Source organism: Acanthopagrus latus, chromosome 15 (genome assembly GCF_904848185.1).
Source record: "Acanthopagrus latus isolate v.2019 chromosome 15, fAcaLat1.1, whole genome shotgun sequence".
Taxonomy (NCBI): Eukaryota; Metazoa; Chordata; class Actinopteri; order Spariformes; family Sparidae; genus Acanthopagrus; species Acanthopagrus latus.
Genome location: NC_051053.1, coordinates 113,002 through 185,090, shown reverse-complemented (window position 1 = coordinate 185,090; position 72,089 = coordinate 113,002). Strand labels below are relative to the sequence as shown.

The 72,089-nt window shown below is 42.1% G+C and overlaps 1 protein-coding gene across 1 annotated transcript; it reads right to left on the bottom strand.

The window, feature by feature from the left end:
• Positions 1-27,214: 27,214 nt before the first annotated feature.
• On the bottom strand, positions 27,215-36,199 carry vax1 (ventral anterior homeobox 1). Its single transcript, XM_037124228.1, has 3 exons — positions 35,216-36,199; positions 33,654-33,841; positions 27,215-30,400 (listed from the first exon to the last, which is right to left on the bottom strand). Exons 1-3 carry the CDS (start codon positions 35,427-35,429, stop codon positions 29,858-29,860), a joined length of 945 nt encoding a protein of 314 aa, XP_036980123.1. The 5' UTR covers positions 35,430-36,199; the 3' UTR covers positions 27,215-29,857.
• Between the last annotated feature and the right edge of the window lie 35,890 nt (positions 36,200-72,089).

The window sequence follows — 72,089 nt, the reverse complement described above, 5'->3', positions numbered from 1 at the left end:
CCGCCATTCAAACCCTGACTCTGACTGTCATTCACACCCTGACTCTGACCGTCATTCAGCCTCTGACTCTGACCGCCATTCACACCTTGACTCTGACCACCATTCAGATCCTGACCATCATTCAAACCCTGACCCAAACCCTGACCGCCATTCAAACTCTGACTGCCATTCACACCCGAACTCTGACCACCATTCACACCCTGACTCTGACTGCCATTCAAACCCTGACTCTGACCGCCACTCTGATGTTAACTCCATCCATCACTACATTGATCCTCATGATGACATGGTTTTGGAGGCACCAAATGTGGACCTCAACACCGTCCATCACATTGACCCTGATATTGTTCTTGCTGTTCCTGCTGAAACTCTCTCTCCTAACTTGCCTGTGCTGATATTATCATCAATCATCCAGTATAGCCTGATGATGGATATGACAATGATGGGCACATTTAACAGAGTTTCCAGCTTATTCAGAGAGTTAACCCTGCCCTTTCTTCCCAGCATTTATATCCGTGATTCTTTGGTTGAATCTTTAAACATTGAGAAGGATAATGACTACCGTATCAGTATTAGCAAGCTATATAAAGCAGCTGGACGCAACAGCGGCCTTGCGGTCAAGATTAGGGAGCTCTTCAGCCAAAATGCCAAGTGGTTTACAGCATGGATTGTGATTCAGCACATGTCGTCTGGGTGGTACCGTATCACTGATATATTTTGGACAAAATAATGTTGGAATACCATTCATCTGTTGAATCCCTTATTTTTGTGATCACAAGCACAATGCCTGAAAACTAGAGTGGACTGGACTGGATTTTTGTTGGTTATATATTTGAATTATAACTATAATTTCTGAATGTGCATTATTTGTATATATTGTTTAGTTAAATTATTTATTTTTTACTTGGGAATCATAACAGGCTGTTTATATTTGTTCCTTATAACTGTATATTTTCAAAGCGCATTCATGTTTTGTGTGATCACCATGTTTCAGGTTAAGTGTACAGTTTTACAAGTTCCAAAATAAAGCAGATTTAATGTTTTTCTGCTTGTATCATGTATTTAATGTAAGTAGTAAGGACATGTTTAAAAGGCATTAACTTAATGAATGCATTATTAGTCATTAACTAACATTAATTGATTAAATAATGTTGGTTAGTTGATTCTTAGTTGTTGATTCATAATCATTATGAATTATTAAACATTAATTAACAGTTATTAATAATATTATTTAGTTATTATGAATTATAACAATTATATCAATATATAATAACAATATATTATAACATTTATAACAATTATTCTTAGGTACCCAAGGGGGGTTATGTTTTTGCCAGGGTTTGTCAATACTTTTATATGATATCAGTGGTTACAACACCACCAACAAAAAACAGACAAACAAACAAAATAAACAGAAACTTCATTACCCACAAGGGGTGACTGAACTGACCAGATGGATATCTAAGCTCAAAGTGCATTTTGAGTTATTATAATGTATTGCTTAACATTAATTAACATATTAGTTATTCCATTACTCAGAAGTCAAATATTTTCTTCTGATTAGAGTAAATTGAAATGTCAAAAAATAGAAACTTGCTGTCTATGGCCAAATTTGAAAAATGGAGAAAATCGCGGTTTTCATTTATGAACAGTTTAATTTTCCCAGTCACAATGAGTACTTAGAATTTGATGGTTGTGGTAAGTATTCATGTAAAAGGTCACATTTGTTAATGGGCAGCATGAATTCTGGACATAAACTACTAAAAATATTACACAGTGCACCTTTAATAAACAATAGGATTGCTTCAAAAGCGCTAGTTAACCGTTAACGTTTCACCTTGCAGCAATGGCAAAGGTAAAAAAAATGATAATGCAAATTTAAGGCTACTAAGATAAAAGGCTACTCAGTTTCTCTAATTTACATATAATGTACTGAAAACCATTCAGTGTTAATGCAGCTTTTCTCACAGTATAAGACATTATTACGTTATGAGGTTTTATTACATTATGAGTTACTATATAGTGGAGCTCATAACGTAATAGGTTATTACATTATTACGTTATGCGCTCATGATTTTATTACATTAAGAGTCGATTATTACGTTATGAACATTTATTACATTGCAGTTATTACGTTAAGAGCCGTTATTACGTTAAGAGCCGTTATTATGTTATGAGTTGCTACAACCCTGTGTTTCACCCTGTGTTTATACACATACATACATACATACATATGCATACACATATAGATAAATAAATAAAACAAAGGCAGACATTCATGGCACACCAGTTTGTAAGAGAACATTTGATTTGTATGCTGTGGGTTTAAAGTTTTTTTTACAATATGAGTAATAATAAGCAGGAATATATGGTCAGGGGTACTTCGTTTTGTGCTCTATTGGCTCAGAGCATAGTCGGTTGGAATGTTGTGATGGAACTAGATCAGCTGGGCACAGCCGTCTCACAATCTCCATTCCTGGGTGAGCACAAGGCTTTTTTCATCCATTTTATTTGCCAAGACTGGACAGTGGCCAAGAGGTCCAATGTAGTGGAATAGCCCAGGTCCAGGTTGGGTGAACTTAGCTTTTTTCCAGGCTTTCCTCCGAGGTTGATCACACATCTTTATAACTAGCAGTTCAAAAGAGGCTGTGACAGTGATCATCCCAATGTCATTTGCATTTAATCCAATCCCTGCACTTCCTTTTCTAACATTGATGAGTGCATTTTTGTCATGAGTAATACAAGTTTCAATTGATGGAAACAAAAAAAAAAGCTGTGAATTTTGAGGGAGCACTGTTGCACAAAACAGATCTGTTGAATGGAATCTTACTACAATCTGGAACTGCCTTTTTGTGTGTAAAACGTTCACAGGCTTTTTCAAGGAAGTAGAAAGAGGTTTTCCAATGTGCCACAATTCAGTGGTTCATACACAGCTATTGTACATTGTAACAAGATGGTGCAGTATGGTTGTCAGAGAAACTTGAAGGTTATGACACCACATATAATAGGAAAGACAGCACCATTCACCTTGTGCTAAATTACACTTACAAATCTCAGAGTATATGGGTCACTTGCTCGGTATAAAAAAAAACAAAGGCATTCCCCCTTTCTGGAGAATTACACTGAATGATGACTTATAGCCTGTTCAAAAGACAAGAGGAAAGCAACAAGTGAGAGATGTAACAAGGCACAACTATTAACAGTACATGCAGACATTCTGTCTCCCTCTCAACCCTACCGGTTGAGGCAGACAGCCTCCCACTGCTGAGTCTGGTGCTGCTTGTGGTTTCTGCCTATTAAGAGGCCACCAAGTTACTGTTGTTTTGTCCTGTAACATTGCTTTTTGGATTGAAATGTTGGGACATTTCTCTTTTATTTGATGAGTGAAGGATCTGTTTAGTCTGTTTGGATCTGGATTTTCCATTCACACAGATGCCATCTCGTCTCCGTTGAGGCTCTGTTAGTACTACCGGTGGCGGATCAGAGGTGGAACTCACTGTCCCCCTATTCTGCCTCTAACTTTCACACAGACAGTAAGGCAGAGTATTGGTGCATGATTCCCGCCTTGAAAGGGCAATGTGAATGGGCTATTGATTCACTATGAAATTACATCTGCAAACCTTGAGCAGACAAACCAAAGTGAAGTGTTTGAAACATTGAGCTGCAGTGAGGGAATAGGAACAAAAGAAAAAATCTTATACTAGGTAGAAATGATCTAGCTTTTTAGCTGCTAAATGTTCCACTCTGTTCACTAGCTAGTCTCTAAATCTGCCTGCCTGCTGTTTGGTGGGGGTCATGCAGTGCAGCTACTGGAAATAAAGCTGATGAGCACAGTAAGGAGGCCAGAAAAAACAGACCTCAATTGAGTAGAAACTGCAGTCGGGTCACTTTAGGTTCATCAATGCAACAACTCCCTTTACACACATAGTAATCCTTTGGATTTGGGGGGGGGGGGGGGTCGACCAGGGGGCTGTGGGCGTATTCAACCTAAGGCAGGTGAGTGAACCAAGAGGCTGGTAGATGAGAAGCCACACATCGTAGGGATGCCCCTAGGTCCTGGTTTGCCCACTCTGTTTGGCCATTGGTCTGTGGGTGGTAACTGGAAGAGAGGCTGGCTGACGCCACCAGAGCTTGACAGAATGCTTTCCAGATTTGGGAGGCAAACTGGGGGCCCCAGTCAGAAACAATGTCCTGGGGGATACCATGGAGACAGAACAAATGGAGCATGAGGTTAGCAGTTTCTAAGGAAGTTACATATGTCACATAAAATCCTTCTTTATTGAAGTCAACTGGGTGAGTGGGGCTGCCAACCTGCTATAGTTCTTAAATCGTTTGTAGAAATTGGCAAACCCCAAGAAATTCTGAAGGTGTATGTGAGTGGTGGGAACTGGCCACTCTACGACAGCCTTGACCTTGGGTGGGTCAGGCTTTAATAGGCCTCACTCAATGATAAAACCCAGGAAAGAAAAAGTTGAAACACTGAACTCACATTTTTCTGCTTTAACATAAAACTTGTTCTCCATTAACCTCTGCAACACAGTTCTGACATGCAACACATGTTCCTTTACACTCTTGGAGAAAATCAATATCAGTAATAAAAGCAGTCTTCCACTTGTCCCTCTCCCTAATTCTCCCCAAATGGTTAGCATTCCTCAAGTCCAGTTTGGCAAAAAACACAGAGTCATGGAGGGGAGTGAATGCTGAGTCAATAAGTGGTAGGGGATACTTCTACCACTTCTACCGTTCTTAATAGTGACTTCCTTCAGACCTGTATAGTCTATGCATGGGCGCAGGGACCTGTCCTTCTTCTCAACGAAGAAAGACCCAGCCCCCAAGGAGGATGATGAGGGGCGAATGAGGCCAGTTGACAGGGAGTCCTGGATGTATGCATCCATGGCTTCTTTCTCTGGCTTGGAGAGGTTATAGAGTTTTTTAGAAGGGAGAGGAGAACCAGGAAGTAGATCAATTGCACAGTCATAAGGTCTATGGGGAGGTAGTGAGAGTGCCTTGTCGTTACTGAAAACCTGCTTGAGGTCATGATACTCACTGGAGGCAGCTGATGAATCAGTCTCCTCTGGGGGCTCTGAGAGATGGACACACTGACGGGTATGACTAAACGAAGGCATGGCAAAAAAAAGACACTCCAGTTAACTATGGAAGCAGTGGACCAGTTGATAAGTGGATTGTGAATCTTAAGCCAAGTTAGCCCTACTACAACAAAGGACATGGGTGAGGAAATGACAAACAGTTCAATCAGCTTGTAGTGGTTACCAGAGAGAGTCAGGGAAATAGGTTCAGTTCGGTCAGTAACTCTGGCTAATTGCTTTCCATCAAGTGCCAAGACCTCCTGGGGTTCAGAACGAGCTATGGTAGGAATATTAGACTGGCTAACAAGTTCATAGTCAATGAAACTCTCATCAGCACCTGAGTCTATCAGAACTTAAAAGAGCAAGGTGTCATGTGACCAGCACAGCATACCTTGAACCAGGATCCTTTTGCTTCTTGGGGGGTTGAGGTCAGAGAAGTATGGCTCACCAGCGCCCCCCTGCTGGCTGATGAGCCTCCCCTTTTGGCAGAGCTGGACACTTGGCCAGGGGATGTCCTTCCTGGCCACAGTAGAAGTATAAGCCTTAACGGGAATGTTGTTGTCTCTCTCCCAGAGTCAGTCTGGCTCGTCCCAGCTGCATGGGCTCCTCAGCACTGACTGGTGGTGGTGTAGCTTCCTCTGGAGGCTCTCAAGGAGGCTGAAAGCTGCTGGTGAGGACTGCAGGCAGGGGAGGACAACCTGGATCTCCACCCATCAGCCTTCTTCCTCTGTCTTTCCCTGAGTCTGTTATCTAGTCGGGTGGCTAAATTAATGAGTTCTTCTAGGGATGTAGTTTCATCTCTACCGGCTAGCTCATCCTTTATTTTCTCAGACAACCCCTTTAAAAATACGTCCTGTAAGGCTACCTGATCTGACCCACACTCAGCAGCTAAAACATGGAAGTCAAGTGCATACTGGGAAACTGAGTTTCTACCCTGGTTTAATGACAATAACTGGCTGACCACTTCTTTACCCTTAATGGAATGATCAAAAACTCTTCGTATCTCTGGTGTGAATGCTTTGAAATCTGAACACAAAGAGGGGTTGTTTTGTGAAACAGCTAACAACCAGATGGAGGCTTTATCAGAAAAAAGGTTATTTTAGATTGGTCTGTAGCATAGGTAGCTGGTTGCTGACTGAACACTAGGGAGCAATGGTGTAGGAACTGGAAGCATGTCCCTAGGTCACTGGTACACCTGGCAGGGGTTGGGATGAAAGGCTTGCTGGGCAAGAGAGGCTGAGGACCAGGTGGAGAACTAGGTGGAGCAGCAGGGGGTGGAGGTGGGGAACTGCCAGTGGTCATGATGCTGGTGAGCTGGGTTGCCACATGGTCCAGCCAGCCATCGAGCTGTGTCACACTGGTAGTGAGCTGTTGAGTAGCGTGGCATCGTGTTGGCCAATGAGCGCACCTTGAGACGACAAAGCTTGTTTAATTTGCTCAGTCTCTGCAGGGTCCATCTTGGCCAGATGATTCTGTTAGGGCTGGGGTTTGGACCAAAAAAATGCAGGAGACCGTAGACAAGAGCAAGTTCAAAATTTTAATTCTTTAAGTGAAAAACAAACAAACAAACAAACAAACAAACAAACACACACACGCACACACACACACACACACACACACACACACACACACAAAACCCTACTCAAAAAACCAATAGGTAGGGGCAGGAGGCAGGCTGGTCTCAGCGTTGAGTGAGCAGGTGAAAGCAGGCAAGGCGTGCACACACTGGACAGGAATGAAATCATCTGGCAGCATGGTGCAGTCATGACCTGGTTTAAGTGGAGGTAGGGTGATTGCTTGTGATGCTAAACAGGTGTGTCTCATCTGAGTCTAGGAGATCACCCATGCCTCCTGCCACAACCTGAAACAGAGAAAACAAAGGGGAGTGGGAAAGTGAGGAGCAACAAAAACCTAGACCATCACATGACTTATAGCATGGTGTGGTTAGAGCCACACCCACAGAATCAGGAGCTTCTAAAGTAAGCACCCAGAGTCACATCAGATACTGCTCTGATCAGGAGCCATTTACTGACAGACCAAAGCTCAGAGACCTGGGCCTAACAGTCTCTTATCTCCAGTTGCTGAGTGACCCTGAGTCTTATTTCATTAATCTAATTTTCCTATGACGCAAAATGCCTTAGCTTATTTCCAGTTCCAGCTGTTTTTGCTCTCCTTGGAGTGATTGGAATGGTGACATTTGGTCGTGCTGGTCTGGGAGGCTGGTATAGAGATGAGGTTGGCGGAGATCTTCTCAAGGTCTGCAGCAGTGGTGGCTGGTAAAGTCCTTTGGGGAGGGGGCGTAATATGTAAAAGTAATTTGTCAGATAACCATATATCACTTGTAGGGCTTGCCAAAGCACCCTGCTGGTACATCACACCAGTCTATTCAGTTCAAACAAAGATACTCTGCTTGGAACAGTAATATTTGTCTGATATGGTTACCAAGTTAAAATGACCCCCATAAAAACTCTATCCAGAGACCTGCTTGTCAAATCATCAGTCAGAAACCTTAAGATTCTTCATTTACTATCAGAACTGACAAGAAGAACAGCAGCAAACAATTACATTCAAGAAGTTGGAAAGACAAAATGTTTAGCATAAAAAAATGACTATAATGACAAAGTCAGCACTCCTGATTTCTTCAAATATGTGCTGCCTCATGACTGAGAGTTAACTCTGTTCTATTTTAGATGTTACTTTAAACACAGACTCACTCTCACACACTCTGCAGATGTTCTTGTACTGCTGTATCTAGTGATGCTAAAAAAAAAACCAGTCTTCTGAAAACACTTGAGCATTCACTTTCATCATGGCCACATAGGGCTAGCTCAAACGTACCACAGAACTTTATAGTTTATTATTTCAGACAAGATGTGCCCGTGTTTGCCAACCATCTGGTTGTCTTCAGATTTCTATTCTGTAGCTTTCATCAAGCTGAGCAGAAAAGTTTACTTTGCCAAACATGACAAGATGCATAGTATTTTCCATGAGGCTCTTAGTTTGTTCATGCCTTTTCAATTTTTGCGAAGTGCTTCAAACAGTCTATACCTGACTGGATCTATGCTGGTTCTGTTTCTGCTGTTTGAAAAAGGAAACAGGGAAAACACAATAAAGTGCCAACCTCACTGCATGCAGTTAGCCACAACTTCTAACAAACCAGCCTCCTGAAAAAAAAACGGGGGGACTGTCTTCCTCAGTCTTGTGATTGTTGTTTTATCATAATGTCCAGCTGGTCTGAGCTCTTTTACCCAGAGCATGCTTGGTACCACAGCCGTGGGGCGGTGAGGGTCAGTGCCCAGCAACAGCACCCTATATCTTTTATTACAGCAATCAAGAGCGCATGTACAACATATAACATGGAGCTATGGTGAAACATTTTTGCATCCGGGCCCGGAAATACATTACCTCTCAGTGACTTTACACAATGTGAGCCATTTTTAATGTTCGATTTTATTTTAGATTATACATGTTTAGATTATACTAACTGTATAATATTCAGGCAGCTCATTTAAAAAGTCTTATTCAATGAAAGTCTGTATGATTCTTCTTCATGTGGGATGGTTGGGGCGGTGCCCTAGCACCCCCTATTGACGAGCCACCACTGGTGTACACCATTAAATCCAATCCCTACACTTCTTTTTGTGACTGCGATAAGTGTGTTCCTGTCACAAGTAATGCCAGTTTCAACAGTAAATGCGAAAAAAAATAGCAAATTGAAATGAAAATGTCACACAGTTTTGACAAGCTAATGTTGTCACCACATATGCCTGCACCACAGTCAGGGATAAATACACAGGTGGAACCCTTGTTTGGGAGGGGTTTCCACTCTGCTCACATCTCAGTTACAGAATGTAATTAATTGTTCATTGAGGGAACAGTTTTTCACAGGCCTGGGATGACTAGAGGATGAATCCTGAGGTTTCATAGCACTATGGGGCTGTTGCTGGATCAGTGTGCAAGAAGAGGGTTGATTCTTTATTGAGACTTGTTACCACACACAATCACCAGATCTACAATATGGGACAAAAATAACAAGGCCAAAATACACATCAAAACAAGACAGGATATAGCCTTTCTTTTGCCTCCAAAGAGCTTAAAAACTGGACCAAGTGATGACAGGAAAGGTGTTTGTGGTCCAAAGTTATGACATCCCTGTACGTCCATACACGGACACACACTCCCACCAAAGCCACTTACTTACAGAACCCCTTTTTTTTGGCACATGAAATGTTTGTTTTTCTTATGAATTGTACAGTGTGTATTAGAGAATAGATTCCTCCTTAAATGTGAGCATGTGGGTGTGTTGAGAGATGTGCTCTCATTAAGTTATTATTGTGCCCCTTTTTGAATGACTTTTGTTTTGTTGCAGCAACCACTGATTTGTTGATGACATAATGTGGTCATGTGACCCACTTGCTCTGTTGATTACCTGCAGCTGTACAGAAAAAAACCTGTGTGTGCCATGATTGCGGTTGTTCACACAAAGAGAGCAAATGTGTGCAGTATGATACGTTAAATGCTGTGAAAGAAAACTCTGCTAACAATAAGTAAAAGTTGCAGTGCTAAACTGTATGGCTTCCAATTATTTTCCAATAATTACTTAAAACTTAAACTTAGAGGTATTTTTGGGATAAAAATCATATTTCAATCAATTTCATTAACAATTTCATTAATAGTCTTTCCCTGTCTTTGTTGCTAGAGTATTTTGTTTGTTTCGTCATGTACATCCAGCCTTTTCCACAGCCTTGACCCCTACCTTGTCTTGTCTCCAAAGTTAGGTATTGTCATGATTTATTTTTTGTATATGGTTTTCCTCTGATGTAGAGTTATTTCATGTTGTAATAGTTTTTGGTTATTTGTTTTAAGTTTTATAGCTTTTGCTTTTCCTCCTGTCGGAGCAGTTTTTGTTTAACGTTTTTCAGTTATTGCAGTGTAGATAATTTTATAGCCTCTGTGCCATTTTTGAGTGATTTTGATTGTGATAATTTCTTATAGCTTCTAGTGTTTTCATATTAGTGTAGATATTTCTTTGCTTCTGCGGGAGCATCCTTTGTTCTTTCTTTTATGTTGTGCTTTGTTACTTGTCCTCTGGACTCAATTGTTCCATAGCCTGTTGATTTATCGCTCTGTTTTAAGAGAAACTGTATCAGAAAATAAAGCGTGTCATTACACCTGCGTTCCTGCATCTGAGTCCGGAATTTCTGCTCAAGCTTGACAGCTGTATGTGGCAGGGCACTGTATTTTTTAAAAATTTGTTCGTCTATGTCTGAACGTAAAGAGGGCATTGACTGAAATTAGCTGATTTTAAATAAGTAATCTCTAAATTGGAAGTATCTCCACCAATCATTTTTCTGTAAATTGAATTGTTCCTTGAGAGTCTAAAAAGATTTCAATATGTTTCCTTGGTAGAGACACCCAATGCTCATAATGCCCCTATTGTGCCAGTCTTTCCAGTAAAATGGCTTCCCCTCTTCTCAAAGGGTTATTCCAGAGAGATGCAGAGCCTGTCAAGAAGGCAGAGGATTTCTCTCTTTTGTATATTTTGTGCCATATGGTTTTGGTATGTAACATAATTGGGTTGTCTATCTGGGAACTCTGGCTTAGGTAGTCGGCTGGCTTAAATGGTTTATTCAACTCTTGTTCTAGCTGAACCCACAATGGTCTGTTACTTTCCAACCTATAGGAGCCATTAGGAAAGCCTCTTGATAAAGCTGCATGTTGGGGAGCCTAAGACCTCCATTACACGCTGTGGCCTGTAGTCTTGCAAGTCTCATTCTAGTTCTTTTCCCTGCCCGTAAAAAAACTGAGAACATCTTATCAATAGACTTAAAAATACTTAAAGGAATGTTCAGAGGGAGCATACTTAAGGGGTAGATCAGCTTGGGGGCAAAAATCATTTTTTATAACTTGGACATGGCCCCACAATGAGATTAAAAGTATATCCCAGCCTTTGAAGAGGAGCTGAATCTTCTGCAGGGTCAAAATTATCCTTTATCATGTTGACCAGCCCAGGGTTAAGTAGCATGCCTAAATATTTCATATTTTTGTGGATCCATTTGAATCTCCATTCCTGAAAATCTTTTTTTGGACAATGTTTTGATAGGGGCATTTCTTCCAATTTGCTCTAATTGTCGTCAGCATAAATTAGGAGTTTATGCTCCTGATGCCCCACTCTCCATTTATAGCCTTATGACCTCTAGTTATCTCCACCAATGGTTCGAGAGCTACGGTGAATAGTAGCGGGGAGAGGGGGCAGCCCTGCTTCATCCCCCTACTGACTTGAGAAGGGGCCGATCTTAGACCGCTGGTAGTCACCATCGACTTGGGATGTTTATATATGAGTTTGATGATGCCCCTAAACCAATTGCCGAAGCCGAATGTTTCAAGAGTGTAGTTCAGATAGTCCTAGCCGACTCGGTTGAACGCCTTCTTGGCGTTGAGGGACAAGGCCGCAGTCGAGAATGGGAGATCCTTGGCATTCCACATTACATGTAAAATGCGCCTAAGATTGTCAGATGGTTTGCGACCTTTTACAAATCCTACTTGGTCTGGGTGGACAATAGATTTTATAATGTGGTTGACTCTTATCGCCAGTAATTTTGTGAGCAATTTTCCATTGCAGCACAGGGAAATGGGGGCGGTAGCTCCCGCATCCTTGTGGGTCTTTCCCCTTTTTCAGAATTACTGAGCTAACCACCTGTCATTGAAGGTGGGAGCTTGTTCCCCTCGATGGCTGGTCTAAAAGTTTTGAGTGGTTCAGGGGCGAGTTGTTCAGCGAACACTTTATAAAATTTGCAGGGTATTCCATTGATACCTGGGGATTTACTGGTAATGTCTTAATTGTGTCGTAGTTCTTTAATTGTTATTGGTCGGTCCAGCCATTGTCTGTCTTCTTTGGCAAATGTAGGTAAATTCAAATGCTCAAAGAAAGCTTTAGTTTTATCCATATCTAGCTCTCCATCTGAGGAATACAATTCTTCGTTGAAATTTTTAAAGATTAGGTTGAGAGGTGACAAGTCTGCCCTTTTTGTTTTTGACCCCTGCAATCTGATAAGAAGCTTCTCTGGTTTTTAGCTGGTTAGCCAAGAGTTTCCCAGGTTTATCCCCTGACTTGTACCATTTTTGCTTGAGTCTAAAGAGAGAGTAGTCAGCCTTTTTGGAAAATATTTTGTTAAGCTCATATTTAGCTCTGAGTAAATCTGAAAGGCAGGCATCGGTGGGTTTAGTCCAAAATTGTTTCTCCAATCGTTTGATTTCTTCCTCATATTTATGGGTATTTCCCTGATCAAGCTTCCTTAGGATGACAGATTTCTGAATCAAGACTCTCCTCCAAACATAGATTTGTTTTGTGCTGTCTTTATTAGTCTCCAAAAATATATTAATGTGGTTTTTGAGGTCCTCACATGTCGTTTTGTCCTGTAGGATGCTAGTGTTCATTCACCAAGTCTTAGTTCTTTCAGTCTTGCTACCTATTGTAACCACAAGATCCACCGGGGCATGATCAGAGATAGCTATTGCTCCTATGCTACAGGCCACTGTATCTGCAATTAAGGAATGTGTGATTAAAAAATAGTCAATACGGGAATATACAGAGTGTCTGTTGGAGAAAAATGTATAATCTCAAGCAGTTGGGTTTAGTAACCTCCATATATCATGTAAGATGTTTTATCTACAAAGCGAGTTGATTGCGCTCATAGTTTTGGAGGATCTAGATATTCTGGATTTGGATTTGTCTAAAAAAGCATCCAGAAGTTGATTAAAGTTGCCTCCTAGTATGACTGGGGAGTCTCCAAAACCTAGGAGGGTTTTTTTTAATGTTGAGAAAGATGTCTGGGTCTTCTTCATTCGGAGCGTATATATTCCCTAGTATCACCCTTTGGCCAGAAAGATTGACCAGAAGTATCAAGATGCGCCCCTTACTGTCTCTGAATTGTCTGTCCACCTTTATGTCTATGTTTTTGGAAAATAATATGGACACCCCCCTTTGTTTTTTATTATAGCAATTATGGTAAGAGCATCCTATCCACCTACCACATATTCTAGATGTATCTCTCACTAGAAGGTGTGTCTCTTGGAGCATAATCACGTCTGACTGTTTTTGTTTTAAATAATCCAGTGTTTTGCATCTCTTTTTATAGGACCCTCTCCCCTTTACATTCCAAGACATGAACTTTATTATTTTATTATCCATGTGATGAGTAGGTAGGGCTGCACAGTGGCCCAGTGGTTAGCACTGCTGCCTCACAGCTAGAAGATCCCCGGTTCGCGTTCGGTTAGGACGCCTGGGATCTTTCTGTGTGGAGTTTGTATGTTCTCCCTGTGCAAGCGTGGGTTTTCACCGGGTACTCCGGCTTCCTCCCACAGTCCAAAAACATACTGAGGTTAATTGATTATTCTAAATTGTCCGTAGGTGTGAATGAGAGTGTACCTGGTTGTTCGTCTCTATGTGTAGCCCTGTGATAGACTGGCGACCTGTCCAGGGTGTCCCCTGCCTTCGCCCTAAGTCAGCTGGGATAGGCTCCAGCCCCCCCGCGACCCTGCAGAGGATTAAGCGGCGTACATATAATGTGTACAGATAATGGATGGATGGATGGATGAGTAGGTAATGTCTAGCCAGTGATTTAATGTATTCGAAGCCATGTGAAAAACTGGAGTACAAGTCACAGTCCAAGAGCTTCTGACTGGCGGTCCCCTCCCCAACAAACCCAACAGAACGTAACATCCCTGTTCCCCAGAATTCTCCCCCGCCCTGTATTTCCTTCATCCGTGTGAAGTGGTTTGCTATCCTCCAGGAGGAGCTGCCACTCCTATGTTAGTTATATAATTAACCAGGATCCAGTCAGAAAATAAAAAAAAATGCGCTGGTCGCTAAAGGTGCAGTAGGCTATTATTGTCAAAGCAATGCATTAACTGTAGCCCATGTAAAGTACCCAAAAAATAAACAAAAAATTAGGACAGGAAATAATCAAGTATCAAAAAAAGTATCGTAGGGTACTGAGACTGTTGTCATGTTCTCAAACTGAAGGGTTGAGGCCTTAGATAAAGTAGAAAAATTAGGTTCTCTATACACAAAACAAAAAGGCATCACGAAGGACTAAGGCTGGTATGTATCCAGTATTCTCAAAATATGACATTAATTACTTGTCAATTTGAATCCCATGGAAGAGTAAAGAAAAGGCGATCGGTGAGTCTTTTATCCCATACTACCTTCAAAAGGGAAGGGAGTAGGGTTCCTTACAAACAAGGTCGGTGTGCGTCGGGCCACACGGGATAAATGGCACTAAATCCTCAGCAGACAAAATCTCAGTGACCCGTGTTTTACTCCGCTTCCTCAGCCAAGTGCTGTTTGAGATGTAGCGTTTCACCTCCTCTGCGTCCTCAAATCGGCACCGTGCTCCTGTTGATCGTCACCCAGAACACAGCGGGATATTGTAGGGAGTAGCACCATCCTTTCTTCATACAGATGTGGCAGACTTCTGTAAACTTGTTCCTCTTGTCTTGTACGTCTTTGGAAAAGTCCAGGAAGATTTCCACCTTGGACCCCTTCCGGTGAATGTTCCAAATTCTCGTGCCCGGGCACGCACTTTCTCTCGGTCAGTATAGCGCAGAAATTTCACCAAGATATGCTGGGGCCGCTGTGCGGGGGTTCCTTTACCTTGCTGGCTCATTGGCGTCCTGTGGGCTCTCTCAATTTCCAATGCCTCTGCCGCATCAGGCGTCTCTTTGAATAGTTCACACAACATTTTTTTAACCATGTCCACAACACCTGAACTCCTCTCCGACTCCTCCAGGATTCCCCTGATTCGGATCGAATTCCTCCTGCTGTGGTTTTCCTGGTACTGAAGACTTTCTCCGAGCCTTGAAATGGTGTCTGTCCTACTAGCCACTGTGTTGTTCATCTTGACGTTGTCGTCTTCTAGCTGCGAGATTCGCTGTTCAGCCTCCACGGTTCTGTTGTTGAGCTCGACTAGGTCGGCCTTAACTGAGTCCACTAAGCCCTTAATGGCCGCCACTTCCCCAATGACCTTGTCCATTTTCATTTCAAGATTATGATTCATGTTGCTAATTTCTCACACGACCTTGTTGTCTTCATTTTCTCCTTGTTGAGAGCTAGCAGCCATGCTATTAGCCATAGCTGTAGCAGAGTTAGCTTGTTTAGGTGAGCGCAATGTTTTGGTCCTAGCTGTGGCTTTAGAGGGTCGCTGTTGGCTTCTCAGTCGTCCGGTCATGTGTTCTCATCTCTCGGGCTGTGTTTCAGCATTCAAAATATATATACTGGCTAGAAATATTAGTGTTTTAGTCTCTGGGAGCGGCAGCGTCGTGAAGAGCTTTTACTCTCTCTGCATCGTCACCGTGAGTTCCCAACAAAAGGTATTTCTAAGACCACAATCTGCCATGATGAGACACACGCAGTCTGTCCTTGACTTCTTTACCTTTGATTAGTCTTCAAATTAGGTTCTGTTGGGGCAGCTGTAGCTCAGGAGGTAGAGCCTCGTAATCTAGGTCGTCTAGTAATCGGAAGGTCACTGGTCAAATCCTGGCTCCCCCCAGCAGAATGTCAAAGTGTCCTTAAGCTGAACCCCAAATTGCTCCTGATGAGCAGTTGGCACCTTGCATGGCAGCCTCTGCCATCAGTGTGTGAAATACTTAAATTCTAAGTAGCAGGGCAACAAAAACCGTCACTTTAAAATGTGACATTTTTAGCCTTTACCTGTATGACATCCATTCTAGATGGCAAACTATGTGACCATGTAATTTTCAAACACTGGAGCACTTCAGTTCATCAAATTAATGAATTAATTTAGATTTCAGGTCAAATTTGAGCCTTAAAATAATAAATATATTTACATAATATAATTCTTCATATGAAAATGAACTACTACAGAATGACTAGATTTTGCTCAAGAGCATGGAGTCATGTGGCACTTCTGTGGAATAACCCACTCACGCTTCACACTCTTCTGAGTAATCTTAAACAGCTAGCAGTTAGTTAAATACATGCTGCAAGGCCAGGTTGAGGGTGTGCATGTTGCACTTGACATGGCTAATGCCAGCCTCTGATTTACTTGTTTATATATTTAATTTTTTGCCTTTTCAAGGCTTTTTTATTGACAGGACAGCTTGAGATATGACAGGAAATGGGATGAGAGAGATGGGGGATGACATGTAGCAAATGGCGTCGGACTTGAACCTGGTCTGCTGGCAGGGCAGAGCCTCTGTACATGGGTTGCAGACCCTACTAACTGAGCTACTGGGGCAGCTCATTGTGCAGTGACAACAGTATTTAATGCATTGTCTGTGACTGAAAAAATGTCTTTGTCAGTCAATAAAGTACTCTGATTGTGATGATTGTGATTTTCCATTCTATCAACACTTTATTGTTAGGTCTGCAAGATTAGCTCCGGTGAGACTCTCATCCAATGCTCTAGTCTCGCGGACTTGAGAGGACAGAGACCAGTCATCTGTGATGTGTGAAGTAAATGAAATCGTAGAGGTAGTATTTATTTTTACCCTTTACTGAACTTCATTCAGTGATATAGCTCTCAAATAGTGCTGGGCGGTATTGTCAAGCCTTTCAATGTTTTTGTGCAGATTCCCCGCTTGAAAGGGACCTGATTAATCTACCCCGAAATGATGAACTGGATTTCACTCAATAACCACAAACTTCTTTTCCATTTTTCCTCCTTTTATTTTGGCGATTCCATTTTCATTGCTTCAGCCACTTCTTTAAAAGGTATTTGGATTGTGTGGATTTCAGCAGTTTGGTATCTTAGCAGGTGAAAAACCTTCAAACCACAGAAGAAGAAAATATACAAATTACTGTGATCAGATATAATAAATAGAAAATTACACATCTGTACATTCCATGAAAATATAGATAATATACACCACTGTTACCTTTTTTTTCTTTAGCTTAATATAATATGGATCTTTAACTGCTTTTTAACACATTTTACCATATTTATTACGCCATTTTTAAACCCAGTTTTTATATATTTTTCTATAGTATTTATCGTATTTCAACCATTTTTATAATACACACATTTTATAAACATTTTCTCATAATTATTTTACAAAGTGTCTAGAGTGCAATTATTTAAACATTTACCACAATTATTTTATCCCGGTACTAAAGTGAAATTATTCAAACCAGCACCATACATAATGTTAAAGCATTAGAAATTAGTTCACATTCGCTTCATCATGGTTTCTACCACACACAAGCAGGACGCACTTCACCTGAATAACAAACACTACCGTCACCCATTAAAGGGTTAAATAGAGTCTCTCGCTGCCGACCGTGTGGCTAAAGCTAAGCTAACGTTATCTGCATCAGCGGCAGATTACGTCTTTTTCCGTTCATCCAGAGCTCAGTTCCTTACCGGCTGCCAATCGGGTGCTGTAGACCATCAGTCCTGCATGCCTTAAGTGGCGATTGTGGCATAGTCTCGACTTACTACTACTCAAGTTTGTGACAGCAAGCCATCTTCTGTTGCTCCTCGTGATGTGTGCCCTCTTAAAAGCCCCGGGTGGGACTCGGCAGGCACATCGGTTCCGCCCACTTTCAGTCTTGTGTGCTTTTGTGATTTTACACGATAATAGGGTCAGTCCATTCATTCCAGTTTGACTTGACACCTCCCACTCGACCTTCCAATGGAAACACTTGGGAGGTCGTCACTTTGAAGTCAAACTTTGACCTCTAGGTTTGAACTTGGTTTCCTGATGCATCGCTGTCCATTTGGTCTTCTACTGGAGGTAAGACAACCAGCCGCCTAACATCTCTGTGAATGATTGTGGCTTGGATCCTCTGCTTAACCTGAGTGGAACTCTTCACCTTTCCTTTCAAAACTTTTGTCATAGGAATGGAGTAGCTTGGAAAGATCCGTACATTAACGTCTCTCACGATGCCTTTGTGGTTGGGATTGGTACTAACCACTCTGCCCAGCTTTGAATTGCCCTCCCAGTGCATTTTGGTCACTTAACCACACAATGTCTCCAACAGTGACATTTCGCTGAGTGGTATGCCACTTGCTCCTTATAAACAAGTTAGGACCTTTGGACAATTTGATTGCAGCCTTTCGGTCCACCATATCGTGCACGTGAACTGTGTAGGCACTTTTCCATTCAGGTTCCCTGGATAGCTGCCTCTCTGTCCTGAGAAATGTGGCTTCCACTGTTATTATTTGGTAAAGAAGCTGGGTCTTCCAACCAAGGATAGCAAGCATGCCAATGTGGGTCTTTACCGTGACGGTCTCCTGTTACATAGGTAAGGTCTTCCCTTACCACTTTGAGCTCTCTCTCCCCAGCAAGAGTCATTTCTTTTCCGCCCGGTTGGCAATTTCCACAGCGGCGGCCCCCGCACTTTGGCTTGCATGCTGCCCCAATGCTGTCCCACTTCCACCAATCCAGAAAGTCTCCATTGGTGGTTTGCGTGACTCTTGGGCCTTGACAGCGACCTGTTCTTTTGGTGAAGTTTCCTCAGGAACTGCATCAGTGAGCTCCTCATACTTTAAAGCAGCTGCTCTCATTGATCTTGCGAAGTGCGTTTTGGACATGTGGGCTGACATGGCAAGCTCCTCAAACAGTTCGGGATGGCAACCCCCAACAGTCTGTCCCAATGGTCCATCCCACAGAACAAGATCTCCAACAGCTCTGATCCTCTGAGGCGCTAGCTGACCCTCTCTATGGCTCATGAGCAGATGTATTTCTTTTGGTCTCACAAGTTCATCAAGTGGGATGTCTGGAAAATGTTTTTGCAGCTGCTGTGGTGTTGCATGTTTGTGAACATCTGCGATGCTGTCCAATCCATAACAAACTAACTGGTGCAACTTGAGTAATCCCTTGGGAGTTTTTACTCGGATCTTTAGGAGGTAGCGTCTTGTCTCTACATGGACCTTCATCCCCCCAACTCCATGGACAATAAGTGTGATGTCTTCACTCCTAAGGTTCAGTCTGCTCGCAGCCTTGAGAGTTATGTAATTGGTATCTGAGGCCAAGTCAATTAATGTTCCAACCTTTTGTCCAGCATTTGCTACAACCTCCAGGAGCATCATAATCACAGTGTGCTCTTGCAGTCCACCTTCTTTTAGGAGGTTTGGTTGATGCGTTGCAGTGCTGAAGGCTCTTGATGCAGTGTTGGAGAACACATCTCTGCATTGTTTTGCCAACTCTGGTGTGAGTTTACTGAAAAACTCCTTTTGATCCACTGTATATTTCTTCCTGCCTTCATCCTCCTCTGGGCCAAAGTTTTTCCTTCTCTGGTCCACCCTGCTCTTTCTCAACTCATAATTGGGGCACAGATAAAAAAGATGCTCAGGAGCCTGTTCATTCTCGCAAGGCACTTTTTGCATGCTCCCAACTTGTTTACTGCAGCTGTTTTCTCTGTCAGTTTTAGCCTTTGAAATTGCTTGCAGAAGTACAGCTTCCTTTTGTGCTTTACGTCACCACAGACTACACAACCTGTGTGGTCACTGCCTGCTTTGGTAGACTTAGTTCTAGCATGTCTTGGCTCAGTCCGACTCTCCTTTCTACTCGGCCCTTCGTCCCTCAGTGGCTCGAGCTGTTCGTATATGCTTTCCTGCTCTTTGAGAAATGACAACAGACTGTCAAACCGTTTCTCTGGTGCCACAGGATTCTTCTTGTCAGCTACATAAACCAACCATTCCTTTTTGAGGGTTTCTGGAAGCTTGGTTTCATTCGACTTTGTCATCAGTGGATTTTTAATAGCGCCTGTGTCTCCAAGATCACTCAAGTCCTGAAGTGCCTTTTCCACAGCTTGAATTAACTCCACTATTTTACGTGCCTGGTATGCTTTGACAGGTGGGATTCTCTGAAGCTCCTCCACTATTTCAATAGCAATAGTTGTTCGGTTGTTGATTTTTCTCTAGAACCCGGAAGATATCCTCCGCAGTGTTATAACTTGTGAGACAGAGGTCTCGTCTAATTTTATCCTCCAGACTGTCCAGCAATTGAACCTTCTTCACCCCACTTGACCCAGTGGGTTCTTGCTTTTGCAGTGCCTCCCAATCCCTCTTCCATCTGTGAAAGTCGCGCTTGTTTCCGGTAAACTTAGGAAAGGCTGTAGGTTTCAGTCTGAGGGCTGGTGAAGGATAACTGAAAGCATTCCCTGTCAGTGTTAATCCTTCAGTGTCCTTCTTTATTCTTGCCTGTATAAAGCCTCCTGCATGAGTTTGTTGAAATTGTTCCTGAGCTCCTCCTCAAGCATTTCTTTATGGTTCCGAATGATGCTGTTGACAAGGCGAGAAAATGCTCGCTTAGCTGTTGTCCTCTCCACCTTGAGCTGCTTAGCTGATTTTCCAATAACTTCCTAAGCCATGATTTATTCTTACTTTTTCTTCTCCAGGTTTCCAGATCTCCTGGTCCAAGCGGTTTTTCACTGTCAAGTCTTTTAATGTTTTTGTGCAGATTCCCCGCTTGAAAGGGACCTGATTAATCTACCCCGAAATGATGAACTGGATTTCACTCAATAACTGCAAACTTCTTTCCATTTTTCCTCCTTTTATTTTGGTGATTCCATTTTCATTGCTTCAGCCACTTCTTTAAAAGGTATTTGGATTGTGTGGATTTTAACAGTTTGGTATCTTAGCAGGTGAAAAACCTTCAAACCACAAAAGAAGAAAATATACAAATTACTGTGATCAGATATAATAAATAGAAAATTACACATCTGTACATTCCATGAAAATATAGATAATATACACCACTGTTACCTTTTTTTCTTTAGGTTAATATAACATGGATCTTTAACTGCTTTTTAACACATTTTATCATATTTATTAAGCCATTTTTAAACCCAGTTTTTATATATTTTTAGTATTTATCGTATTTTAACCATTTTTATAGTACACACATTTTATAAACATTTTCTCATAATTCATTCCAGTTTGACTTGACAGGTATACTGGTTCATACCGAATACTGGTGTAAATTTTCGTTATGATATGAATTTTTTAATATACCGCCATACCGCTGTATTTGATTACACAACGTTCAGAACGCTGTGCCGTGGGACACTTTTCAGACCAGACCCTTTTCAATGTTGCGCTTCTAAACAGGCATGATGCGACGGTCAGTCGTAGTGGGGGTAAACAGTAGTGCTCTGGTGTTATGTTATGGTGAAGATTGATAGGATAGACATTGCAGTTCATCACTTCATCCGCAGACGTCAAGATAAGCAACTGGAAAGCTGCTGAGATCCGGGAGGTGCTAGCTCTCCTCTGTCTCTGTAGCTGTCTGCTTGTTAGCTGCTAATGCTTGCTACTTTCAAACTAAAAGCCCCCCGCTAGGAACCTTCTTCTAAACTCCAATGGGGTGCAACGTAAAGCTCTTATTTTGAAGACAAATTTGACATGCTTCCTGTTAGCTGTCTGTTGCTTGAGGCAGCTAACAGAGGGGGCGAGGCGCTCCACTGCACGCTTCCTTGAATAGCGGGGGTTTAACATCGGCGTGTGTTTGACTGAGGAGGTGAGAATATGGGCCATGGGTCTACAATTAAGTAAATCTATGAAGTGTTGCCACATTTCTTTCGATGCATATGTTGTATGTCACTGTTCACGCCCAACTTCGTGCCTCACGTCATGTCATATTTACACCGATCTCAGTGGCTCTTTTTGGGAAGAAGGAATGAGAAACTGGTTGAGAGAGGAAAATTACACCTCCCTTATACCTTTACCTTGCAGCAAATGTGCCGCCTTTTCAATCTAAAAGGGGCTAATAACTCCTCTCTCAACCAGTAGTAAAATGCTGTGAAAGCCTGATTATGCATGGAAAAAAAAGCTGTCATATACTTGGAAGCAGAAGGAATTTTGAAAAATACCGTGATATACATTTTTGGTCATACCACCCAGCACTACTCTGAACTCTTGGCTCTGCTTGGCGGACTAATACAGAGAACATGACATGAGGAAAAGGACATAGGTTTCATGTAGTACATATGTTGAACATATTAACTGTTTGAACCTTTAGCCTCCTATAACTCTAACCTGTGTTGAAGGCTACTTCAACAGTAATGTAACTGTTTGTTAGTCTGCAGACTATTAACCTGTCACACCATGGTGAGGGTTGTCTAGTTCCGGGTTGTCTTCTTGTTTTATTTTGAAAAGTAACTCTCCTTTCAGGTCACTTGCCCTTCCTCATGTGTCTAATCATCGGTCTAATCATCTCCCCTGATTCCTGAATGTGTTCCCCATTACCCTCATGTGTCTTATAGTCTCTAAGTGCCAAGTGCCAACTGCACGTCAGCAGCAATTTGGGATTCAGTATTTTCCTCAAGACCACTTCAACATGCAGCTCAACTCAGCCCTGGGAGCTGGGATTTGAACCAGTGACCTTCTGATCACTAGACAACCTGCTCTACCTACTGAGCTACAGCCACCCCAAATATCTCGTTCTAAGTTCCCAGATTGTTCGAGGATAACGTTCTCTAAAAACATTCGAAAAATGTTTTGCAATAACCTCCTTAAAATGTTCAGTGACAACATTGCTTGAACGTTATGCCCTAATGTTCCCGAAAATGTTCTTAGCGAGAAGTTTTCTTTAAGTTCCCAGCATGTTTGTACAAATGTTTTGCAGTAACTTTTCATCAAAATATTTAAACATTGAAATATTATGACAACATTCCTACTTCATCTTAAGACAAAAATGTCCTCACTAGGATCACTGATAATTTCCTTAACAATTTTAATTGGACTATTAACACATGTAAAAGTTCGATAACATCAATATTGAAAAGTCTTTCAACAGTGTTATTCATTTATATTCTTTCAGTTAAAACAAGGTTTAGGGTTATGTTTTTTCAATTGCACTTTCCCCAATAGACATTCTGCTAGAACCAAAAAGACCAAATAATCAACAAAAACTGGCAAATCCCCCAGACATGTGCACTTTAAACCTAAACTTTAAGCTTAACTTTTTGGCAACAACAATGATGTAAAACATACTGTAAAACACTTGTGTTGATCTGACATTGTCATGACATCATCCTCTTGAATTTATCTTTAACTATGTCACCCAGATTGTCCATACATATTACATGTCTTTCAATCCCAGGGGAGGGATCCGACTCTGTTGATCTTCCCGAGGTTTCCTCCATTGCTCACCCTGTAGGAAATCCATCCCATGTAGCCTGTGCTGTAGAATACATATTAAAAAACCCCTTGGGGTAATTTTGTGATTTGTAATATTGAGCTATAAAAAGATTTGTTTGATTTTACCTGAAGATCAGTGAATCATTGATTGTGATTGCTTTGATAAGGTAAACCTACTAGGCCCAACATCCCCAAAGCATTTTCCAAATGTTGCCTTGATAATGTTCTTTCTTTGTTAACATATCACATTACAGAAATGTTAACCCTTATAAAACAATGTCACCCAAACAACCTCAGGATGTTGCAGTGAGAATGTTATTCCTTTGTGAACATACCACAATACAGAAACATTTTAACCTCACTAACTGTATAGCTGTGCATAATGAAATAGAGCCCTACATCACATGATGTAATGGCCGATGGCTAAGATAAGACTCTGTAGACCATGAGGTACACAAGTCACAGTTAAGCTTGACTTGTTTGGCTCTGCTCAGCAATTCTTTGACTTTTGACACGCAGATTTTGTCATGTCAGTCTTTCCATCTCATTTTAACATGTACAACCCAAAATGTCTCTGTACTTTGGATTTCAAACATGTCCTTGCAGGTCTTATCCTTGTTACCTGCCATTTTCTGCCTCCTCACTTCCACTTCAAGAGGGATGGCCTAGTTTATCCAGAAATGTAATGACTTGTAATTAGTGTTGTAGTACTCAAGATCGATCTTGGTCTTGAGACCATTTTTTGAGGTTCACTGTCTTATCTTGAAATCGAGGGAATTTTTATTCGGTCTTGTCTCGGTCTCGGACTGGGTGGACTCAGGTTTTTTGAACGAGACCGGTCAAGACCACCGCTGATAGGCTTTTTGTCCATGCCTTACTGATAAGAGTGACAAAGGACCCCCTCAAACACAGCTCATAACTTCAAATCATTGGTAGTGTAAAGCTTTCCCCCAACTACAGCTTCTACCTGCCCGGTGTCAGTGTGACAGTGACTGACATGCTCCCCTGCACACTGAGTATGGAGATGTCAGGAGGAAAGCAACTCTGTGAACTCATAAGCAGTAGGCGATCTGAGGGGGGATGCCATCCCCCTTGTTAGCAAAATTACCAAAAAGCATCCCCCTTGTTAACCTGACATCAGTTTCCATCCCAGAGATAAGCTGCTTTGCAATCTGGCTGCCTGGTTTATTTTTCATGAAAGCTGCAACTAGCTGCACAGAGCAGATTGTGCCAACAGGCAGTCAGAGACACAGGAACAGCATACCAATCCATCCAATCAATTTTCAAAATAAAACACACTGTGCATTGTATAAAAATGAAACATTACCAGATCATCAAAGTCAGGCAGGCTGTGCTTCTGAAACATTCCCGCTATGAATCTTGTTCTCTTTATACATTTATGGTATGATGCTGTGCGGAGGGCGGAATAAAACCTGTAGCAGATGCGACATGCTTATTTTCAGTAAAGTTTAAGTTTTTTCAGAGATTGTTTTTTTCTGAAAGTTAAGATTTTAATTGTAAGTTTGCTATTTTTGTTCAAAAACTAAATGTTACTGGTTGTAAGAGGAAAAGGCACTCTCGAAAAACCACCTTTTTCCGGTCGAGAACCATGGCCTCGGACTTGGATGTGCTGATTCTCATCCCAGCTGCTTCACACTCGGCTGCAAACCGCCCCAGGACATGCTGGAGGTCCTGGCTCGAAGAAGCCAACAAGACCATATCATCTGCGATAACCAGACCCCCTCCGGCCCGTGGCTGCCCCTAGAAATTCTGTCCATAGAAATACTGAACAGAACCGGTGACAAAGGGCAGCCCAGCACTTAGTAGAGGGCCTCCAACCCTGCACTCCTGGCGCACCCCCCACAGTATGCCACGAGGGACATGGCTGAATGCTTTCTCCAAGTCCACAAACCACATGTGAACTGGTTCGGCAAACTCCCATGAACCCTCGAGCACCCTGTGGAGGGTATAGAGCTGGTCCAGTGTTCCGCAGCCAGGACGAAAACCGCAATGTTCCTCCTGAATCCGAGGTTCAACCATCGACCGAATTCTCCTCTCCAGTACCCTGGAATAGACTTTCCCAGGGAGGCTGAGGAGTGTGATCCGCCGGTAGTTGGAACACACCCTCCCTTTTTGAATAGGGGGACCGGTAACTTCTTTCATTCTGGAATAAATAAAACGCATGTTGGAGCTAGCAATATCACCTCTCGTGCAGTGCCAGAATCTACCTACTTTTAACCCAAGACCTTCACAATGATGTATAAAATGTCAGACTGCCTCATTCTTTCAGTTTTACAAGACATAAGTGATTTTCCTAATGATCAGTGTATACTGAACCGAACCGAAAACCGTGACCACAAAACCGTGATATGAACCGAACTGTGGAGTTTGTGAACTGTTCCATCCCTAGTATTGATGCATAGACATATTCAGGGTAACACCCTCTACATATGTGAGCACTTTGGTGGAGATGGGAAATTGTATGTTTAATTTGTACAACATTGATGTTTTATGGGGAAGAATCTAAATTGGCCACACCACCACAGCCACCAGGTTTGACGGAATCAGAATGGCGGACTTCCTGTTGGAGTGACAGTTTCATACGGTGGATGTTATTTGTGCATCTGGTGATGATACATATGCATACCGAATTTTGTTCATGTATGTGCATTTAGGAGGCGGGGCTTGGTTTGTTAATATTCCAGGGGACACTATAGAGTCCCCTGGTAACACCTTTCATCAGCTATCATCAGGAGACATTGTCAATAAATCTACCAAGTTTGTCAATAAATCTACCAAGTTTCGTCTTAATCCAAGCAAGCGATGTTGAGGTATGAAATCCTTCAATTTAAACAGCACAAATTTGCAGGAAAAAAAAAAAAAAAAAACAGATGCAGAAATGGGCCTGGCCTATATCATGATGTTCATCACAATTCAGGGAATGCATGGATATAAGGTTTTTGAATGTGCTATAAAATATATGGGAGTTATAAGCTAAAACATACTTTCCTTGATTATAGCACCACCTAGTGGTAGAAATTCATGATGACAATAGATTAAACATTTTTAACCAGGTGTGATTTATATTCCAAGTTTGGTGAGTTTTGGGGTATGTTCAGGCAGTGAAAAATGTGATCATTTGGGACAAAAAAGTGGTTATTGGAAAAACAATAAGGACCTTGCAGGCTTCCCTGCTCAGGCCCTAAATATTGGTGACTGTGCCGTGAAAGGGCAAATCTGAACCCCTGACAAACATTTTAAAGCTAACACATGGCAACAGGCCCACCCATTTTAGCCACTTTTTAAAATGAATAGTTTTACATCACACACACACACAAACACACACACACAAACATATGGAGAACATTTTCTTCATAAAACTAGACCCAGTTTGACCCAAAAGACTAAAGAAAAAGACGTAAAGTTGTGTTTTTGTTTTCTTTTAACACATCCATGACAGTGTCATAAAATAAAGAAAGCGTTTATTGAATGAAAAATGAACATCTGCCCTGAGTGCAGGATGAGTTATCAATATTTTTATCATGCCAAACTCTAAAAATACTTACAAATTTTTTTGACACTGTTGGGCCTAATACTGGCGTGTAAATGAGAAATGAAGCAAGACCAATGTGAAAGTACACTTACACAGTTATTTCAACGGGACTTTGAAGAGTTCGGGCACAAATATGAATCCAACTTTATGGGACAAAAAATGTACGGCAGTCAGCTTGGGCGTCCCCTCTCCCTGTCTGGTGATCCCTATTCCCTTAGCCAAGGATGTTGTGCTTTCACGCAGGTCCATTTGTTTGTTGATTGGTTTGTCAGCAGGATTACACAAAGCCTTCTAAACAAATTTCCACTAAACTTAGATGGAAGATGTGTCTCGATTCAGAATGGACCCCATTACTTTTGGTGCAAGCTGGATAAAGGATCCAGAAATGTTTTTTCCTTTATGAGAGCACTATAGTAAATTATTGTTTCTCAGGGTTTAATGCATGTATCATGATGAAAGAAATTAGGTGTATTAACATATCTATGTGTGAGTACTGTTTAATGCAGGTGCAGATCCAAATAAAAAACACATAAAAATTTAGCAGATTTAAATATACTTTATTTGATGTGGATCAAGTTTGATTGCATTAAATAGGACTACGCAGAGGTATGCGCACTACTGGGTGCCATTGTAGTTTGATGCTGTAGACAATATCACCTTATGTTCAACACACTTCAAACTTGACCACTGTAGTCAAATTACTGTTAAAAATTTCCAGCTAAGCCAAGTTAGCTATTTAATTAACTTTAATTAACTTACCTTCATAATCACAGATACAATTGAAAACATACATCTTGAAGCCCTTCTCTTGCCTTCTCCTCGGTGCTGATGTCACAGATTGAACGATGCGTCATCATAGTTTGTTAGCTTTTTAAGGTTTTGGAGACATTGCTTGTGTAATAGGTTGTCTGCAAACTGACCGGTGTCAGAAACTGAAAATTCACATTTTCCATTCTTTAAACAGCGGTTGCTGTGACAGTAGATTGTTAATCTTACTGAACTCTTTCCCTAACCTTAACTTTTCTGTCATCACAGTACAACTTAACTTCTCATTCGGATTATATTTGGACTCTTATTGATTACAGAATTTGATGTGAAACTGTACAACTTGTGGAGCTAGCTGATTATATTTAGGGACACAAAGGTGACTGGCTCCACCCACTTACTGTAGAAAGGAAAAAATGACTCTTGAGCAAGCAGGAAGGAGAGCAAAGATAGCAGTTATGCACACAGGGATCACAGTCACTTGTTCAGACATGGTTTTCTCCACGCAGGCTGTGCTGTGAAAGCACTTGCAAAACATATGCATGTGCTATAACGTGATGTTTGATACTTCTCATTTCAATTTGTTATGCTGCTATTTTTAGTTTGACTTTTGATCAGAAGTTCAATGTATCATTCCACACAATTGCTTTAAAAGTCATATTGCCAAAAGTAGCGAAAACCAGCTTTCAGGAGCATACACATCAGGCAGTGGTTTATGAGGTATAACAGTCATGAAATTTATCACAACTTGATTCATAGCAACATGTATGGAAAAAAAAAATAAAAATAAAAACACACTTGTCTTTGTCTGTAGCCTTATACATAATATATATGCACATTTGTACCACACATTTAACAAATTTCAAGATATTTCACAACGACAGCACCAAAGAGCTTTTGATTGATCCCTCAACCCCACTAATACATTCATTCATTATTTCCAGATATACTAATAATCTATTAATTACAGAAGTGAATAATTTACAATAGAATAACAATTTAAAAGTACATGTTCTTTCATACCACAACAATTCCATTCAGTCTCAGTCTTCATGCTTCTGTCACCTAAATCTTTTATGCAGGCTGTGGATTTGAGAAATTTCACACAGGAAGGAAAGGTTGTTATATTGTCTTCATGACTGAAAAACCTGTTACCTTGTAGTGTTCAACAAAGCAAGCGGCTTACTACAGCTGAAAAGCTTTTCTTCAGAACCCCCCCTTTCAGCAAGTAATTCCTGCACTTAGCTACAGCATGTAAAAGAAACTGTACACCCAAACTCTGAGAACTCACAGTGGTTAAAATCACAGACAAGAACAAAACAGTTACAGCATCTCAAGGACCAAAAATGAAGCAAAGTAAAGACTTGTGTTGTTGAATTAAACAATGTTAATCTAAAAAAAAATAAAATAAATAAGTAAAAATAGAAAATAAAAATAGAGAAACCAGCACTGAACAATGCAACCATCTCACTGTATGACAAAAACTTCTCAGATCGTGTTTTGGTTTGGTCCAACTATTATACAAGACATTTTACAAAGACCTTTTTGTAAGCTGAATTTTTCTTCGGCATCTGCATAAGCAAATTGCATCCAAGCGTCATATGTGCCGACACTGGCCTTGCACTGACCTTCAGACAGGCTTTTTTTTTTTTAGCCCAGTTCTTTGTAGAAAATTGGATTTTCTTGTTCATTCATCATGTTGCATTTTATTATTTTTCAAAATGATTTTATTATTTTTCCCCCCTTTTTTTGCTGACTGACTCTCACAAACTGCTGCTCAGGTGTTTGAGAACTCACTTTCTTCCCCCCCCCCATCTACTCAATGCAATGACATGCACCTACCCCACACTATCACATAGTAAAACACAATTAAGAAAGTTAGCATCATTTTACACTTTTTGTCACCAATTCTATACTTGCTTTCCTGCTATACACTATGTACCACTCTCTTGCAGCGTTAGAGCTTATGTGGTATGAAGAAACCATTTTTTTATGGGCCCCTACATAAATAGTTATTTTAGAGCAACAGAAAGGACATTTGTTTCACAGAAACATGAACAATATCAGTAATCTCCAAAGAGCGTCTCTCTAAATCTCTGTAACAAAATCCTATATGAACATTGTGTGCAAAAAAATTTCCACTGCCACCCTGTCTTTGTTAGAGGAGCTTGTATAGGTCTTTTTTCTTCCTGGTACAAGGTGCCACATGTGCAACTGGAACACATGAACTGCTACAGAACATGACATAGACTGACGAAACAGAATGAGTAAAACCCAACATGGACAGTAAAAGCCAAGAAAACAATCAGAATGTATCCAGAGGAAATAGGAATCCATCTAAAGCATCATTCCAAAATTTTCTTGTCCATGGATTCTTTTCCATTGGTCCGCGAGTAAGGCTCAAAAGCAGAGGAGCTCAGGTAGCGAGCTGAGAGTTCCTGCAGGTTGCCAGCGAGCGAGCCAGCCATGGACAGGGGGTTGGAGGAAATGCGGGTGGCAACACCACTGAGTAAGGAGGGCATGGGAAAGCTGAAGAGACTGTGAGCTGCTGGTGAGCTCTGCAGGCCCGCAACTGTTCCTGAGCTTGTGACGACGGGCAGAGGAGGGCTGCCACCTGCAGTGCCAGTGCTGCCGCCACTGCTGCTGCTGCTACTACTGCCATTGCTAGCCATGGCAATGGAGGGAGGGCGGAGAGCAGAACCCAGTGTGCCACTGCCACAGTGGGGCAGAAGGCCCGGCAGGCCCGGAGGTGTCAGCAGCCGACCCTGCTCCAGCAGCCTTAGGACACTGCAGGTCGCCGCTGTTTCTGAAACCACTGAACGCAGCTCAGAGTCTTTCCCCTGGTCCTTCTTTTGCTTAGTCCGGCGGTTCTGGAACCAGACCTTCACCTGGAGGGGAACAAAGATATGAGATGGAGCCTGGATAGATAGAGACACATGTGAAAACGTAATGTGTAATATATAGTGCATGTATCTTTGCCTGTATGGGATATAAAAAAATATTACTTGGAGAAAATTACCGCCACCAATCTTATATTGATAGGATAGAAATAAGAAATTCACGTTAGCTCAAGGTATGAGATTATAACACACACACACACACACACACACACACACACACACACACACACACACACACACAATTTTTTTGTGCCCAGCCTGACCAAAGGGAAAGCCAATATCTGATAATTCATGATCATGATAATTATATCAGCTAAAACATATCTAATGCCTGCTGTATGTTTAGTTTCATGTACTAATGTAAAATTGTTTTTTAATGTATAAAATGTGCACCTGTGTACTGACATTAAAAACTCATTTGTTAACTGTTGTACGAACCACTGCATTATGCTACACTTTGTTCATGTATGAACCAGATAATATCTGTATTAATTTATTTGTGTAATTGCTTCTTGATTGTAAATGATATGTTGCATACTTGTGGTAAGATATTTTTATTTAATTCTAATTTTGATTTTATTCTTAGTTGATACTGACAAAAAATTAATCCCAAATTAATTCTGCTAATCATTTGATTGTCTGAGTCAATTATTAATCAAAATCTGTTTGCATTACATCAAAGTAAACTGATATGTTTTTTTTCCACCAACGTAAAGCAGTCACCTCCGGTTTTGAGAGCTTGTGATTGTTTGAGCTTCTGAAATGTTAGAGACCAAACTATTAATTATTTGTTTGGAAATCAAATGACAGCCTGAGGTCTTCACTCTACAATAGCTGTAACTACACATTTGACACATTTTCATTATCTATACATCAAAATACAAAATGGCCACCATTGACTGTGCCTTAAATAATCTACACCTTCCTTTAATGATCAACATTGTGTTTTCTGACCCTGAAAATGTGGATTTAGCTTCCAGAGGTTCACAGAATAGACAATAGAAATTTGGAAACCCAAAATTTGAAGTTGCCATTTTTGTAAGAAGCCTGTCACAATAATGTCTAGGAAAATAATACCTCTGATTGGTTATTTGAGTAGTTTCTGAAAATATCAAGATTTTCAATGTGGCTCTTTATTTGAAATAAAGATATTATTGTTGCAACATTTGTTACAGAAATGTTGCTAATGTTACCGACTATTATAAAATTTTGTGGGTAACATCTACAGAATAATATCCAAGATGAAGAGGGATTCTCATTCTTAAGGACAGAAATATAATCAGACCTTATATTATTGTAGCAAAGCACCAACCTTGGAATTTAACAAGCTCAATTCAGTCATTTATCAACAGACCCATTTAGTTATACCTTCATATCAGTTGTTATGTTTCAAAATCATTTGTTTTGGATTGAATAATTTAAAAACTGAAACAAACACAGGTTTTTCTCTGAATTAGCTGTAAGTCTCCCATAATCACATCAGACTGCTTTCATATAGGACAAGATGTACACATACCAACCAACAACAAGCCTCCAGCTCTTCCCTATGGCTAGTCCAATCACCTTTGAATTTTTCATTTCTTCGCTTCAGTCACTGGTTTAACTCTTCACAAACTGTTAAGAACCATTTCATGCCCAGAGAACAAGCCCTGCTGCTCAAGCCAATATTTTGTTTGCCCAGAAGGAACATCTTGTTCATTTTAGAGGTTTAGAGACATTTTCAGTGCGAAGAAAAGAACCAGGCCTACATGAAGCTGGTAGCTCAGACAAAGATGATTGGTGTGCACACAGTAAACGGACTTAATGTAACAACCTGTGAGTGCCAGGGAACAAAATCTTAATTTCACCATGTTATTAAAAGGACTTTCATCAGGACAAGAAGCAGATACTAGAAGAAAATCCTGAAGCCTTTGTCCTCCCTAAATAGAGAGCAAAGGTGGCACCGTATATTACATTTATGTGAATAAAACAACATCTTCAGACTCTTAATTAACTTGTTTTGAATTTACGTGAAAAAGAAAAGCTGCATTTGTGTTGATCAAATGAAAAAGAGAAATATTAAAACATTTCAAATGTAAAAAGTTAAAGCAAATAAACAAGTCAGATTTACATAGCTGTTGACAGAAGAAGAGTGACCTTGTTGCACATCAACAAACAGATCAAAGTTGTTGGCTGTGTTGTTTTGCTAGAAAAGGTTGACCTTGAGTGGAGGTGTGCAAGAGTCCCATTGAAAGCCACAACACATTAGCACAGAAGACCAAGCCAATGGCACCGTTAGCAGTGTTGCACATTTTCAGAAATAAATAAAAAGATGAATGAAACTTGAACTGAAAATGCACATAGATCACACGGTGACTTGCTTTGGAATGTGGCGTCAAACACAAATTTCCGATGCAGCTAACCCTGAGCGGACACTGCATGACCCACTGCTGACCCCACACATACAACATGAGGAGGGCATCTGCACTCTTTCGAATAGCAGCTAAAATTTTTGTAGTGCCAGGCAATAACACAGAACTCTATGTAAGACACTAAGCCACAATGGATTTTTTTTCAAAAGGCCAACTGATTCAATTTTTAAAGGTATTCATACAAATAGAAATATTTCTGCTGGAAATTCCAGGTACAATTCTGATTAAACGTAAACCAGTGGACCACCCGGCATATTCAAATTACTGAATGAAAACCAGTCAGCACTCCAAAATTAATGGACTGGTCTATGAATGCTAAAACTCATACAACAGGTACAAGTTTTTAATAATTAATGAAACCATGTAAACACACCTATGGTTTCCATAATGATAAACACATAATTGTTTTTTTCACCTCAACAGATTGTGTGATTATACAAGTATACATCTCTAAAATATATGGACAAAAAATTTATACATACATTATACATTTAAAGGAAAACAAATAAATACTTTTTTTTGTCTAAAACAACTGCATTTGTGTCTGATTTTACAAAATAATTATTATATTAGTTTTATCATATTATAAAAAATAATCTAATAATTCATTTGGGTTTATGTACCTGCTGTAACAAAGCAAGTGGTCCTAACAGATCGTAACATGATTATCTTGAGACAAAATGGTTTTTTATACCAAGTATTTAGTTTAAAAAGTAAATTACATAAAATTCACACTGCAATTTATTCCTGTTTCCACTTAAAACAACAATGCCTACTTTTTCTTTTTCTTTTAAAATTATCTAGCAAATACAAGTTCAATGCACACATACCTGAGTTTCAGACAGATTGAGCTGGCGGGCCAGTTCTGTCCGTTCCCTCCCCACCACATACTGGCACCTCTGAAACTCCATCTCTAATCGGTAGAGTTGTTCTGCAGTAAAAGAGGTGCGGGTTCGCTTAGGCCGGTCCAAATCCAAACCCTTTGGCAGGATGATTTCCCGAATAGAGCCTTTAGCATCTGCAACAATGAGCACTTTATATAACAATGCTGAGGTAAATAGGATTGTCATATTTTTTATCATAGACTAGTACTACCTGGGTAATCGCATGAACTATTACTATTGTTGTTGTTGTTGTTGTTGTTACACAGATTACATCTATGAGTTAACTCATGAAACATGTTTGAATAATCTAGTGCTATCAAATGTAATATTAACAGTGTGGAATCTGAAGAAAAAAATAACTTGTCATAGTGTTTACAGACCGAAGAGATCCCTGTGGTTATATAATATGGTCTAAAATTCTAGAATTAGAAAAAAATATCAGTCCAGATTAATCCCATGAAAAAAAATGACAGAAAATCTGTTATTCTGGTATTTGCTATGAATTCAGTGGAGATGTCTTAATATCACATGTGAACATTTACACTTGATAAGGGAAAATGACACAACATATCAAATGAGTATTTACAGATTTCTTTTTGTTCCATTTCAGTTAACTCATGTAATCCATGCGCTACCACAAAAATAATTACAACAATGGATATAACTATTTTTAATTCTATTTTAAAAAAAATGTCTGCTCTCACTTTTTTTAAGCCAGCATTACACTGACTATATATTCATGCACAAGCAAAGTTATTGCAATGCTGTAAGAATTAATAAATCATTATATTATTAACAAACAAATATGAAACAATTGACATCCAATTAATATTTCAACATAAAACTTTTATCAACATCATATTTTAGGTAGTGGTATTTTAGGCACTAATCTTTTATATTCATGACTCAACTGACAACCATACACACAATTTCAAACGATTTTTATTTCACAAGAAATATCTGTAAAAACAAACTCTTTCCTCCTGTTCACTGTTTAAATATTCCTAATTTAAATATCATATCATGAAGTCATACTGATAAAGTGTAATGCATTATATAAAATATAAACCCTTGAAAACCCATTCTCCTTAAATACATGACCTTGGACACATTAAAATTTGCCCATTAACCATGTTTGAATAATTTAGTGTTATCGAATTTAATATTAACATTATGCAACTGTGGAATCTGAAGAAAGATTTAAGTTGTCATCGTGTTTACAGGCTGAAGATGTCCCTGTGGTTGTATAATATGGTCTAAATTAAAGATGTATTTATTTGATAACAATAAGATAATTTTCAGGACCAATAACTTAGTTCTATTACATTTCTATTTCCCGATGCTGTAATGTACTGAAGTCCCACAAATCCTCAGAGGTGATCGCCTTTCCTATAAGTGGACTCCATAAATATTCCTGATTTTTAAAACAAATCTAACAGATATCCCCACTCAAGCAGATCTCAAACAAAACAAACAAAAAGAAAAAAAAAATAGAAATAAAGCCTTACCTCGGACTAGTATTCTCCGACAGTAGTCCGGGTCCCCCGTGCCTCCTCTGTTCTTCTCGCAGTTTTCAACGGTCCCGGAGGGGGAAAAGGAGTCCTGTTGCTCCTTGAGGAAGCTTTTGGACAAGCTCTCCTGGGAATCTTTGTCATCTTTCGCCTTCTTAAGTCCGTTCTTCAGCCCCATCCCTTCTGTCTCTTGGTTGTACCTGACCTCCATGCTCAGTTTATCCTCTTGGACCTGCAGCTTGTCCGCCTCTTTTTTTCCTTTGTCAGGTGAAAAAAAAGGAGATTGCGGAGAACACGACGCACCAGATTGTGTGGACAGTGTCGGTTTACTTTCAAAACAGCACGTTTCAGCAGGCAAGGGTTGGCAATCTAAGGTTTGGTGAAATACTTGTCGCCCAACCAAGGATCCCTATTATCACTGGCCAAACTCCCTTGCCCAATGATCATGGACTTCTCAGTGAAACTCAAAAGTAATTCAATACCCCCCTTTCCTTGTTACATAGACATCAGGCTGATAGATGATCTCCAAATAATCAGAGCCATGGATGTGCACTCGCTGTTTCAATTGATTACGGTAATTTTGCTGCCTGCACATTTGCGTAACCTCATGAATACACTAAATTGTTTTGGGAAAAAGATCAGGTTTTGATAAAGGGGTTTGCTCATCCTGTCCCCCTTAGTTTGCCTGCTCGCAGCCCAGAGAATCAAGACAAATGATTGGTCTTGTCTCGCAAGCAAGCCTCTCTGAACCCCACATGAACGGACACAATCACAGGGGTACGACTCTTCCAGACCCGCAAAAAGTTCCCAGTTGCTTCATTCTTCAGTCGCAGAAGAGAGCCAGACATTTGCCCCCTCCCCCGACTTTTCACAGCGCATCTGATTGCTGTTGCATGTTAGCAAACTTTGATTCCATTTTTCCATTTGGATCTCTCACCAATCAACGGAATTCTGCAATGTGCAAATCTAACCACTATGCTGTTGTAGGCGAGAACCACTGGGAAAGAGTCAGAGAGAGGGAGCGAGAGAGAGAACAGTTAATATAATAATGAACAAATCCATGCCGATCAGAAATTTTGAAGGCAATGACCCAGCCAGTTTAAGCACTGCAGCAACACCGTGCTCTGCTTTAACTGGAATCGTGTCAACGTTTCCTGTGTCGTCCTTTGTTCATTCGCAGAGCAGCCCAGTTAGGTCCTGGCTGCTAATGCCACATTCTTCAGTATTCAAATGATTGCACCCCAGAAGCCACCTTCAACTCTCATAATCTTAACCTGTGCATTTTAAAAAGACAAAAAAGGGGAACAAAACTTGTCATTAGTGCTTAGGCTACCTACACTCTCTCACTCACACATACCTCTGGAATGACCCCCTACCTCTCTCTACCACTCTCCTTCCAGCCCACTACCCACCCACCCAACTACCAACTCTAAGCTATTTTCATTGTTAGTGCAACAATATCTCTGAACACAGCAGTGGGCAGTAATCCAATAAGACCATTGATTAGGTCACAATGATTCAATTCAAACCTGTGGCCTAGTGCAAGGAGCATTCTCTTGCCCTTCTTGTCACCTTAGCTGGCCAGAAGCCCCCTTCAAGCTGCCCCCCTCCCTGAGTGCCATTCATGTCTTTATGGGAAACAGAGAGGAAAAGGAATGAAAGATGGCAATTATCTAATTGGACTATTAACAAACAATTCTGCGAGTGTGGCTGCCCGGCAGCAGTCTGGGGGTGGGTTTAAGGGCTGCATGTTGGACTAACTTTATTCACTGAATGTTTGGGGGGCTGCTGCTGCTTAGAGTGCGGTGGGATCCATTGTTTGAGGGAGGTAAAAAGGAGGCTAGAATAGGAACAACTAAAGGGACTCTGGACTTCTCAAGCTGTGGTGCAGAGCCCTAGCCTGGGAAATAGATTGAGGATGCAGCGTCTTGGCCTCTCACCAGCACACAATGGCCGAGGAGTAGAAAAGACTGATGCGTTGGGTGCCCAAAATATCACAACGCACTGTGCAAAGAATACTGCATGTATACTGTAGAGCAGCATGTAACACACATTTTCCCATGGTTATCCACTCACACTGTTTCAAGTGATGAGAATTAAAGTATTTATGGAATTTGTGTTTGCAGCCCAGTTGAATTAGAATGCACAGTCTTAATTACACCAGCCCGTTACACCAGTTAATGATGCACTCCAACCAAAAGTACGTTGCAGTGAAAGGCATGTGGAAATTGTGAATTGTATATCAGACAGAAGAAACAGCCACCCTATTATTTGTTACTGTTCCAACGAGAATCGGTTTCGGAGTTCTCAGTAGCACGGGTCTCATGCATTAAGTGACTGGTTCCAGCTCCGATCACACATAACAAAAGGGTCTATCATTGTCCCAGAAAGGGATCCTTTAGGCTCTTATCACAGATGAAACAATTTTGCTGCTTTAAACACTTTATGAAATTGAAATTTACAGTATTAAAATGGGGCATCCCGACACTAATTTGTTGGCTAACTCCATAAGCAGCCATTATGCTGAACAATCTTGAGGAAGGTGTGCTGATGAGTGTCTTCCAGTGATGTCACAAGACAGACCAATTATGAAAAAAGACAGTCTTTAGCTGGTATCACTAAGGCTGCTACACTTGGTTTGTCTGACCTTGTTCATTGTGTTTACTTAAAATAGCTGTCTTTGGAGAGTCTGTAAAGACAGTAACTTAAAAATCAGTAAAATAGAAATCAGGTGAATGCACCGGGGGATGATACAATATGTGGTATGTGAAACACTGGCATAATGACAGTGAGTTACATACAGCAGAGCAGGAAGATGTCTGCAATGGACCAAGCTAATGGCAGCTTCAGTAACAGCACCAAGGTACTATGGTACAGTGATTTCATCATTTGCAAGCGTAGCCTAACAGCGAACTGTAGCTTCTCAGAACAGGTTTTTTTTTGTTGTTTTGAGCGAGCCCTTTTACATTTAAACAAGCAGTCTTTCTATGTGTTCTACACTCACGTATAATTAGTGATGGTGTAATGCTCATTTGCTGATAGAAAGCTCTACCATTGGCTCAAGCAAGCCAGCATCATGATGTAAGACTGCAGTGGTCCCAGTAAATAACGTGAAGGATATTCTTTGAAGATAAGATTAGGATAGGATAGATTAATAATATTATGGCCACATCAGGGGACCTTTATTAAGATTTGCTATATGCCATTTGAAAGTCTGACTCAAACATGTGTACTAATAGTTTTGACATCTTTCTTATCAAGTCTCGGGCTACTGAGATGGATTTTTCTTTTTTTCTTAAAGATTTCACAGTTTTTCTGTTCAGTAAATTACATTACATGCTTGTGTTTGCTTGTTGTTGTATCTTTTGTCTTTGCTGCACTGTGATTTGTGCTGCTTTTATTGCTGGTCATGTCCTGTTTTTAGTGTAATTTGTGTGCCATACAAAGCTTTACACCTGGCCAGTGACCACAGATGAACACTAATGTATAGCAGTTTGTCAGACATAATGTAGGTGCTGACTACAACAGAACTCACAACATCATGAAAATGTGATGTCGAAAACTTGTATGTTGAAGTAAACATGTATTCAACGCTGTGATCCTTCCCTCTCACTGAAGTTACACAGAGCAGAGACAGAGACACCATTCACCCCGGTACAAGACACTGTACCACCAACATGACTGAAGCTGGTAGTTCAGTCATAATCCTAAGTCATAATATCATATGTGAACGCATAATATGTGAACTGTTTGCAAGCTTTATTTTGAAAGTCAGTTGAAATTAATTTGTTCTATGTTTGTACAGCTGGAGGGAGTTAGAATTTGTTGTCATCATGCAATCCTGTGTTGTATAATGACCAATAAATCACCCTGACCCTTGAAACTAGTAAGTAATGCACAGAGCTACATGCCAATGGTCTATGATGATGAAAGTCAATACAAGACATCCATCATTAATCTCAAGTTTGTTTTTTGAATTTGTTATTTGAGTGCTAAAGATTATTGATTTAATTCAATCTCAAACTTGTTAGCTGTAGATTGTTAAAATCAAACAGACTCCTGAAGAGTTTGAGGTTTCTTGTTTCTGTTGTATCCAAATGTTGTTCCCAGTTCTCACAGAAGCAAAATACAATTTTGTCATCTGCAAATAAAACAGTTCAGTATTTCTAAAAGCTTACAAATAGCAGCCAGACAAACTAAACAACAATGCCCCCAACACAGAGCCTTTGTGAACCCCAGTGGTAATCAAAATACTTTGGATTCAAGTTATTGATCTGAACATACTTTTTGATATTTACCTTCACTAAAGTAATTCTTTAAGTTCTGAAACATTTCAGTAGTACATACCTATTTCCAATAGGTAATTCAACATTACCTATTGGAAACATTACACACAGATCAGTATGCAGAAGTTTGTCCATAATTTGTTCTCTAATCAAAGAGTTTGCTTTTCTCCTGTTGGAGGTTGGATTATTGCTGCTTCAGATTTTGTTCCAGCCACCCAAGAAGGATAATAACATATCAGCTGAGCATTATTTAATGGAGTTTTGCAATGACCAATTCATCACAGGCCGATGGTAAATCACCACCATTATCATCACTATTACAGTCATCATTTTAACACAACAAGGCTTCAGTGACATTCTTTAAATGGAGAACAGTGTGTTGTGCTGTAATGTGACTCTGCTCTGCCCAGTGTTTAGTATTTGAAAACCGGAAATTAGAGTTGGTCTCTGAACACATTTAATGTCTGGTTAGAGATAAATGTGTATTAGGAAATCAAATCAAACCTAAACTGCTCAAGGCTCCTGAACAGAATGATGGGGTGAAACTTCAAGTTATTTCAGGGGAGGAAATAGTTACAGTTTTGTTATAGCACCTGCTGAGATACCAGCATGTTTATTTACACTACCTCCTCTTCTGCTATGACTGTGGCACACATACAAAGTCAATTAACACAGTAACAGCAAACTGGAGAAATGACTATTAATGCCTACTGCAATTGCTATAAGTTTGCTCTTTGTGGTCCCATTATCAGGACCCGGGGCTACTTGGCATTTTGTGGCAAAGCCTTTTTGGTCCTCTAATAGAAGGTAGGTTGCTGTGGAGAGTGCAGGCCTTGGAGAGCCTTGATGTCTGAACGACAACATGGTAACTCAAGATGAATGGTTACATTCAGAGCTCTGCTTTACGTTTACAAATGTGGTGATTATATTCCACAGTAAGAGCGCAAGCTGTTCTTGAACTCTCTAAATAAAGAGCCTGTTTCCATCTGCAGTGGGGAGCTACACTTGCAGCTGAGCTCAGAAATTGTTGAGCACTGATGGTTTTCACTCCAAGTGTGGAATTTTTATCCAGATTTTTTCCCTTTAGTTAAAAATTCTTGGTGCCTTGTAAATATCGTATGCTTGTAGTTACTAATGATGTGAAAACAAGCAGTCTTTGCAGTTAGACTTATTCTGCTGCTTAGGGTTAGGTTTTAACTCTTAATTGTGATTAGTTGTTCTGTTGTTGTTGTTTTTTTTGTTTGTTTGACTTCCCTTGAGCTGTATTGGTGTATACAATGCAGATGTAGTTTGTGTGCTGACTGATGGGTGTCTAGACTATGAAGAAAGGTGTCCATGTCTGTGGAGTTGTAATTGATACAGAGAAGTGTGTAAATAAATCGGAGGGGTGCAATTGTATATTATAAGATAAACTATGTGTTTCTGAAAAGTAAATCACACACACACACACACACACGTCCTGACACACTGGCTCATGGACTGTCGGGATTCAGATACTACAGTGGCTCAAGCCTCTAATTTTCTGTACAACAGTAACTTAGTAAATGTAAGTAAATGTTCCTTGTACCTCTTTGAACTTTTTTCTTCATTCATTAAGGTATGGTAGTGCTCAACATTGTTTTTTCAATATGCGGTAATTTAAATGGCTGTCCAACAGATGACAGACCAGTTCTTCCCTTCACTGAACTTTTCGGCTTATCCAGAAATGCCAAAAAGTTCAGTGTAGCCCCACCAAAATCAGTTAATTTTCACTAGTTCTCCAGCTGGGTTGACAAGGTTCTCTACTTGTTAGGAGTAGTAACATCATCATTTAGACCTGGCTGTCAGCGCCTGAGTTCAACCACATCAGTTAATTTGTTCCAGGTTTAAAACGTGTAACACATGAGTTTAGATGTTTTAGGCTGCAAATGTCAGCTTGCTGGAATTCACTAAGGCCTAAGCACATTGTCTTATTACATTATGATGTGCAGTCAAGACTTTTAATGAATGATTAAGCTTGAATATATAACTCATCATTTATTTTGATGGACATCACATAATAATTTTGGCCTTAATGTCCCTCTCCAGGCAAAACAGTAGAAAAGAATGTTTGAGCATAATGTGCAGAGATAGAAGGCTGTTTTTACAGGTATTGCTTTAAGTGTAAATGTTCTCTGTGCTTGTTGAAAATCTGGTGTTAGGAGACAGACCTTCCAGCATGATTTGTCACATCATAAAATGGTTGGAAGCCAATCCTGGTCCAGTATTCAGCATACATAAGTGTAATGGGGAAACTTAAAGCCTCCAGAGCACAGACTGGATAATGTACAGAATAACTTTACAGTAATGTAGGAGGCATCTTGTGTCCAGCAATTAAACTTGTGTATTTGCATTTTAATAAATTCTGGATTTTTTAATGGGGGAGAAGAAAAAGATACCATTTTAAGGATTTTAATGAGATTATTATACTTTTTTTCCCCTGTAAAAGCAATGTCAGACACAAATTAGAGGATTTTCTGTACACCTTCTGTGTGGAGGGGGTGTTCAAACACAGAAAATTGTACTAATTTGCTGTTGATAATACAATATCTTAAGTTTGACACACCAGACAGACTGAAACTTGCGACAAAGCCTCAACAGTATTTGATTTTTTTCCTCTACATTCTCTATGAGTAGTTTTAGATAACACTCCTTTGTCCTGCAGACAGCAGATTGCTAAGTAATTGTCACAGGTGTAATTTGAGCAGTTCCTTTGTGTCTCTGCAACAGTTACGTCCCTACTGGCAGTCGTAGTGTGCATCGAGACTAAAGCGCGAGGGAACAATGGAAAGCGTCATAAAAGGTTTGAAAATAAATCGTGTATTTTTTTTTTTCTTTTTCTCTCTCTCCTTCTCTGTCTCACCAATCAGTCTACCATTTATCAGAACACAAATGGACTTTTTTTTTATCAGGGTAAATCTTTAGGAGTGTTTGGAAACACGGCTTGCTTGACTGTGATGCTGCTGCTCTCTGTTTAAACTCATGTTAACTGTATTGGGCACTGAAAAATTGCAGCAGATTATTACTGTCAGGAGCTGTACTGATTAAGTGTACAGCTGTTGAACAGTAACCTTTAAGAAGCTAGCATGTTGGGAGTGAGGACTATGTAATGGCCCTTCACCTTTCATCACTCTCTCAAATGATTCATCTGATGAAGTCAGTTGGTGTGCTCCAGTCCTTAGCATTAAATGGATTAGTTACGGTTGGAATACAGAGAAATTACAGTTTATAAACATGAATTAAGTTTGATATACCACTGTTAAAGAGATCGTTCAGTTAAAGATTGACACAAAATTAACCACATCCATTATAATCATATGAAAAGCCAATGGTTTAGCAGGCGCTGTTGCATGGGGCAAAGTTTATTTAGTTTATTCGATTTATTGCTCTCGAATCACATATTTTTCACAAACATGCAAATTTACAATAAACAACAACCTTTATCCTTAAATGACAATATGAATAAGGATAATGTCTTTTGCACAGCATAGACATAAATAACAGCTGTCAAGTTATGTCATGGAGGACAACAATGAAAATATTTCTTAATGCACAAGCATGCATGAGGAATATCCAACAAGACAACTTCCAGGTGCCAACAAGAAAGTACAACCTCAACCTGTAAAACCTCCTCTCAACCACACAGACCTACAAGGAGAACAGACTCCACACAGTAAACAGACAAAGCATAAGGAACAAGATTCTGAGGAGACATAACACTGAAAGGAGGTTCAAGCACTTACTTGCAGACGACACATGATGAGAGAATAGTTACAAGCAAAGATGGATTAAACACTGGCAAAGTCTACTGGATAAGAACCCCTTTCAGAGACGACTGGATGAAGCACTGACATATTTTTTATTTATTTATTTATTTATTTATTTATTTATTTATAATAATTTGCAAGCTCTATGATGTTCAATTGAATCAAGATATCTGTCTGCATTCGTTAAGAGGGCTGATCTTTGTTAGGCAGTAGGCCTATAGTAGCATCCAGAACATCAACTGTAAGTCAGTTAATGAGGAGATTTTGTATGGCTTAAGCAAACAGAGCTGCACTGGAAATCTAGAGAAAGAGGCAAATACCATGACTGACAGGACTCCAGTGATCATTTAAACATGTGTAATCAGTTTAAGACCCATATCGTCTCATGTTTTATTCTAATAAGTCTAAATCTGTGGTCAAGATAAAGAGATTCATCACATAAAAGATCCCACAATATCTCAACAATCAAAAAGCTTTGAGGATGCACAAGTGCATGAACATATATTCATTATCATATGTTAAAGTTATACAATTGGTGGTCAGTCATTTTCTGGCAGACATCAAAGCAGAATAATTGACAATGGTATAGAGCAACATGTTATCCTGAATGAAAACAGAGCAATCACATATAGTACAAGCAACAATCAATACCTTGATGAATAAATGAAGCATGACATGAGCCCTTCACCTCTCATGATTTTGTATATTTTAGTTGCAGCAACATCACTGAAAAGTATTGTACAAGATGGCTTTCATCAGTGAGACTCTTAATAACTATCTTTCCATCAGGTTGTATGGATCAAAGCGAAAAAAAAAAAAAAAAAAAAAACAGTATTACTGAGAGATGAAAGGAATCATACATGAAGAAAAGATGGAAGCAGTCACAGTGAATGGTTGTAACTGACTTATATATATATCAATTTTATAATCTTTCTCAAGATAACGACCAATGCATCATTTACCTAAAAGTAAAAGTGTTCACACATTCTCATACATCCTGAACAAAGGAAAGTGATTTAGTCTAGTAACGGCTCGTCTCATCAAAACACCCTTTTCATTTCACATCTCCCACATAAAAGATGTCCTTGGCGCTTCATTAACTTTCAGTATTTTAGAAAAAAAAATATTTATTTTGCAGATGTGATAAAGCAAAGTTTGTCTAAGGTCTAAGTACCTCCATTACACTAATCTGGTGTAAATACATGTTGAATTCAGAGTTGAGCCCATACAGTGCGTGTTTAAGGACAACAATAAAATCAAGATGACTATTTTGTAAAAATACATATACAGCTGAAACAATGTCTGATAAAAAAAAAAAAAATAGCAACAGCAACTGATAATTGATTAATCATCAAAATAAAAGTATCAAGCAAATACACATTTTTTTTCTTACCTTCTAATTTGAAAATGATAAATTATCAACTCAAATCTACTTCATCTGTTGTATATTTATAGAAAGATTACCTCATAAAGCATAGCATTGTTGCCATTCAAACATTTCTCTGCATACATTTTAATTGGGATGTGGCAATATACAGGAAATTATGCAACCTATTCATTTAAATTATGAGTCAGTGTCTCAGTATTTACTGCTGTGCAACCTATGTTCACAGGGATCACATCAAGGACGCCATTTTGTTTTTTTTACATGTACATGGAACTTCGGTGTCAACATCACACTTAAGTATATACTTGATTACTTTTTCACACAGCCTGGATATCAATGCAGAGAGTAGGTGGGCAGTTGGGGATATTGAAACATTACATTATACATTCATTTTAAAATGTTTTTATCTTAAAACATATTATTTTAAGATATTTGGTCAAAAGAAAATGTCAGTATCAGCAGGATTATTAACACCCCCCACTCCCAAATTCTCTGACAGAACACTGAAGACATGAAATCTGTCCCTAACCCTAACCCCATCTCCTAAAGGTATATAAAATTGCCTAGCAGACTCATATTTACAGTTATATACTCACCTGAGACAATAATTTTGTTATAGGATGGAACCTATGCCCTCTGCTCTGTCTAATTTGATATTTCTACAATGAATGAGCAAACATGTTTGATTTACATGTAATCATATTCTTATTTGCAATTCTTCAGGCCTATAATCAAAAGACCCATTCACCACTATAAATTATGATGCTGGAAAACATGTCATCCACAGATTTGCATATGAAGGCAGGCTTTCTTTGCCAAGGGCCATTAAATAGAAGTCTGTAGGATACAGAATCAGATAGCTGGACAGTTTTGTAATGCTTCAGTGTATCAGTTGAGATGTGTGACAGCTAAGCTTCTGGGGCCCTCATGTGGTTCTTCAAGGTAATGCACTGCAGGTTGTCTAAAGGCTCAGAACATCAATATCAACATTAATCAAGGTTTCAAAAATGAACCTTCAGCCTGAAAATTCGGGCAAATCAATTAACCTGGTAGGGTAGTGACTGTAATGAAAGCCTGCACACATGTCCTGGTGTGAAATGTTTGAAGAGAGCAGCATCATAGTTCTTGTCATAGTGTGATTATGAATGCATAGCTACTGTACTCACTTATCAAGGTTTGGCACAGCTCTATGGTTTAATGGTAAATGGACTTGCATCTCTATAGTGCTTGTTTTCTATTCTACTGACCCCAGCTTTACAACCCTCATCACATTCGCACACTGATGGCTGAGACTGTCACACAATGATCTGACCCACCATCAGCAGCAATTTGAAATGTGTATCTTTCTCAAGGATGGTTCAATGTTCATCAGACCAACAGCCTTCCAGGTCACAGCTGACTACAGACACTTGATGTATCTATTACATCCAGGCACTGTAGTTGGAATCCTTGTGTTGTTTTATCCTTTAGCCCTGGTTTTTGTTATCTTTTTTACTTTTATTAGTGTATAAACACAGGACATAGATGAGTTGGGGGTAGTAAAGTGGAAATATTAATAGTTAAATGAGTAACCACAGAGATAAACGAGAAAGGACAATAGAGTAATAAACAACGACAACTGCAAGCAGGTCTCTGAAGTTTTTAAAGCAATGCAATTCATATTTATCAACTAACTATCAAATAATGTATGAACCCTAAGGGTAACCCTAGGGTTATTAGTTAACCCTAAACCTAACTACTATTAGTTAATGTTTTTTACTCCATTACTTGTAGTAATTCATTAATGTAATAATTGTAACATTTCCATGATTATTTATTTCAAATATTTAATATCATCTAACAGTTATGTAGTTAATTATGATACAAATGGTGTTACCTGTTTCTATTTAAGGTAAAATAATGAAGAAAATTAAGAAGCCCCATAACAGCCAACCAGAAGGGCAACTGCCATACTTTGCCAAAACTGTTCTAAGCTGTTGGAAATGATGAAACTGCAGATACTTGCCAGTTATGGATAAATCATAATTATACACTGTAACGAATTACTGTATATTTACAGTGGATTTACAACAGTATCCTACTGTATTTTATAATAATTGTAAAATACTGTTAAATGTTCATCCCTCCCATGTAAATTAACAGTTAAATCAGTCATTTAGCAATTACAGTAGATAACTCACTTAACAACATAAAACAGTATTTGTAATGAATTGCTGTAAATTTACGGTGGATTACAAGAGTATCTTACTGTATTCTAAAATAATTGTAAAATACTGTTAAATATTCATGCTAACATGTAAATTAACAGTTAATGCTTGGTTAACAATAAGAAATGGTAATTTAACAGCATAAAACAGTATTTTCTGTCAAGCTGTGGAAACATGTGCAAACATTCCTTCTCAAGTCTAGTCATTATCAGTCAGCAACTTACTGATGATTGCAGGATTATGTTTCTATTTTGATGATAGCACTTCTTTACTGATCACACTCCTCAAACTACTCATTTTTGAGTGACAATATGTAAACTTACTGGCTATTCCTGAACTTGACTTTGGAGAGCACAGCTCCATGATATCATTCCTGCCAGAGAAGTCCATGTGGAGTTCAACAGAGCAGGTAAAGTTAAGCTTATCTCCCAAAATTTTGTCCAGTGTTGTTTTATCTGTATAATTATTGAACTGTTGACATTTCAGATATTTCAGTAGGTCTGTTTCATTAGTTCAGGTTGCTAAATAGGGTTAAGTGAAGCAAGCTCTGTAGCTAGCTTGAGCTTAATCAGCTATAGGTGTTGCTGACCTTCATAAAGTTTTTTTTAATTGTAAAATGTATGTGTCATTATCTTATTATTCATTAATTTAACTTCAATGACTTTATTGCACACTATTTTTCCAGAGGTAACCCTCCCTAAACTATAACTAACCACCCTCTCTCCTTTCTGCCGCTTGCTTTTCTCTTCTTTGCATTTTTCATCCTGTCTTTAACCATTTTCTCGCTCCCTTAAACAGTTTATTGCTCTGGCCCATTTCTCTCCCCTCATTTTTGCAATACCGCTTCATTTTTGTAATACGAATGTTCTCAATGTTACTAATCTTACAAAGTCTGCCATACAAATGAGCACTTTGTAATAAACTACTGCAATGTTATGGAATGTTTATTCTCTTGTGTTCTGTACCAGGGTTCTCAAACTTATTACTTAAAGAAGTTATTAGAATTATAAGTTATTATGTTAAATAAGTTATCAAGTGCCAGGTGAGTGACTGATCGGGCACCTGGTTAATAATCACTGTCTCCTTTTAAATGCAGTAGCATGCTGGACCTCAGATGGAAGATGCAGGGGAGATGCTCAGGAGAACAGACCGGGAAGCTGCAGGTCGAGATGCAGGACGAGACACACAAGCCGCGTTCAGCCCCCCAGATTGTATAATTGTTTATAAGTTTATTTAAGCAAATAAAAGGCTCAAATCAAGAACTGTGTGTATTGGTGCTTGCTGAAATAACTCACGGTAGCCCGGAAAAGACTACATTGGCGCCCAACATGACTTGGCGGGCCAGCTCACAGGATGACGGAGCCGCAGCATCTTCAGCTGGTGACGTCGCTGGGCCAGCTGCTGGGGGAGTTCGATCCAATGCACAGGCACTAAACAGTCAGCAATTGGAGGCACTCCATGCACAGACGGAGTCACAGACCCGGCTGCTGCAGTCACTGCTGGCTCAGTCAGGGGTAGGGTCACCATTTCCCCTTGCTCAATCGCTTTTGGATATCGCTCTGCATAAACTGGTGGCGGAGGACCACCCCCAGTGCTTTCTCGAGATGTTTGCATTGACGGCAGTAGATGCGGCTGGCCGGCGGCAGACTGTGCCTGTACGGCTGCTTCCCTTACTATCGGGTGTGGCCCAGACTGCAGCCTTGAGCCTACTGGCCAGCCTCCACTCAGGTTAGCCTGCAGACAGTGAAGAAAGCCGTCCCCAATCTGATGAGCTTCCCCCCCGAGCATCACCGTCGTTGGTCCAACTGGCTGTCCCTTCCCGTTTTCCCAGCTGAAGGATGCTGAGGCCAGGTGGCTGCAGCTGGGGGAGTCTGCTCGAGCAAGTCATGCTCCTGTCTCTGGCGGCCCACTGGAGAGCCGTGTCACTGCCCACAGGCCCTGGTCCACACCACACATTCACTCAGCCCTCCCCTTCAACACACTCTAATCCTCCCAATGCTTCTGCTCCATCCGAGGTTCCAGCCACTGCAGAGGTTACTCTTAACCCACAGGGGGTTTCTCAAGTGCCATGGCAGGAGTGCTGGAGGTGGGGGCAGCCCAGACACTTCCGCTGGGAGTTCCCACTCATGTAGGTTGGCCAGGTGATCGGGGTTGCTGGCCCCCCCCCACCCTTCCCCAGTCCAGGGGGGACATACATGGTTCCGGTAAGGATTCAAGGGGGTATATATCAGGCAATGGTGGATTCATGCTGTATGCAGTCTATAATCTCAACTCAACCCAACTCAACTTTATTCATAAAGCACTTTAAACAGCCACAGCTGGGACCAAGTGCTGTACATAAATAAGAAATAGGACATAAAACATAAAGAAAACATAAAAGACAATGTAAAAACAATAAAACAACAACAATGTTAAAACAATAAAAACAACAAAATACTAAAACAAGAGCAGAGTCTCATGCTGGGTTGAAAGCCAAAAAATAAAAATGGGTTTTACAATGAGTTTTAAAAATGGACAGTGAGGGGCCTTGTCTGATGTGCAGTGGGAGGACGTTCCATAGTTTGGGACTGGCAGTAGAAAAAGCTCTTTCCCCTCTGAGCTCCTGCTTAGACCTCGGTGCCTCCAGGAGCAGCTGGTCAGCCGACCTGAGGCACCAGGCAGGAGCGTAAGGGTGGAGCAGCTCAGAGAGGTAAGGCGGGATGAGACCATTTAAAGATTTAAAAACAAATAAAATAATCTTAAAATGAATTCTGCACGGACAGCCAGTGGAGGGTGGCCAGAATAGGAGTAATGTGCTCCCTCTTATGTGCTCCAGTTAAGAGGCTAGCAGCGGCTTTTGGACTAGCTGGAGGCATGTGAGGGGGGGACTGGCTGACTCTAAAGTAAAGTGCAGCGCAGTAACCCAGCCCAGATGCACCGTACTTTCCAGACTATAAGGCGCACTTAAAAGCCTTAAATTTTCTCAAAAAACGACAGTGCGCCTTATAATCCAGAGCGCCTCATATATGGATTCATTCTGGTTGTGTTTACTGACCTCAAAGCGATTTTGTGTGGTACACGGCGCTCACGGCGCTCAAGGCGCTCCAAATGTTTTAGTACGACTTTGGTAAACTACAAAGCCGCACCGCTTTCAGCATTACGGCTACCGTAGTCAGGAGCGTCGCGGAGTAATACATACTGTGCTTCACGCTAATATTATGGTCCCCAAAATGGCGTCTGTCAAGAGACACACTTACGACGTGGACTTCAAACTCATTCACACACACATTCACCAAGACAGGGAGACAGCGCCGGGCAACTTAGGCCACTATCTGCCAATGGATCGTGGATGCCTGGGCTAATGTGTCAGTCTCAACTGTGGTCCGAGCTTTCACGAAGGCCAGAATCATCACTGAACTGCCAGGTAACAGCAACGACACTGACTCGGATAATGACGAGAGGGATCCGGGCATGCTGGATGCTGTAATCACCCAACTGTTCAACTCGGACACTGAAGATGAAGAATTTGGGATTTGCGGACGAGGAATGAACTGAAAAAGTGAGTGTATTGTGTTGTATTTTACGTGTTATAACTGAACAATTATGAGAGTTATTGTGAATACGCTCATTAACGTTTGAACAATGTTGAGAGTTATTGTGAACGCATTTAATGAAGTTTGACTGACTGACTTATCTGACTGTTTTGTTTCGCTTAATGCGCCTTAAAATAGACCATTCATTGACAGTGCATCTTATAATCCAGTGCGCCCTATGGTGCGGAAAATACGGTAATCCACTTGAACGCCTGAGATTTTCATAGTAGGTGACTCTATCGTTAGGTATCTGACTCTCCCTGGTGGAAAGGTAGTCAATTTAATCAAACTCATTCCGACGCTCATTGACCTACATCCCACTGTTAATACTGTTTGAGCGCACATGGGAATGAATGACGTCATGGCTAGAAATTACAGCAAATTGCACGCAGACCTGGAGTCCATGTGCTACACAATTGAGAGTCTGGGAAAATGCTGTCTGTTGTCTGGCCCCATTCCAACTCTCTCCAGAAACTCAGAACGCTTTAGTAGACTGTTCAGTCTCCATCACTGGTTAAAAAACATTTGCTCTGCAGCGGGATACAATTTCGTCTCAAATTTTGATTACTTTTGGACTAATCCAAGCCTATACAGGGCAGATGGTGTGCATCCTAACAGAAAGGGCACAAATCTTGTGACCACTCATTTTATTCAGTTTATAGCATTTTCTCTCTGACATGCACCATGGCAGGACTCGATCCTGGCCTCTGTTTCTCCAAATAACACAGCAAGTCTTAACGGCATGAGTCCTGCCGCTGTGTGCTTTGATTCTCAAACACTGTCAGTGAATAACTAGAGCCATCCTAGGCAAGAATCTGCCTTAACTGACACTCCTACTCACTCGGCAAGCTCCTTAAAGATGGCTCTCCTCAATGTTAGATCCCTTAACAATAAAACCTTCATTGTTAATGATACTGTAACATCACATCAACTTGACTGTATTCTCCTCACTGAGACCTGGCTTGATGAGACTGGTAGTAAGGAGCTGATTGAAGCTTCACCATCTAATTTTTCATTTTCACACCGGTCCAGATCTAATAAGAATGGTGGTGGTGTTATTGCTATTGTTATTGTTTTGATGTTGCTGCTATTTTGTCAGATATGTTATCATGTAAAAACATCTCATTTGGTTTCTATTCTACATTGGAATATTTAGCTCTAATAATCTGATCTGTATATTCCTGTCTAGTTCTCACAGTTTACCGCCCTCCAAGACTCAAAAAAGGTTTTTTATCTTTATTTGGTGAGCTTTTATCTAAAATTACTGTTATTTCTGGGGATTTTAATATTCATATTGATAATGCTACTGATGGTTTTGCCAACCAGTTCACCGACACATCATCAGCTTTTGGACTTACACAGCACATGACAGAGCTGACACATAATCAAGGTCATACTCTTGACCTGGTTATCTCTAAAGGCATTGACTTAACCCCAAAGTGCATACCAGATGTTTGCTTTTCAGATCACTTCTGTATTTTTTTTTTTAATGTTGCTCTATTGGCCGAATATGTACCTGGTTTAAAGCTAGTCAAAAGAAGGGCCATTTGTGCAGAGACATCTGGCAGGTTTATTGCTAGACATACAAACTCTGTTAGGGGTAGTAGCTCACAGTTTGGTTTTAAATTGTCCTCTCTATCCCTAAGTGACAATTTGGTCAATAATTCTAAATTCTCAGTGACACGAATTATGGATGATGTTGCACCTATGAAAACTAAAATAAAAGCACCTTGGAGGAATATGGAAAGACTGAGGGCACTAAAAAGAACCTGCCGCAAATCTGAACACAAATGGCCTAAGACCAAATTGCAGGTTGATTATGGTATCTATAAGGACCTGCTTAGTAATTATAACATAGAAACTAAAATAGCTAGACAACATTATTTCTCTCAAATTATTACTGAAAATGTAAATAATTCCAAAGTGTTGTTTAGTACTAGCGACAAACTGGTTAATTCGCTTAGATCAATTCCTGCTGAGTTCCACTCTTCAGTGAAATGTAAGGAATTTGCCACATCCTTTCACTATAAAATTTCCAATATTAGAAATAAAATCATGGCTTCCCCTACTTTCCAACTTCATACTGATTCAGTCTAGTGAGCGTCTAGTGAGATGTGGTGTAGCAGCTCAGTTCTGCAACTTGCTCTCTTGATCTAATGCCTACAAAATTGTTCAAAAATGTTTTTAGCTGTTTGATAGAGGATGTCCTTGAGATGGTTAACGCCCCTCTACATTCTGGAATCTTACCCTCATGTCTCAAACATGCTATTGTAACACCACTGTTAAAAAAGACTAATCTTGATCCACTTGCATTAAAAAATTACAGACCAATATCAGTCCTTCCATTTCTGGGGAAAATTCTTGAAAAGATTGTTCACCAACAACTATATAGGTATCTGTCAAACCACAATTTGTTTGATGTTTACCAGTCTGGTTTTAGAGTTAACCACAGTACCGAAACTGCCCTGATCAGAGTTGTTAGTGATCTTAAAATTAGTACAGACAATTATGAAGTTTCTATTCTAGTTCTTCTTGACCTCAGTGCAGCATTTGATACTGTCGATCATGAAATTCTTCTTCAGCACCTTGAACACTGTCTAGGCCTTAAAGGCACAGTTCTTCACTGGTTTTCTTCATCTCTTACTGGAAGATGTTTCTCTGTCTCCATTGGTAAATATGAATCTGATGAGGTTGGCATTTCATATTGAATCCCTCAGGGGTCAATTCTCGGTCCTTTGTTGTTCAGCTTGTACATGCTTCCACTTGGGTCCACCATACAGCAACATAATATTTCATATCAATCATATGCTGACAACACACAGTTATACATTCCTGTTTCTATCAATAATCTAAGCCCAATAAATGAGCTCATCCAGTGCATCACAGACATCAGATGCTGGATGGTCGAAACATTTTTTACAACTTAATGAGGACAAAACAGAGATTCTTTTGGTAGGTCCTAAGGCTCTGAGGCAAAATATTCCATCCTTGTTAACTCCCCTGTCTGTAAAACCTTGTGAACATGTCAATAACTTGGGTGTGATTTTAGATGCTGATCTTACCTTCCAAAGGCATATCTCTAATATTTCTAAGAGTGCTTTTTATCATCTTAGAAACATATCAAAAGTTAGATGTTTTCTGTCTCAGTCAGACTCTGAAAGCTGGTTCTTGCTTTCATTTCCAGTAGACTGGACTGCTGCAATGCTCTTTTTGCTGGACTGAAAAAGCAGACTTAAAGGGGACATATTATGCAAAAACCCACTTTTTTCTTGCTTTACTATGTATAATTGCATATCCGGAGTGCCCCCCGACCCCTTAAGAGTGATTTAGGACCTCTGCGTCAATGTTTTGTAAACTGGCGGAGTCAGGAAATGTGTCTCTAAAAGAACCATTTGGATTTCACCCGCACTGTTACGTAACAGTACAGGTGATTTGAATACTCCCGCCCTCACACTGGATATCTCCTCCCATATTACTCCGGCTACCTGAAGGAGAATCCCCCTTTTTCTCACTTCACTTGTATGCGACAGCCTGACCGCTAGCATGTGCAACCCGAAAGCCAAGCACTCCTGCTCTGTCGTTGGATGCATGGACACTCATGTTTCCCTACATCGCCTCCCTACCAAAGAGGATATCAGAGCGAAGTGGCTAAATTTTATTTTTCAGGGAAACGTCCCAGCTTCACTGAGCAAAAGTGTTGTTGTCTGTGCTAATCACATCACACCGGACTGTTTCAGCAACCAGGGTCAGTATCAGGTTGGACCGGCAACGAGATTGTTTCTAAAAGATGGATCAATGCCCACTGTCCATGTCAACGCCACAGAAGAAGAAACTGTAAGTATTTTAAAAAACAGTGTAGTTTGTGTTACTTTGGCTGTTTAGCACATGAGCTAACGCTAACCGGTGATGGAAATATGAGGCTGAGCTAACGTTACAACATTGGGCTTACTGGTCTTAGGATTCACGGTAATGTTAATGTTGCCAAACCTTAATTTGTCATATCAGCACTCTTTTAAAACATGACAGTTGTTGAGCCTCACCCGAGTCCGTTGATGTAGTAAGAGACCAGCCAGAGAATTGAGGAAAAGAATAAGTATTTATTACACAGTCTGCAGAGAGTGGAGATCCGTTCAGTACAATACAAGCATCAATAGCCAATATCCGAACAGAGCTAACTCATGTCTAGGGGTGTCTGTGTTATAAGCCTGTGTTTCGCTACGCCTACTGATGGGTATGTGTTGCTCGTATCTGTCACTAATTGGCTAATGATATGTGTGGTGGCCGCATGCACAGCGTGTGATCAACGCGAGGATTGGCTCTCCGTCCGCATGCATAGCATGTGATGACTCCCATGTCTTGACGGGAACGTCCTTGAGCATCTTCCCTATCTCATGTGTTTGCACAAATAGAGTTATTTTGTCACAGTATGTGGTTATGGCTGGCTCCCGTTATCTATCTGTGTCTGCCTGTGTGTGTGTGTGTGTGTGTAAATTGTGACTATCTGTATGAGTCAGCCCGCACATGATCACCTAGTTAAGCAAGTATAATAGCGTTCCTGGCACGTACGCACATCAGTAGTACCGTCTGTATATTCACAATTCCCCCTTTTGATCTCCTTTAGGAGATCAACTAAGGAATAATAATAATACCTAAAAGAAAACCTTACCTCTCATCAAAATAATTTATACTCAATCATTTTGATGCCCTCCTCCAAAACAGCATCAGGGCCAGCCTCGGAGTGCTGGAGGAGGGGCATCATGTATGGAGGGGGAACTTTACCCTCGATAGTAGATGTGATCAATCTCACCATTAATGAACGAATACAAGGAACACAACAGCAACCACATGTGACTAGAATAGCAGTGAATACAGCGAGAGAAATAAACAAAGACATAATAAGCATTTTCCATTTCCCAAAAACATTAGTCATCCAGTCCTCCAGTGGGTTGTCAATCCCAGAGTGCTCGTGCATCGTTTTAGAGAGAGTACGTAGCCCATCCAATGCCCTAGCCACTGACCCATCCGGGGCCTTGTTGTTGGGGATAAAGGTGCAGCACATTTCCCCAAACATAGCGCAAACCCCACCTTTCTCCACCAACAACATATCTAACGCCATCCTGTTCTGTACAGCCATCAAGGAGGTGGGCGCCATTTGTTCCGCGAGTCCTGCCACTGCATCCCTAGTAAGATTGGTCAAGCGCAAGACGTTATAATGCACGTAGTTTATTAGATCGACGTTCTTATTGGGGGTTACCGGAAAGAGGGCAGCTATGAGAGGGATATTTTCAAAACCAGCTGCCACCTGATCTGCTAGCTTGAATTGATTAGGTACTCCTTGAGGGACTCCTATGGCGTCGATGTAGGTGGGATTATCAGTAGTCAGGTCGAATGAGGTTAAGGTGGACCGACGGTGACGGTTGAGTACGTGACGACGCCTACGACGTGTTAGGTTTATCGAGGAGGTATGGTTAGACTTCATACGAGCCAAATGGTCACCTAATAGAATGAGAGGGGTGCGAAGTCTAACCATAGCGCAAGTGCCAACGGTTCTTTCACCCAGTCGAACATGTAATGCATGGCGCCCACAACAGTAATACAGACCTGCCCTCGCCCACGTGCCTAGTTCCGTCCCTGCTCGCATTTCTTGGCACCACGAGGTGTCGATGTTGCCTACTAGAATGCTTCCTCTACCAGTGGCATGTCCTCTGGACCCAGCTGTGATGTTAAAACAGACATAAGTGCCATTAACTCTATCGGGGGTGAAAGGTCCCACTAAAGTCTTGTTGTTAATTGGCAGAAATATACTACCTAATGTTTGACAGCCTGTATCTCGTCCGTGCGTCAGATTCATCATACACCCAAAACCTTGTGTGTCATTAGTAATTAGGGGAGCCGGCACCGTAGCTAATTGAGGGCGTGCCGACGCACAGGCAATACAGTATCCTTGAGATTGCTCTCTCGCTGTCTGAGCTACCCAGGACAGCCATAAATTGTCATCTGAGTACCCCGTGGCCATGGCCATAACTTCTACCGTACTAAGTGCGGAGTAATTGAACACCTTCACCTGGGACTGCCCCGGTGTCTGCTCCGTTGGAGCGGCAGTTGGAGGTGTAATTATTGTGTTTGTGGTGTTTGCCGATGGTGGTAATGTTGGTGGGGCAGTCAGCATGTTAACTTTGACGATGGCCTGAGTATCTGTCCCCGAATGTTCTACCCCTAAAACAAAATATGCTACCTGAGTGGTTGAGTGAGAAGTCGGATAAAACCCTCCCATCAATTGCTTAATTGTCAATAATAGGGGGTTATCGCCCATTTTAGAGATATCCAGCTGTCCCCTGGCTAGTGCCACCTGCTCAGCCTTCTCACGATCCCCGTAAGTGTAGGACAGCCTCCATCGCCCGGTATATCCTACCACCTGTCCCCAATCGCTACAAAACGACATGCATCCTATTGGCCCACAGGTTGTACTACAGGTGTTGCGCATAGGTATATATCATACCCCCTCCAACTACTGGGTGTCTTCCCACACTGGATCACATCACACAGGTCAATCTGGAATGTTGTTGCCGTACCTTCCGTATAGTTTAGTTCGATACCTCCGTAGTTCTTAACGCAAAAGTCTGCCTTCCCTGAACTGGCTTCCCTTTTTTCTCGAAACACCAACTCCACGCTGCAAAAGCTAAATACAAGAATGACAACCACAACTGATATAAGGCCGGAGACTCCTAAAACTCTCCAATTCCTGTACAACATCTTCATGTAACGGGTGATAATACAAGCAAGGAAATATATGAGCCAGTGTGGTGGAAATTTCTGTCAATAAAAGAGTAAAGTCAGATCTGTCTTTTCGGTAAGTTTAATCCAACCATCTGCAGATGGACTCACCACACAGTCAAATTCATGAGCTGAGTGAATGAGCCCCGAGTAAAGGAGTGTTCACAATTTTATACACAGATATCAACAAGGTCAGGGGAAGAGACAAGCACTCTCGGTGCCAGCAGTGATTAAGCTACACACACACACGTACATACGACTATCCCAATCAGACAGGCTTCTCATCGACACAAGACGTAAAGTTAAAACTTCATGACGCATGACCTGGGACTCTGTGTGAAGCATAAAATTATCAGACATAAAACATAAGACAAGAAGACGACTTTCTATCTGAGTTTTGGCTGGTTCATGACTCTGTTACAATCATATAGGGCAGAGGTTAGGTGTTCATGCATTTGTATAAGATATCAGTCACATGAAGCAAGTTAGAGTCATCAACCCATAATGAAAAGGAATTTTTCCATCACAATTCCTCCCTTTGAGCATACTATGCTCACTACAGACTAGATTAAAAAAAATTCCTTCGTAAGTAATAGTGAAGGACAAAAAAAATCAAGTCAGCTTGGAAAACAGATTCTCTTCACAGCTCAAAAGACATGCTCAAACATCAGTCATGATTATTCTACAATATGCACGCTCTGTGAGGTGTCGTCCGCTGGCTCTGGAACCCGTTTGCAGTGGCTGGCGTGAACCCAGATGGCTCTCTCTGCGATCCTCACTGCCGTCTCCGTGGTCAGAAGCACTTGGAAGGGACCGTTCCATCTGCGAGCTCTCCAGTTCTTTCTCCTGAGATCTCGAATGACGACCCAATCCCCTGGCTCCAAATCATGCAGTTTGTGGGCTGCTGGGGCAGGCAGAGCGTCCTTGACCTGTTTGTGAATATCAGAAAGAACAGAGGACAGGTTTGCACAATAACGCAACATTTCATCCTCACACTGACCTGTCCCTGGGAGCTGTCTCGTGCCGGGCCCAATCCCGGTGTGCAGAGGTCGACCAAACAAGATTTCAAAAAGGCTAAGGTTGTTTTTAGCTCTGATTTTAGCCCTCATGTGCATGAGGACGGTTGGCAAGGCTTTGGTCCATGACAGACCTGTTTCTTCGCAACATTTAGCAAGTTTGTTTTTCAGGGTGCCATTTTCTCTTTCTATGGCACCTCCGCTTGCTGGGTGGTAGGTGCAGTGCTGTTTTAGGTCAATACCTAAGTAGTCCCCCACACTTTTCAGGGCTGTATTTACAAAAGGTGTGCCATTATCACTGGAAATTTTAGCTGGAATTCCCCAACGTGGGATGATTTCTGTGATTAAAGTTTTGCAACTGCTGCCGCATCCTGTTTGGATGTAGGGAAGGCTTTCACCCACTTAGAAAACATGTCAACCACGACGAGACAGTATTTCTTTCCCTCACTAGGCATTAGTTCAGTGAAATCCATTTGTAAATGATCAAATGGTCTTTCAGGGGGTGGATGGGCGCCCTGTTGCGTCCGAAGACCTCCCCTGCATTGTTTGTGGCACAGATCACACACCTTTTGCAAAAAGTTTGGGAGAAGGCTGAGAAGCCCTTTGTGAACCAATATCTTTGTATCTCACTCATCATTCCCCCTTTTGACACATGATCTCGTCCATGTGTCAACTTAGCATAGTGAGGAAAAAGATATTTGGGCAAGCACGGTTTGTTGTTAGGACCATACCAAACATTCTCTTTGACAGCGCAAACAGCTTGCCTCCAGTTGGCCTTCTCCTATGGAGTGGCTTTCGCTTGTAGTTCCTGCAGATCTGCGAAAGATGTCAATGGTGAGGCAGGGATAACAACACATTGTTTTGTTAGTCGCTGCTTAGCTGCTGTCTTCGCAGCGGCGTCTGCTCTGGCGTTTCCCTGTGAAATGAGGTCGGGTTTGTTAGTGTGAGCTTCACATTTACAGACGGCGATTTGTTTTGGTAGCAGCAGAGCATCGAGGAGGGAGGCAACCTATGTGTGATGTGCAATTGGCTTTCCTGAAGCCGTCAGGAATTTTCTGTTTGCCCAAATTTGGCCAAATGAATGACAAACTCCCCAGGCATAACGACTGTCTGTGAAAATGTTAACAGACTTGTCCTTGGCCAATGTGCATGCTTTTGTTAAGGCTACAAGCTCTGCGGCTTGAGCGGAATAGTTTAAGGGGAGAGGTTCAGCTAGAACAATATCATGTAATGTTGTGACTGCAAACCCTGTTTGGTTCTTTCCTGTCCCTGGGTCCCTTGATGCTGAGCCATCCACAAACAGTTCCAGGTCTGCATTCTGAAGTGGCACTTCCTGCAGATCAGATCTGGGAGAGCAGACTTCATTAATGATAGCAACACAGTCGTGCGCCTCTCCATCGTCAGCTGTGGGAAGAAGGGTAGCAGGATTAAGAACTGTACATCGTTTCACAGTAATGTTTGGGAGCTCTAGCAGAATGGTGTTGTATCTCAGCCACCTAGCAGCTGAGAGATGAGAGGTTTTCTGCTTAAGCAAAATCAAGGAGACAGCGTGGGGTACCAGCAGTGTCAGATCAGAATACCCTACAATGTCTCGAGAGGCCATCACTGCTTTCTCTGCAGCAGCCACAGCTCTGAGGCAGGCAGGCAGGCCTGCCGCCACTGAATCAAGTTTTGATGAAAAAGTACGCTACAGGCCTGTTGCGGCCCCGTGGTCTTGTAGCAATACGGAAGTCATGTACCCACCCTTTTCGTCGACTGTCTGGGTGAAAGGTCGTGAGCAGTCAGGCAGTTTGAGGTCAGTGAATGCTTTGTCAGCGTCAGTCGTCCACTCAACTTTGTCGTTCGTTCGCATTGAGGCCTTGCCCATGGGCGATTGCTGCCAATGGTGCCTCTATTTCTGCGTAGTTCGGGATCCATTGTCTGCAATATGACGTCATACCCAAAAAACTCATTACTTGCTTTTTGGTGAGAGGCCTCGGAATAGACTGGATTGCAGCTATTCTGGAGGGAGAGAGAATCTTCCCTTCCCTTGTGATCACATGACCTAGGAAAACAACTTTCTCACAGACAAACTGCAGCTTTGACAGGCTTGCTTTGTGTCCGTTATCAGCCAGATGGGAGATCAAGGCCACTGTGTCTGCTACACAGGCTTCTCTGGTGGGAGAGCAAATCAACAGATCATCCACATAAGTCAACAGTGCACTATTGCTGGGCAGCCTTAAAGAATCCAAATTGTCGTGCAGTGCTGCGTTAAAAATTGTTGGTGACTCGGAACTCTGGTACCTCAGTGACGTCATCAACAAAAAATAATCAAACCAACCCTTATTTGACCTGACAAATTTTGACAAATCCTATTTTGTGTCAGGTATGAGCTCGACAGATCATACTGCAGTTACTACAGCTGAAAACCTTTTTCTGTATGTTCTCAAACTGCGGTGATACTCAACATGTGGATCGGACGTCTGTGTCCAACCTGTTGCATCATTGCATGCTCTGGTCCATGGTCCCAATTCCTGCCACCCTTTCCCCTTTGGTTTGATCAATGGAATGTGAGGGTCAAAGTTCGGTACCGAGAACAAACGCTGAGAGTGGGAATCCATCAAGGTTACAGAAGCAACACACATTTAGTCGTTCCAATACAACCACACAAGCCTCAGTTATCTTGTCCCTGTCTCTCCCTGCACCAGTTTTTTTCAAAGCTCGTATCAGGACCGAGGGAGATGTGTGCTGTGCACTGAAGGTCTTGTGCTCTCACCATGTCTGCGTGTGTGTTGCGTGTGTGCGCTGTGCATACTCTGGCTGTCTGCAGGAGGGTGTGATTTACAGAATCAAGAGCTGTGAGGGGGAGCTGCCAGTGATATGAGTAAAAAAGATCTTCTTTACCATACTTCACGAATGTGGCTGCTTCCCTAACCACCACTAACCCCTTCGGAGTCTATCTTAAACCAATACCCAAAGCACACATTAGATCTCTCCCCATGAAATTCACGGGACAGTGTTTAGAAAGCAGGAAAGAGTGTTTAAAACGGCCCTGTAGCTCATCTTCGCATGCAAGTGGAGTAGTGTACCTTTCTGTTGTTTATTTTCAAGATATGTGATAGCTTGCAGTGTAAGGGCATACATCTCTTGTGGTGTGTGTGTGTGTCAGTGTTGGTGCTCTCACGTGAAAGATGCATAGGTTGCTTCTCCTCCCCAGCCTGTGCGTCAAAACCAGATTCGTCCGTCACTGTACTCGGCTCCCCAGCTAGTCAGTCGTCCGTTGCGTCGTTCTCTGGGCAGTTGTCTTGCCAATGTCCCATTTTTCCACATCTATGAAAGGCACCAGGGTGTTTTTTGAATCTGCCCCGGCGTCCCTTTCCTCGTCCTCGTTCGCGACCCCTCGCTTGGTGCTCGTAGTATGCCAACTGAGCCAATTGGAGTCTTTCTGTCAAGCTTGTCGCCTTTCAGTTCTTTTCATCGTTGAGGAACTTTTCTGCGTGGTTGGCCCGTTCCTCAATGGTTTCGAGATTTGCATTGTCCCAGCTCACACATTGTTCTCTCACCATTCTGCTGATCTCTGGCTTCATGCCATTCATGAAGCGGTCCCGTAGCTGGGCCTCCCAGGGAGTGACTTCATGGATACCTCCCATGACTCAGGGCTTTGCGAGGCCACTGTGTGTGGTGTGGCCTGCGGCCTGACCAGATAGTCCGCTAAGAGTTCATCGTCACGTTGTTTGCAGGCAGAAATCTTCCCCATGTCTAATTTCAGAGGGAAGGTCTGTCTGATTCTGTGACATAGTCCCCCAATGACGTCTTTGTATACCAAATTGTCGTTGCTGGCCCAGTCAGAGTTCTCTACCCTAATGTCCTCCACGGGGTAGTCGCCCGCAACTCGGGCCCACGTTGTACCCATCTGAACCATCAGCAGGCGTTGCAGTTCAGCAGTGGTGGGCTTGAACTGTCGGCAAAAGGTTATGAGCTGAACCGCAAACTCCGCTTGCTCATTGCAGACGTCTGGAAGCGATGCGGCAGCGTCCTTCATGTCACTGTATGTCCAAGGCCTATAAACCAGCTGCACTCGACCCTCACTCCCATGGGAGCCTGGAAGTTGTACACAGAGTTGCTCCGTGTGTGGTGAGGGCTGTGGCTGACGGTGGCATATGGTGGTGGTGTGTTTAGGCTCTCAACCACCAGCAATCGCCTCGCTCTGGCCCGCCCTGGGTGGAATTCTCGCCGTACGACGGGTGGTGGGTGTCGTAGGAAGGTGGGCGGCGCGGAGGACATCCCAGCTGCTGGTTCCCAGTTCACGTCCGGTGGCCCTGGAGTCCTCTTGTGGCGTGCAGACGGTGCAGGTGGTGCAGGTGGTGCAGATGGTGCAGACGACTTAGCCGGAGCCGAGTCCAGATCGGGATCTAGTTTGAGACACTGACACTGAGAGGTTAGAGGAGCTGGCCCTGCCTGTTCTTATCCCTGTGAAAAGCTTCCTCCTGCCAATTTGTGAAAGCTTCCCAATCAGGTTCAAATGTCTGTTTGTTCTTTCCGCTCTTCCCTTTTTCCTCCTTGCTTTCCCTTTCCATTTGTTTTAGTTTGTTTTTTAAGGTGGCAAGTTGTTTGGTGCTAAAACTGCCGGCACTTGGAAACCCACACTCTCGGACCCACACATCAAGTTGATCCACACTCTTCTTACCGTAATTGGCATTCATATACTGAATGTGAGGGGAGGTCAGCTTGAGTGGATAATCGTTGTCCCCCTGAATTTTGCTGTTTCCTGAACCCATTTTGGTTTTTATTACCCCCGAATTGATTATTAAAAATTTCTAAAGGACACAAGGCGTTGTTAAAACTATTTTTCTTTCACTCGAGTGGATATGAGACCATGGAGCGGTAAAATCAACAAAAGAAATGGATAAAAGGCAATGCAATGACCTAAACAACTGTTTTCTAATAAAAAACCCAATCCGCAGAATTTGTAACTTCGGGAAAAACCCACTAGAGATAAACAATTGACACATGCAACCGAAAACTCAACAACTAACACAGAAACAAAAGGAGACCGACAATTTACACATGTGAACGAAACCTCAACAACTACACAGAAACAAACTGGGGATAGAAAACTGACACATGCACACTCCCTTTCCGTCCGGCACCCTTTTTTTTTTTTTTTTTTTTTTCAGCCACTCAGAGGAGGGAAAGAAAGGAAAAAGATGCATAGGAAAGAAATGAAAAGTTAGTTCTGTCTGTGTCTGAGCAGGCCCTTGGCACTGCGACCCACTTTGAGAAATTACTTTCCCCCTAACGAGAGAGAGGGACAAATCCGGGCATCAATTTCCCACATGATTTGCTCTACTCCGAAGAAGGAAAAACTCAGTGCTCGCTGGCTCTCAGTTCCTCTCTATCACAAACCAGAGTTCTCTAGAAAAACTCACAGGGACTGAAACCCTTTCGAAGCTTCCTTGATTCTACAGCGGTTCGAAACCCAAACCTGCCCTGTTGACACGTCTGTCACGCCCACCCAAAAGTGGCGAGAATCGATTCAAGTACGTACACACAAATTTTCTGAAGCTTCCTTGATTCTACAGCGGTTCGAAACCCAAACCTGCCCTGTTGACACACCTGTCACGCCCACCCAAAAGTGGCGAGAATCGAAGTACGTACACACACACCGACGGTCTGTTGAATATTGGCTTACCGAGAAGACAGCTTCCACATGGTTCTGTAGATCACAGCTGTGAGCGAGCCACCTTGTCTCAGGCGTCAGGCCCTCACGTCTCTGCTCCTTTGATGGCGAGGTTGAGGTTTTGGAGTCCGAGCTCCTGGGTACCCTTTGAACCGTCTGCACTGAGTTTAAGGCGCTCTCTCACAGAAGTGATCCCATCCTCGTCGCCAAATTGTGGTGGAAATTTCTGTCAATAAAAGAGTAAAGTCAGCTCTGTCTTTTCGGTAAGTTTAATCCAACCATCTGCAGAGGGACTCACCACACAGTCAAATTCATGAGCTGAGTGAATGAGCCCCGAGTAAAGGAGTGTTCACAATTTTATACACAGATATCAACAAGGTCAGGGGAAGAGACAAGCACTCTCGGTGCCAGCAGTGATTAAGCTACACACACACACGTACATACGACTATCCCAATCAGACAGGCTTCTCATCGACACAAGACGTAAAGTTAAAACTTCATGACGCATGACCTGGGACTCTGTGTGAAGCATAAAATTATCAGACATAAAACATAAGACAAGAAGACGACTTTCTATCTGAGTTTTGGCTGGTTCATGACTCTGTTACAATCATATAGGGCAGAGGTTAGGTGTTCATGCATTTGCATAAGATATCAGTCACATGAAGCAAGTTAGAGTTCAAAAATTCATCAACCCATAATGAAAAGGAATTTTTCCATCACACCAGCAAATCTTTCCAAGATGACACCAGGCAGGGTTACCCCGGAGCTGATTTATTCCTTCAATTACCTTGTCATCCAACTCTTTAGCAATTAGCAGGTACACTTTAATGGATAATGTGATATAGGTGATATAAAATGCAACTTTATTCAAAGGTTGGTGGACCCTGTGGAATGTAGGTTATGTAAAGCCCATGCAAAAACAATCAGAATGCAAACCCAGCAGAAGATGCAGGTGTTCAGGGCTGCCGTCGCCATCTGCCTTCGACGAGAGCAGCTGAGGCTTGCGTTGGTAGCTTGGCACGCTACATGTAGGAGAGACACGCTTATTTCACTGTCTCCCGTCAGGGTTTGGGCAGACTACCTCACCCCCTTTTGCCACCAGGAGATTTTTCTGCCCCTTGTTGATTGGTGGGCTTTTCTTCTGCACCAGCCGGCGCTTGTTGTTGCTCCTTTAGAGCGTTCTGGGTCTCACCCAACGACCTCTCTGGGGCCTCCGCTGCAGCACACTGGCTCCAGTGATACCAGGTGTCACCTTTGCCTTTGAGCCGGACCGCGTGTGACGTTCTTTCCGTTACCTGGTACGGGCCCGTCCACCTTGGTTCCGACCACTTTCGTTTGAGAACCTTTAACAACACCCACTCGGCTTGTGGTGCTACGTTACTGCGATCCTCCCCACTGTGGTTCCCCGCCTGGTCTGCATATGCTGCAACGAGACTGTGAAGTTCAAGAAAATACATCTTATGGGTTAGATCTTGTGTCATGTCTGTCACTCCCGGTAGTCGAGAGTGCGGACCCGGAAATGGTCTACCTGTCTGTAGCTCATGTGGTGTAAAACGAGTACTTTGGTTCACGGAGCTCCGGATTGTCATTAATGCCAATGGCAGCGCATCAAGCCAATTGAGTTTGGTCTGTGCACAGATTTTAGCCAATTTGGTTTTAACTGTTTGATTCATTCTTTCCACCTTCCCCTGCGATTGAGGATGGTACACTGTTCCAAATTTATGCTGGAGCCCCAGCATTTCTTCCACCTTTTGTAAGTCTTGATTTTTGAAGTGTGTCCCATTATCTGATCGCACCTTTTCTGGAAACCCATGTCTCGGGATGTACTGATTAATCAGGAACTTTATTACTGACTTACTGTCCTCTTTCTTAGTGGGCCAAGCTTCTGGCCATCCTGTGTACGCGTCTACACACATCAAGAGGTATCTGTATCCTCTCACTGGGGTTATCATGTCTGTATAGTCAATAATGATTTCTTTCCCTGGTTTTGTCTCTAATGGGAAACGTCCAGGGTGTGGTTTCACTGTTGGTCTGGCATTGTATTTGTTACATTGTTCACACGTGTTCACAAAATGTTTTGTCATGTCTTTCAGGTATGGATGCCACCAGTGTTCCAAATTCCTCATCATCTGTGCCACCCCCACATGTCCCACTCCATGTGCCTCCGCTATTGCTATTTGCCTGATCCCTGGAGGTAGAATAGGTCTGCCATCTGGACCCCTCCAGAGTCCTCCCACCTCCGTCGCGCCTCTGGCTTTCCACAATGTTTTTTCTTAAGGGGAGGCTTGGTCCTGCTCTGCAATCAGTTTCGACACATCTGTTTCTTTCTCTGTTTCTGCACATATCATTACCAGATTCGGGGTGTAGCCTGCTGCTGCTTTAGCAGCTGCGTCCGCCGCGTCATTTCCTGCTTTTGTGTCTGAGTGCGCCTTTTCATGTCCTTTACACTTAATTACCGCTACTTTGTTTGGTAACAGTAGGGACTCAGCTAGCCGCTTCATTTCTGCCACGTGTTTAATGGGTTTGTTCGCTGCCGTTAAGAAACCTGTTCTAAGCCATTGGCTCAACTCCACATGTACCGCACTTACTGCGTATGCTGAGTCAGTGTACACATTCACATCTTGCCCTTCTCCTTCTTGTAATGCTGCTATGACTGCTAGCACTTCTGATGTCTGTGCTGACTGTTGACCTTCCAGTTTCTCGGCCCTCAACGTGATCATTCCACTCAGAGTCTGTTCCACGACTGCATATGCTGCTTTAAGGCCTTCTTGATCATGTCTAAAACAACAGCCGTCAGTGTATAGCTGTCGGGCACCCGCGATTGGTTCTGTTTGTAAATCTGGCCTTATTTTTTCTTCTTTCTGCACCCTATCTGCGCACTGATGTGGTTCACCTGTCCCTATCTGATCTGCCATATTGATACCTTCATGAGTGAACACCAGGTTTGGCGCTTCCAAGACTTTGCTCAGTCGTCTCTGTCTCAGTGCCGTCAGCGTAAATGTTTGTGAATTCACGTATGCCACTACGCTGTGTGTCATCAAAATGTGTAACTAGTGTCCCATTACAATGTGCGCGGTTTTTTGAATCAGTTTGACGATACCCGCTGCTTGTTGTGTGCAGGCGGGATGTCGTTTTTCCATATGGTCCAGCATAACACTAACGTACATCAGTATTATTCTCTCTCCCCCTTTTCTCTGGAACAGAACGCCATTAGTGCATAGTTCTGTTCCAGAGACATCCAAATAGAATGGAAGAGTGTAGTCTGGAATTGCCAGGTCAGCCGCTGCTGATAGTGCCTGTTTCAGTGTGATAAACATGTCTTCCGCGTGTCGAGTCCAATTTAGGGGAGCAGAGAGGTTACGCATGCCGTGCTCTTTGACCATGTCGCGGAGTGGTTTGGTCAAGCCGCTGTAGTCAGGTATGTAGTTTCTGCTATAACCTGTAAGACCCAGAAAAGATAGCATGTCTTTCACTGTTTGTGGTTTGGTGTGATGTAGTATGGAGGTTTTGTGTTGAGGTGAGAGCCCAGACCCCCTTTGAGAGATTTGTCGCCCCAGAAACAAGACTTGTTTTCGTGCTACCTGCAGTTTAGCCTTGCTAACCTTAAACCCTGTGTGTGCCAAATGTCGCAGTACTGCCTCTGTCGCCTGGAGACATAGGTTTGCCGTTGGGGCGGCTAAGAGGAGATCATCAACATACTGTACCATCGTAACTTCCTCTGGCAGTGAACACGAACTCAGGGTGTCTTTTAAGACTTGATTGAAAATTCCCGGCGAAAGAGCGAACCCTTGAGGACTGTATCTCAACTGTTGACCCTGATAAGTGAAAGAAAAAATATCTCTACACTCTTCAGCTAGAGGGAGGCAAAAGAAAGCATTCGCCAGGTCAATGCACGTAAACCATTGATGTGTAGGAACCAGACTAGTCAACGCCACGTACAGATTCGGGACCGGAACTGTGGCTGTTCTGAGGGCTGCATTAATCGCTCTTAAGTCATGTGCCATACGATACTTCCCGGTGTCTTTCTTTTCGACTGGTAGAATGGGCGTGTTCCATTGGGACCTGGAGGGTTCTAACACCCCTTTTCGCAACAGACCATCTATTGTGTCTTTTATGCCCTCCTCTGCCTGAGGCGATCTGTGTGGATATTGTCTTATCCAAATAGGCTGTTCTACCTGCACCGAGAATGATATAGGCTTACAGTCTACCAGGCCCACGTCCGTGGGTCCTTCTGCCCAGAGCGATGATGGCAGGCTATCGATCATTTTCGCTGCGTCAGTGTGGTCGGTACGTTCTCTCCCGTGTTGTCTAGAGATCTGACAACGCTCTAACACGGCCGTGTTGCTTGCTGTAACTGAGATTCTGTATGTTTTGATCTGTGGAGAGAAACATACCTGCGGGATGGGGGTGGCCTCCCAATCTGTCTGGGCCAGCGCTCGTTTTACTATACTGCCTAGTTCTTTGGCCTGATGTTGCGGGCGTAATGCTAATGACACATGTGGTGCAGCCTCATCTGACATCCTATACCAGAGACTTTGTTCATCAGTTAAGTTGACACCTGCCGCCACACCCTCCGGTGCAATGTAGATATTTTCTGAGGCAATTTGCCACTGGTGACCTTCTATCTGGTCCTGAAAATACTCTTGATACCAATCAGTCTGCATTCTATCATAGAACAGAGTGACGTGAGACGGATCAGGGGGCGAGACCAACGGATGCAATTGAGAAATCCAGGGCTTCCACCGGAGGTAAGCCGACAGGATACCACTATGCTCTGCTGTTTCTGGCTGTAGCAGGCCCCAGTAAATATCCGCGTGTTGTTCATTCACTGGCTGAATCAAATATTGTCCCGGTTGCAGCATCGCTTTTTCCGCGCAGGGCAGCCTCGTACTGTCTGGTAAGCACACCACTAGACCGTCAGCGCTGCACAAAATGGTTGCTCCCAACTTTATTAGCAAATCTCTTCCCAGCAAGTTCATCGGTACGGCAGGAGAGTGAGCAAAAGGATGGGACACAATTTGATTCCCTATTGTCGTTTGCAGAGGTTTGGTGAACGGCAGCGTGGACTTTTCCCCAGAGAAACCCATTAATGTGATGACTTCGGCTGATAGAGAGTCTGTAGGCACTGTTTTCAGGGTAGACACAGTGGCCCCTGTGTCCACCAAAAATGGCAGAGAGCGGTTTTCCACTCTTACCGACAACACTGGTTCTGCCGTTGTGGTGTTGTCTGAGTGTCTCTGTGGGGTGTGTCAATATTGTCCGGAGTAATCGTACCCCTCTTCCCACATAGGGAATTGGGTCACGCCCGAAGTGCCGGGAACAGTATTTGCTGGCCCTGCTCCTCTTCCCCCTCCTCTCTGTATAGGTGCCATTCCTCCCTGGGGTACACTGCCTCACGGGTTGAGAGGGCATTCTCTTGCCCAATGGTTGGGGTCCCTACATATGAAACAGCACGGTGGCCCTCCATACCGACCCCCTCCTGTTCCACCTCTAGATCCCCACCCTCGCATCCCTGCTCTGCCCCTCTGATATCCCCTCGTCCCGTAACTCAATTGTACTTGTAACTCTTCTAACTCTTTCTGTTCCTTCTGGGTCTTATCTTGGGCTGTGGTCAAATGATGTATCAAATGTTTTTCCCAAATATGTGATTCGCAGCCTTGCATGTCTGGATTGCTTATCATGGCGGCCTTGACATTCTCTGGTACTCCCTCTAGCATTGCCTGCCTGAACCATTCCCTCTGAGACCCGTCTTTACCCGGGTGACACCCTGTGTTTCTAAGCCATAGTTCTTTACTCGCGTTTACGTACTCCCTCGGGTTTTGTTTGGGGTCCCACCTCATTTTGGGCACTACTGCTGCGTTAGGTAGGGGAACTTTTCTCTCATTGCTTTGCCAATCTCCGTACTGTATCGCATAGACGGTGCGTCATCTTTTACGGTAGTTGTTTTAGCTTCGGTCTCAATGTCCCTCATATCACTCCCTGTCATACATCTCGCCCCTACGGCCCTAAAGTCGCCCATTGCCAGTCGCTGACCGGCCGTCAGTGAGTCCAGTTTGTTGAGCCACATGTTGCCCCCCTCCACTACGGGCAGCAGCTTATCCACCAGTGCCTGCATGTCCCCTATAGAAAAGGGTTTATATCTGTCTGGCTGGCCAGGAACCGTGGCGAGTGGAGCAATTAACTTCGGACCCATAGTTTTGTAGTCTAAACGATGCTTGCCTTCTAATCTCACCGATGGTTAGGGTTAACCCTGTTTTCAATAGCTTCGGTTAGTTCGTTTGCCACCTTCAATCCCTTATCTATGCTCCTCATTAATTATTTCTGCTGTCCCAGTAATTCTTCTACCTCCGATTGGCCAACCTCATCCTCCTCATTCCAACGACCCCCTAAGTCCATCCTAACATCTACCGTTCCTCGCTGTCCTTCCCACTGGCCTTCTCCCCTGAAAGCTGCTCTCCCTTCGCTGCTCCACTCCCGATTTCTAGATTCATTCGGTCTTACTTCTTTCCTCTCCCTATTTTCTCTCTCCCTTCGGCGCATCTCCTCACGCTCCCTCTGCTCCTTCTCTGCTAACAATTCTCGCAATCTTTGCAACTCTCCTTCTTCTCTGATCGATCTCTCCGTTTCTCGTTTCAAGTATTCTTGTAACTTGGTTTCCCCATTCCTCTGCTGCCTGTCCTGAAACAGGAGCGTACTCTCCGTTCATCGACGGTGCATCATTCTGTTTTCCCTTGCACCCCGACCTTTCTGACGCTCCCGCGAGGCTCTCCCCTGCTGGACTATGTGTCGAGTGTGGTCGTACTTCTGTGTGTGGTTGTATGCTGCTTGCGCTGTCTACAGCTCCTACATCCTCGTCTTCACCTTCTTGCAAAGTGCCTCCCGTGACATACAGTGTTGGATATATCCCTGGTGTGGGTGTAGCTGGAGGTGCATATGGAGGTGGACATGCGGGTGTGTCAGGTGCATTTACCACTCGGCTTCCTTTCTTTAAACCTGTTTCGTGGTGGAGGTGCCTCACACTTTGCCATAAGACCGCCAGTTCAGACCATCCCCGTCGCTCCTCGTCCTGTAGTTCCGCCTTCTTCTTCAGCTTGGATTTCTGTAACATATTTGCTTGCTTTTCCTGCTCTACCAGCTCTGTTACCTTCACCTCACATTCTTTCTCTTTTTCCCATAACCATGCCCCTAACGGCCCTTGCTCCTCCATCTTTTTCCCTTTTTGTCTCACTAATTGTTCCACTTTCTCTCTTATCTCTCCCAATTTTTTTATCTCTTCCCTTTTTATTGCACACTGCCTCCGCTGCCCGTAGTGTGTTATTTAGCTGTATCTGCAATGGCTTCCAGGACCCTACAATCGGACCCCATCCGTCATCATTTATCTCCCTATCAAATTCTCCGTCCATTATATACTCTTTCCTTTCTTAACTCTGAGGCCAGCCGGTTTATATGGAGTACACCCGAACAACAGGCTTTTGAGAGGAGCAGTATGTGCAGCAGCCAGTCAGTTTATATGGAGTACACCCGAGCAACTGACCTTCTGACTTCAACAGGCTGTTTCGTTGACACCGTTAGGTTTCCACAGCACAGACAGATTCCGTTATCACCGTTAGGTTTCCTCTGTCTGCTTCTCTGTTGAGTAAGGACACTGCTTTTCATGCACCTGCTTCCTCTCTGACACCTCAGAGTTTTATTCTTCCCACTCCCTCTAGGTCCTCTCACTCTGTTCACAAACACATGAAGACAACACACACATTAGTTCATCACACCAAGCAACACACACACATTAATATTGCAATATTTCAACCTCCTTTTCATAACCTAGCTATTGGAACCCAGTTCCGCTGCAGACTTTTTCGCGGAGGCTACTCCTTCCGCGGGCCTTGCACCCTCTTACTCCGTGGAGTATTCTACTTTAGGGGACTCGAACCCCAGGGACTCAAACCCAGGACCTTTAGGGGACTATAACCCCAGGGCCTCCAACCCAGTACTCCGTAGAGTATTCTAATTTAGGAGGACTCGAACCTCCAGGGAATCAAACCCACTAGAATTCGGGGATCGTCACCTCCCCGGGCCTCAAACCCAGCATGTCTCCCAGAGACTCTGGTACCTCGTCAGGTTACCAGTGGGGTCCGCCACGACCAACGATAGTCCGCTTCAATCTAAACTATGCCCTTTTTTTTTT

Coding starts and splice junctions, on each gene's coding strand:
- vax1 (XM_037124228.1), bottom strand. CDS start 35,429: ATGGAGGTCAGGTACAACCAAGAGACAGAAGGGATGGGGCTGAAGAAC. Junction 33,842..35,215: donor TCGGAGAATACTAGTCCGAG/GTAAGGCTTTAT, acceptor TCATTGTTGCAG/ATGCTAAAGGCTCTATTCGG. Junction 30,401..33,653: donor TCAATCTGTCTGAAACTCAG/GTATGTGTGCAT, acceptor GTTCCCCTCCAG/GTGAAGGTCTGGTTCCAGAA.